Source organism: Ranitomeya imitator, chromosome 3 (genome assembly GCF_032444005.1).
Source record: "Ranitomeya imitator isolate aRanImi1 chromosome 3, aRanImi1.pri, whole genome shotgun sequence".
Taxonomy (NCBI): Eukaryota; Metazoa; Chordata; class Amphibia; order Anura; family Dendrobatidae; genus Ranitomeya; species Ranitomeya imitator.
Window position 1 is genome coordinate 830,436,484 of NC_091284.1, and position 72,089 is coordinate 830,508,572.

General features: G+C 51.0%; 3 protein-coding genes across 5 annotated transcripts; all 3 read left to right on the top strand.

Annotated features, from left to right (window-relative positions):
* The first annotated feature begins 19,238 nt into the window (after nucleotides 1-19,238).
* On the top strand, nucleotides 19,239-19,622 carry LOC138671816 (octapeptide-repeat protein T2-like). The gene has a single exon (XM_069759951.1). It carries the CDS (start codon nucleotides 19,239-19,241, stop codon nucleotides 19,620-19,622), a length of 384 nt encoding a protein of 127 aa, XP_069616052.1.
* A 5,553-nt stretch (nucleotides 19,623-25,175) lies between these two features.
* On the top strand, nucleotides 25,176-28,460 carry LIPT2 (lipoyl(octanoyl) transferase 2). Of its 2 annotated transcripts, XR_011319456.1 has the most exons (3): nucleotides 25,176-25,647; nucleotides 27,936-28,241; nucleotides 28,277-28,460. XR_011319456.1 is itself a non-coding variant. In XM_069759468.1 (2 exons), exons 1-2 carry the CDS (start codon nucleotides 25,203-25,205, stop codon nucleotides 28,178-28,180), a joined length of 690 nt encoding a protein of 229 aa, XP_069615569.1. In that variant the 5' UTR covers nucleotides 25,177-25,202; the 3' UTR covers nucleotides 28,181-28,460. The 2 variants fall into 2 exon arrangements, 1 of the variants encoding a protein (XP_069615569.1); XM_069759468.1 differs by having other exon boundaries at nucleotides 25,177-25,647; nucleotides 27,936-28,460.
* A 15,476-nt stretch (nucleotides 28,461-43,936) lies between these two features.
* On the top strand, nucleotides 43,937-52,375 carry KCNE3 (potassium voltage-gated channel subfamily E regulatory subunit 3). Of its 2 annotated transcripts, XM_069759470.1 has the most exons (3): nucleotides 43,937-44,123; nucleotides 47,761-47,902; nucleotides 51,326-52,375. In XM_069759470.1, exon 3 carries the CDS (start codon nucleotides 51,383-51,385, stop codon nucleotides 51,671-51,673), a length of 291 nt encoding a protein of 96 aa, XP_069615571.1. In that variant the 5' UTR covers nucleotides 43,937-44,123; nucleotides 47,761-47,902; nucleotides 51,326-51,382; the 3' UTR covers nucleotides 51,674-52,375. The 2 variants fall into 2 exon arrangements, with proteins under 2 accessions (XP_069615571.1, XP_069615570.1); XM_069759469.1 differs by lacking the exon at nucleotides 47,761-47,902 and having other exon boundaries at nucleotides 43,942-44,123.
* The last annotated feature ends 19,714 nt before the right edge of the window (nucleotides 52,376-72,089 follow it).

Here is a 72,089-nt window from a genome sequence, read left to right on the forward strand (position 1 = left end):
CACCCGTACAGATATTGGGACCGCGCACTGCACCCGTGCAGATATTGGGACCGCGCACTGCACCTGTACAGATATTGGGATCGCACACTGCACCCGTACAGATATTGGGACAGAGCACTGCACCTGTACAGATATTGGGACCGCGCACTGCACCCGTACAGATATTGGGATCGCACACTGCACCCGTACAGATATTGGGACCGCGCACTGCACCCGAACAGATATTGGGACCGCGCACTGCACCCGTACAGATTTTGGGACTGAGCACTGCACCTGTACAGATATTGGGATCGCGCACTGCACCTGTGCAGATATTGGGACCGCGCACTGCACCCGTACAGATATTGGGACTGAGCACTGCAGCCGTACAGATATTGGGATCGCGCACTGCACCCGTACAGATATTGGGACAGAGCACTGCACCCGTGCAGATATTGGGACCGCGCACTGCACCTGTACAGATATTGGGACCGGACACTGCACCCGTACAGATATTGGGACCGCACACTGCACCCATACAGATATTGGGACTGAGCACTGCACCCGTACAGATATTGGGATCGCGCACTGCACCTGTGCAGATATTTGGACCGCGCACTGCACCCGTACAGATATTGGGACCGAGCACTGCACCCGTACAGATATTGGGATCGCGCACTGCACCCGTACAGATATTGGGACAGAGCACTGCACCCGTGCAGATATTGTGACCGCGCACTGCACCTGTACAGATATTGGGACCGCACACTGCACCCGTACAGATATTGGGACTGCACACTGCACCCGTACAGATATTGGGACTGCGCACTGCACCCGTACAGATATTGGGACTGAGCACTGCACCCGTACAGATATTGGGACCGCACACTGCACCCATACAGATATTGGGACTGAGCACTGCACCCGTACAGATATTGGGATCGCGCACTGCACCCGTGCAGATATTGGGACCGCGCACTGCACCTGTACAGATATTGGGACTGAGCACTGCACCCGTACAGATATTGGGACCGCACACTGCACCCATACAGATATTGGGACTGAGCACTGCACCCGTACAGATATTGGGATCGCGCACTGCACCCGTACAGATATTGGGACAGAGCACTGCACCCGTGCAGATATTGGGACCGCACACTGCACCCGTACAGATATTGGGACAGAGCACTGCACCCGTGCAGATAATGGGACCGCACACTGCACCCGTACAGAAATTGGGACTGTGCACTGCACCTGTACAGATATTGGGACCGCGCACTGCGCCTGTACAGATATTGGGACCGAGCACTGCACTCTTACAGATATTGGGACCAAGCACTGCACCTGTACAGATATTTGGACCAAGCACCGCACCCGTACAGATATTGGGACCGCGCACTGCACCTGTACAGATATTGGGACCGAGCACTGCACTCGTACAGATATTGGGACCGATCACTGCATCTGTACAGATATTGGGACCGCGCACTGCACCCGTACAGATATTGGGACCGCGCACTGCACCTGTACAGATATTGGGACCGCGTACTGCACCCGTACAGATATTGGGACCGCGCACTGCACCCATGCAGATATTGGGACCGAGCACTACACCCGTACAGATATTGGGACCGATCACTGCATCTGTACAGATATTGGGACCGCGCACTGCACCCGTACAGATATTGGGACCGCGCACTGCACCTGTACAGATATTGGGACCGCGTACTGCACCCGTACAGATATTGGGACCGCACACTGTATCTGTACAGATATTGGGACCAAGAACTGCACTCGAACAGATATTGGGACCAAGAACTGTACTCTTACAGATATTTGGACCAAGCACTGCACCCGTACAGATATAGGGACCGCGCACTGCACCCGTACGGATATTGGGACCGTGCACTGCACCCGTACAGATATTGGGACCGCACACTGCACCCGTACAGATATTAGGACCGCTCACTGAACCCGTACAGATATTAGTACCAAGCACTGCACCCATACAGATTTTGGGACCGCGCACTGCACCCGTACAGATATTGGGACCGCGCACTGCACCCGTACAGATATTAGGACCAAGCACTGCACCTGTACAGATATTGGGACCGCACACTGTATCCGTACAGATATTGGGACCAAGAACTGCACTCGAACAGATATTGGGACCAAGAACTGTACTCTTACAGATATTTGGACCAAGCACTGCACCCGTACAGATATAGGGACCGCGCACTGCACCTGTACGGATATTGATACCGCGCACTGCACCCGTACAGATATTGGGACAGAGCACTGCACCCGTACAGATATTGGGACCGCACACTACACCCGTACAGATATTAGGACCGCTCACTGCACCCGTACATATATTAGTACCAAGCACTGCACCCGTACAGATTTTGGGACCGCGCACTGCACCTGTACAGATATTGGGACCGCGCACTGCACCCATACAGATATTAGGACCAAGCACTGCACCTGTACAGAAATTGGGACCGAGCACTGCCCCGTGCAGATATTGGGACCGAGCACTACACCTGTACAGATATTGGGACCAAGCACTGCACCTGTACAGATATTGGGACAGAGCACTGCACCCGTACAGATATTGGGACCACGCACTGCACCCGTACAGATATTGGGACCGTGCACTGCACCCGTTCAGATATTGGGACCGCGCACTGCACCTGTACAGATATTGGGACAGAGCACTGCACCCGTACAGATATTGATACCGCGCACTGCACCCATACAGATATTGGGATTGAGCACTGCACCCGTACAGATATTGGGACCGTGCACTGCACCCGTTCAGATATTGGGACCGCGCACTGCACCTGTACAGATATTGGGACAGAGCACTGCACCCGTACAGATATTGATACCGCGCACTGCACCCATACAGATATTGGGACCGCGCACTGCACCCGTACAGATATTAGGACCAAGCACTGCACCTGTACAGATATTGGGACCGCGCACTGCACCTGTACAGATATTGGGACAGAGCACTGCACCCGTACAGATATTGGGACCGCGCGCTGCACCCATACAGATATTAGTACCCAGCACTGCACCCGTACAGATTTTGGGACGGCGCACTGCACCTGTACAGATATTGGGACCGAGCACTGCCCCGTGCAGATATTGGGACCGAGCACTACACCTGTACAGATATTGAGACAGAGCACTGCACCCGTACAGATATTGGGACCACGCACTGCACCCGTACAGATATTGGGACCGTGCACTGCACCCGTTCAGATATTGGGACCGCGCACTGCACCTGTACAGATATTGGGACAGAGCACTGCACCCGTACAGATATTGGGACCAAGCACTGCACCCGTACAGATATTGGGACAGCGCACTGCACCTGTACAGATATTGGGACCGCGCACTGCTCCCGTACAGATATTAGGACCAAGCACTGCACCCGTACAGATATTGGGACTGCGTACTGTACCTGTACAGATATTGGGACCAAGCACTGCACCCGTACAGATATTGGGACCGAGCACTGCACCCGTTCAGATATTAGGACCAAGCACTGCACCCGTACAGATATTGGGACTGCGTACTGTACCTGTACAGATATTGGGACCAAGCACTGCACCCGTACAGATATTGGGACCGAGCACTGCACCCGTTCAGATATTGGGACCAAGCACTGCACCCATACAGATATTGGGACTACGCACTGCACCTGTACAGATATTGGGACCAAGCACTGCACCCGCACATATATTGGGACCAAGCACTGCACCCGTACAGATATTGGAACCGCGCACTGCACCCGTACAGATATTGGGACAGAGCACTGCACCCTTACAGATATTGGGACCGCGCACTGCACCCGTACAGATATTGGGACCGAGCACTGCACCCGTACAGATATTGGGACTGAGCACTGCACCCGTACAGATATTGGGACTGAGCACTGCACCCGTACAGATATTGGGACCGAGTACTGCACCGAAACAGATATTGGGACTGCGCACTGCACCTGTACAGATATTGGGACCGAGCACTGCACCTGTACAGATATTGGTACTGAGCACTGCACCCGTACAGATATTGGGACCGCGTACTGTACCCACACAGATATTGGGACCAAGTACTGCACCCGTACAGATATTGGGACCGCGCACTGCACCCATACAGATATTGGGACCGCGCACTGCACCTGTACAGATATTGGGACCGCGCACTGTACTCTTACAGATATTTGGACCAAGCACTGCAACCATGCAGATATTGGGACCGCGCACTGCACCCGTACCGATATTGGGACCGCGCACTGCACACATACAGATATTGGGACCAAGCACTGCACTCGTACAGATATTGGGACCAAACACTGTACTCTTACAGATATTTGGACCAAGCACTGCACCCGTACCGATATTGGGACCGCCCACAGCACCCGTACAGATATTGGAACTGAGCATTGCACCCGTACAGATATTGGGACCGCGCACTGCACCTGTACAGATATTGGGACCAAGCACTGCTCTCGTACAGATATTGGGACCAAGCACTGCACTCTTACAGATATTTGGACCAAGCACTGCACCCGTACAGATATTGCGACCAAGCACTGCACCCGTACAGATATTGGGACCAAGCACTGCACCCGTACAGATATTGGGACCAAGCACTGCTCTCGTACAGATATTGGGACCACGCACTGTACTCTTACAGATATTTGGACCAAGCACTGCACCCGTACAGATATTGGGACTGCGCACTTCACCCGTACAGATATTGTGACCGCGCACTGCACCTTTACAGATATTGGGACCGCGCACTGCACCCGTACAGATATTGGGACTGCGCACTGCACCCGTACAGATATTGGGACCGCGCACTGCATCCGTACAGATATTGGGACCACGCACTGCACCCGTACAGATATTGGGAGCGCGCACTGTACCCGTACAGATATTGGGACCAAGCATTGCACCCGTACAGATATTGGGACCAAGCACTGCAGTCATACAGATATTGGGACCACGCACTGTACTCTTACAGATATTTGGACCAAGCACTGCACCCATACAGATATTGGGACCAAGCACTGCACAAATACAGATACTGGGACCGCCCACAGCACCCGTGCAGATATTGGGACCGAGCACTGCACCCGTGCAGATATTGGGACCGCACACTGCACCCGTACAGATATTGAGACCGAGCACTGCACCCGTACAGATATTGGGACCGAGCACTGCACCCGTACAGATATTGGGACCGCGCACTGTACCCGTACAGATATTGGGACCGCGCACTGCACCTGTACAGATATTGGGATCGCGCACTGTACCCGTACAGATATTGGGACCAAGCATTGCACCCGTACAGATATTGGGACCGCGCACTGTACCCGTACAGATATTGTGACCGCGCACTGCACCTTTACAGATATTGTGACCGCGCACTGCACCCGTACAGATATTGGGACCGCGCACTGCACCCGTACAGATATTGGGACCGCGCACTGCACCCGTACAGATATTGGGACCGCGCACTGCACCCGTACAGATATTGGGACCGCGCACTGCACCCGTACAGATATTGGGACCGCGCACTGTACCCGTACAGATATTGGGACCAAGCATTGCACCCGTACAGATATTGGGACCAAGCACTGCAGTCATACAGATATTGGGACCACGCACTGTACTCTTACAGATATTTGGACCAAGCACTGCACCCATACAGATATTGGGACCAAGCACTGCACACATACAGATACTGGGACCGCCCACAGCACCCGTGCAGATATTGGGACCGAGCACTGCACCCGTGCAGATATTGGGACCGCACACTGCACCCGTACAGATATTGGGACCGAGCACTGCACCCGTACAGATATTGGGACCGAGCACTGTACCCGTACAGATATTGGGACCGCGCACTGCACCTGTACAGATATTGGGACCGCGCACTGTACCCGTACAGATATTGGGACCAAGCATTGCACCCGTACAGATATTGGAACCAAGCACTGCACTCGTGCAGATATTGGGACCACGCACTGTACTCTTACAGATATTTGGACCAAGCACTGCACCCGTACAGATATTGGGACCAAGCACTGCACCCGTACAGATATTGGGACCGAGCACTGCACCCGTACAGATATTGGGACCGCGAACTGCACCCGTACGGATATCGGGACAGCGCACTGCACCCGTACAGATATTGGGACAGAGCACTGCACCCGTACAGATATTGGGAGCACGTACTGTACCCATACAGATATTGGGACCAAGCACTGCCCCGTGCAGATATTGGGACCGCCACAGCACCCGCACAGATATTGGGACCAAGCACCGCACCCGTACAGATATTGGGACCGCGCACTGCACCCGTACAGATATTGATACCGCGCACTGCACCCATGCAGATATTGGGACCGAGCACTGCACCCGTGCAGATATTGGGACCGCACACTGCACCCGTACAGATATTGAGACCGAGCACTGCACCCGTACAGATATTGGGACCGAGCACTGCACCCGTACAGATATTGGGACCGCGCACTGTACCCGTACAGATATTGGGACCGCGCACTGCACCTGTACAGATATTGGGATCGCGCACTGTACCCGTACAGATATTGGGACCAAGCATTGCACCCGTACAGATATTGGGACCGCGCACTGTACCCGTACAGATATTGTGACCGCGCACTGCACCTTTACAGATATTGTGACCGCGCACTGCACCCGTACAGATATTGGGACTGCGCACTGCACCCGTACAGATATTGGGACCGCGCACTGCACCCGTACAGATATTGGGACCGCGCACTGCACCCGTACAGATATTGGGACCGCGCACTGCACCCGTACAGATATTGGGACTGCGCACTGTACCCGTACAGATATTGGGACCAAGCATTGCACCCGTACAGATATTGGGACCAAGCACTGCAGTCATACAGATATTGGGACCACGCACTGCACACATACAGATACTGGGACCGCCCACAGCACCCGTGCAGATATTGGGACCGAGCACTGCACCCGTGCAGATATTGGGACCGCACACTGCACCCGTACAGATATTGGGACCGAGCACTGCACCCGTACAGATATTGGGACCGAGCACTGTACCCGTACAGATATTGGGACCGCGCACTGCACCTGTACAGATATTGGGACCGCGCACTGTACCCGTACAGATATTGGGACCAAGCATTGCACCCGTACAGATATTGGAACCAAGCACTGCACTCGTGCAGATATTGGGACCACGCACTGTACTCTTACAGATATTTGGACCAAGCACTGCACCCGTACAGATATTGGGACCAAGCACTGCACCCGTACAGATATTGGGACCGAGCACTGCACCCGTACAGATATTGGGACCAAGCACTGCACACATACAGATACTGGGACCGCCCACAGCACCCGTGCAGATATTGGGACCGAGCACTGCACCCGTGCAGATATTGGGACCGCACACTGCACCCGTACAGATATTGGGACCGAGCACTGCACCCGTACAGATATTGGGACCGAGCACTGTACCCGTACAGATATTGGGACCGCGCACTGCACCTGTACAGATATTGGGACCGCGCACTGTACCCGTACAGATATTGGGACCAAGCATTGCACCCGTACAGATATTGGAACCAAGCACTGCACTCGTGCAGATATTGGGACCACGCACTGTACTCTTACAGATATTTGGACCAAGCACTGCACCCGTACAGATATTGGGACCAAGCACTGCACCCGTACAGATATTGGGACCGAGCACTGCACCCGTACAGATATTGGGACCGCGAACTGCACCCGTACGGATATTGGGACAGCGCACTGCACCCGTACAGATATTGGGACAGAGCACTGCACCCGTACAGATATTGGGAGCACGTACTGTACCCATACAGATATTGGGACCAAGCACTGCCCCGTGCAGATATTGGGACCGCCACAGCACCCGCACAGATATTGGGACCAAGCACCGCACCCGTACAGATATTGGGACCGCGCACTGCACCCGTACAGATATTGATACCGCGCACTGCACCCATGCAGATATTGGGACCGAGCACTACACCCGTACAGATATTGGGACCGATCACTGCATCTGTACAGATATTGGGACCGCGCACTGCACCCGTACAGATATTGGGACCGCGCACTGCACCTGTACAGATATTGGGACAGCACACTGCACCTGTACAGATATTGGGACCGCGTACTGCACCCGTACAGATATTGGGACCGCACACTGTATCTGTACAGATATTGGGACCAAGAACTGCACTCGAACAGATATTGGGACCAAGAACTGTACTCTTACAGATATTTGGACCAAGCACTGCACCCGTACAGATATAGGGACCGCGCACTGCACCCGTACGGATATTGGGACCGTGCACTGCACCCGTACAGATATTGGGACCGCACACTGCACCCGTACAGATATTAGGACCGCTCACTGAACCCGTACAGATATTAGTACCAAGCACTGCACCCATACAGATTTTGGGACCGCGCACTGCACCCGTACAGATATTGGGACCGCGCACTGCACCCGTACAGATATTAGGACCAAGCACTGCACCTGTACAGATATTGGGACCGCACACTGTATCCGTACAGATATTGGGACCAAGAACTGCACTCGAACAGATATTGGGACCAAGAACTGTACTCTTACAGATATTTGGACCAAGCACTGCACCCGTACAGATATAGGGACCGCGCACTGCACCTGTACGGATATTGATACCGCGCACTGCACCCGTACAGATATTGGGACAGAGAACTGCACCCGTACAGATATTGGGACCGCACACTACACCCGTACAGATATTAGGACCGCTCATTGCACCCGTACAGATATTAGTACCAAGCACTGCACCCGTACAGATTTTGGGACCGCGCACTGCACCTGTACAGATATTGGGACCGCGCACTGCACCCATACAGATATTAGGACCAAGCACTGCACCTGTACAGATATTGGGACCGAGCACTGCCCCGTGCAGATATTGGGACCGAGCACTACACCTGTACAGATATTGGGACCAAGCACTGCACCTGTACAGATATTGGGACAGAGCACTGCACCCGTACAGATATTGGGACCACGCACTGTACCCGTACAGATATTGGGACCGTGCACTGCACCCGTTCAGATATTGGGACCGCGCACTGCACCTGTACAGATATTGGGACAGAGCACTGCACCCGTACAGATATTGATACCGCGCACTGCACCCATACAGATATTGGGACTGAGCACTGCACCCGTACAGATATTGGGACCGTGCACTGCACCCGTTCAGATATTGGGACCGCGCACTGCACCTGTACAGATATTGGGACAGAGCACTGCACCCGTACAGATATTGATACCGCGCACTGCACCCATACAGATATTGGGACCGCGCACTGCACCCGTACAGATATTAGGACCAAGCACTGCACCTGTACAGATATTGGGACCGCGCACTGCACCTGTACAGATATTGGGACAGAGCACTGCACCCGTACAGATATTGGGACCGCGCGCTGCACCCATACAGATATTAGTACCCAGCACTGCACCCGTACAGATTTTGGGACGGCGCACTGCACCTGTACAGATATTGGGACCGAGCACTGCCCCGTGCAGATATTGGGACCGAGCACTACACCTGTACAGATATTGAGACAGAGCACTGCACCCGTACAGATATTGGGACCACGCACTGCACCCGTACAGATATTGGGACCGTGCACTGCACCCGTTCAGATATTGGGACCGCGCACTGCACCTGTACAGATATTGGGACAGAGCACTGCACCCGTACAGATATTGGGACCAAGCACTGCACCCGTACAGATATTGGGACAGCGCACTGCACCTGTACAGATATTGGGACCGCGCACTGCTCCCGTACAGATATTAGGACCAAGCACTGCACCCGTACAGATATTGGGACTGCGTACTGTACCTGTACAGATATTGGGACCAAGCACTGCACCCGTACAGATATTGGGACCGAGCACTGCACCCGTTCAGATATTAGGACCAAGCACTGCACCCGTACAGATATTGGGACTGCGTACTGTACCTGTACAGATATTGGGACCAAGCACTGCACCCGTACAGATATTGGGACCGAGCACTGCACCCGTTCAGATATTGGGACCAAGCACTGCACCCATACAGATATTGGGACTACGCACTGCACCTGTACAGATATTGGGACCAAGCACTGCACCCGCACATATATTGGGACCAAGCACTGCACCCGTACAGATATTGGAACCGCGCACTGCACCCGTACAGATATTGGGACAGAGCACTGCACCCTTACAGATATTGGGACCGCGCACTGCACCCGTACAGATATTGGGACCGAGCACTGCACCCGTACAGATATTGGGACTGAGCACTGCACCCGTACAGATATTGGGACTGAGCACTGCACCCGTACAGATATTGGGACCGAGTACTGCACTGAAACAGATATTGGGACTGCGCACTGCACCTGTACAGATATTGGGACCGAGCACTGCACCTGTACAGATATTGGTACTGAGCACTGCACCCGTACAGATATTGGGACCGCGTACTGTACCCACACAGATATTGGGACCAAGTACTGCACCCGTACAGATATTGGGACCGCGCACTGCACCCATACAGATATTGGGACCGCGCACTGCACCTGTACAGATATTGGGACCGCGCACTGTACTCTTACAGATATTTGGACCAAGCACTGCAACCATGCAGATATTGGGACCGCGCACTGCACCCGTACCGATATTGGGACCGCGCACTGCACACATACAGATATTGGGACCAAGCACTGCACTCGTACAGATATTGGGACCAAGCACTGTACTCTTACAGATATTTGGACCAAGCACTGCACCCGTACCGATATTGGGACCGCCCACAGCACCCGTACAGATATTGGAACTGAGCATTGCACCCGTACAGATATTGGGACCGCGCACTGCACCTGTACAGATATTGGGACCAAGCACTGCTCTCGTACAGATATTGGGACCAAGCACTGCACTCTTACAGATATTTGGACCAAGCACTGCACCCGTACAGATATTGCGACCAAGCACTGCACCCGTACAGATATTGGGACCAAGCACTGCACCCGTACAGATATTGGGACCAAGCACTGCTCTCGTACAGATATTGGGACCACGCACTGTACTCTTACAGATATTTGGACCAAGCACTGCACCCGTACAGATATTGGGACTGCGCACTTCACCCGTACAGATATTGTGACCGCGCACTGCACCTTTACAGATATTGGGACCGCGCACTGCACCCGTACAGATATTGGGACTGCGCACTGCACCCGTACAGATATTGGGACCGCGCACTGCATCCGTACAGATATTGGGACCGCGCACTGCACCCGTACAGATATTGGGACCACGCACTGCACCCGTACAGATATTGGGAGCGCGCACTGTACCCGTACAGATATTGGGACCAAGCATTGCACCCGTACAGATATTGGGACCAAGCACTGCAGTCATACAGATATTGGGACCACGCACTGTACTCTTACAGATATTTGGACCAAGCACTGCACCCATACAGATATTGGGACCAAGCACTGCACACATACAGATACTGGGACCGCCCACAGCACCCGTGCAGATATTGGGACCGAGCACTGCACCCGTGCAGATATTGGGACCGCACACTGCACCCGTACAGATATTGAGACCGAGCACTGCACCCGTACAGATTTTGGGACCGAGCACTGCACCCGTACAGATATTGGGACCGCGCACTGTACCCGTACAGATATTGGGACCGCGCACTGCACCTGTACAGATATTGGGATCGCGCACTGTACCCGTACAGATATTGGGACCAAGCATTGCACCCGTACAGATATTGGGACCGCGCACTGTACCCGTACAGATATTGTGACCGCGCACTGCACCTTTACAGATATTGTGACCGCGCACTGCACCCGTACAGATATTGGGACCAAGCACTGCACACATACAGATACTGGGACCGCCCACAGCACCCGTGCAGATATTGGGACCGAGCACTGCACCCGTGCAGATATTGGGACCGCACACTGCACCCGTACAGATATTGGGACCACGCACTGTACTCTTACAGATATTTGGACCAAGCACTGCACCCATACAGATATTGGGACCAAGCACTGCACACATACAGATACTGGGACCGCCCACAGCACCCGTGCAGATATTGGGACCGAGCACTGCACCCGTGCAGATATTGGGACCGCACACTGCACCCGTACAGATATTGGGACCGAGCACTGCACCCGTACAGATATTGGGACCGAGCACTGTACCCGTACAGATATTGGGACCGCGCACTGCACCTGTACAGATATTGGGACCGCGCACTGTACCCGTACAGATATTGGGACCGCACACTGCACCTGTACAGATATTGGGACCAAGCATTGCACCCGTACAGATATTGGAACCAAGCACTGCACTCGTGCAGATATTGGGACCACGCACTGTACTCTTACAGATATTTGGACCAAGCACTGCACCCGTACAGATATTGGGACCAAGCACTGCACCCGTACAGATATTGGGACCGAGCACTGCACCTGTACAGATATTGGGACCGCCCACAGCACCCGTACAGATATTGGGACCGAGCACTGCACCCGTACAGATATTGGGACCAAGCACTGCACCCGTACAGATATTGGGACCAAGCACTGCACCCATACAGATATTGGGACCAAGCACTGCGCCCCGTACAGATATTGGGACCAAGCACTGCACCCGTACAGATATTGGGACCGAGCACTGCACCCGTACAGATATTGGGACCAAGCACTGCACCCGTACAGATATTGGGACCAAGCACTGCACCCGTACAGATATTGGGACCGAGCACTGCACCCGTACAGATATTGGGACCAAGCACTGCACACGTACAGATATTGGGACCAAGCACTGCACCCGTACAGATATTGGGACCGAGCACTGCACCCGTACAGATATTGGGACCGAGCACTGCACCCGTACAGATATTGGGACCAAGCACTGCACCCGTACAGATATTGGGACCGAGCACTGCACCCGTACAGATATTGGGACCGAGCACTGGACCCGTACAGATATTGGGACCAAGCACTGCACACGTACAGATATTGGGACCAAGCACTGCACCCGTACAGATATTGGGACCGAACACTGCACCCGTACAGATATTGGGACCAAGCACTGCACCCGTACAGATATTGGGACCAAGCACTGCACCCGTACAGATATTGGGACCGAGCACTGCACCCGTACAGATATTGGGACCGAGCACTGCACCCGTACAGATATTGGGACCAAGCACTGCACCTGTACAGATATTGGGACCGAGCACTGCACCCATACAGATATTGGGACCGCGCACTGCACCCGTATCCGTACAGGTGACATTTTGCCCCTTCTTCTTTGCCCCCTCGCTCTCGCTCAGTGACATTGGATGGAAATGTCTGCGATCAGCAATTTTCACGTCTGGTCACAGATTCTCTGGGATTTGGTTCTGGATGGTGACTGGGCCATGCACACACAGGAATATGCTCTCATCTAAACCATTGTGCTGCTTGAAGGTGAACCTATGCCCCAGTCTCAAGTCTTTTACAGCCTCCAGGATTAGCTAACTTCATCTATCTGACCAGCTTCCCTGCCTCTGCTGAAGAAAAACCTCCCAACAGCAAGAAGCTTCCACCACTTGCAGATCCTCTCCAGTTCCGTCAGGTTGGATGGTGAACGTTGGTGGACGCCATTTTCAGGTCTCTCCAGAAATGCTCAGTTGGGTTTAGGTCAGGGCTCTGGCTGGGCCGGTCAAGAATGGTCAAAGAGTTGTTCTGAAGCCACTCCTCTGTTATTTTAGCTGTGTGCTTAGGGTTATTGTTTTGTTGGAGGATGAACCTTCGGCCAAGTCTGAGGTTCAGAGCCTCTGGAAGAGGTTTTCATCCAGGATATCTCTGTACTTAGCTGCATTAATGTTTCCTTCAATGGCAACCAGTCGCCCTGTCCCTGCAGCTGAAAAACACCCCCATAGCATGATGCTGCCACCACGTTTCACTGTTGGGATTGTATTGAGCAGGTGATGTAATGGGGTCTACCAAGCTGGGGTACCTCTTTCAGTACCACCCCGTGTTTCAGGAGGTCCAATCTGCTTTTGCTAGATTCTGAATGAAGGACGCTGCAGAAATTTCTTGATTACATGAGAGCATATAAAAGCTGACTGCTACCCCACGTATTTCCAGTCTAAGAACAACCTTTATTTACAGCACACAGAATATATAACACAGATACACAGGGCAGGCCAATAGGAAAACAGCAGGCCAGACATACATTACAGTAGCCGCAGGGGGCCGGAGCCTGCCGCTATTTACTGTGGGAATTACAAAGGTGGGGGGAGGTCAGAAGGAGAATATCTTGTCCAGGGGCGCAGGCTGTGGACTGATGCATTTCACATGGAAACTATTATACATACATATACTGCATAACATTCTTGGTGCTGGGGGGTTCTGTAACAGGTGATGAGCAGTGCCTGGTTTTCTCCACACATACCGCTTAGAATTATCACCATAAAGGTCTATCTTCATCTCATCAGACCAGAGAATCTTATTTCTCATAGTCTGGGAGTCCTTCATGTGTTTTTTAGCAAACTCTATTTGGGCTTTCATGTGTCTTGCACTGAGGAGAGGCTTCCGTCGGGCCACTCTGCCATAAAGGCCCGACTGGTGGAGGCTGCAGTGATAGGTGACTTTGTGGAACTTTCTCCCATCTCCCTACTGCATCTCTGGAGCTCAGCCACAGTGATCTTGGGCTTCTTCTTTACCTCTCACCAAGGCCCTTCTCCCACGATTGCTCAGTTTGGCTGGACGGCCAGGTCTAGGAAGACTTCTGGTGGTCCCAAACATCTTCCATTTAAGGATTATGGAGGCCACTGTGCTCTTAGGAACCTTGAGTCCTGCAGAAATTCTGCTGTAACCTTGGCCAGATCTGTTCCTTGCCACAATTCTGTCTCTGAGCTCCTTGGCCAGTTCCTTTGGCCTCATGATTCTCATTTGGTCTGACATGCACTGTGAGCTGTGAGGTCTTATATAGACAGGTGTGCGCCGCTCCAAATCATGTCCTATCAGTGTAATTACACACAACTGGACTCCAATGAAGGAGTAGAACCATCTCAATTACCTTTTTTGAATTTACCAAATGGCTGCAATGAACAAAGAGTGAAAAATTTAAAGGGGTCTGAACACTTTCCGTACGCACTGTATATCCAGAATTTTTTTTGTTATCATTTGACCCTTTCATGCCCCATGACATAATAATACGTCATGCAACCGGTGTATGGATGGAGCTCAGCAGCCGCGTTATACATTCTGCCTCTGCTTGCTACAATCACATCTGTTTAACCATTTAAATGCTGCAGTCAACCTCCGACAGTAGTTTTTCGGTGTACAATCCAGGTGGGGGGGTCCGTCCCTGTGACACATAGCAGGGTACTGGTAAACTTTCATGTCATCCATTGAAGGCCCCTCTCGCCGCCATCTTTGTTCTCGTGTGACGCGCAGCCGTGGGCTTCATAAGAGATAGTGATTTTTACTATGGAGCATAAAAATAGGGAAGAAGTTAAAAATAAAATAATAAAATAAAAATAAACAAAAATTCCAATTTCCCTCTTTTCCCCCGAAAAATCATTTTCAGTATGGCTGCACGATAAAAGCCTGTAGATGGTATCTACACCCAAAAACCATTGTATGTGCCAGAAAGGTGGTATCAATAAAAACTATGGTGCAAAACTAGGAACACAAAGCTCCATTAATGGAAAAATGAAAATAGAGCTACAAGTCTCGGAAAATGGCGACAAAAAACAATACTTCCAACAAAGTAGACACTCCAGCTCCAGCAAGATGGATAAAAAGTTGCAAATTTTATTAATCCAAAGTGGCAATAAAAGCAGAAAAATTCCTTACAACAAGTGGACCAGACAGGTGATTGTAAGAAAACGGCTACGCGTTTCGACCTATAGCGGTCTTACTCATGCCCATGCAGCTCCAGGAATGAGCGCGCTATATCTCCCATACAGGCTTAAGACACGCCCCCACATCACATGACAGGTTCGTAAGGTCCTAGAGCTACAGATGTCTGAACATATTAAAAATAGACTATTACATAAACAACATACTAAAACACTAACAATAGTGATACATGATTTCACTTTTCTTGTTCATGCTGCAGGATAACGAGTATTTAGATTGTAGATCCAAAAAGCCTCTCTAGTGAGCAGGCGTCTCCTTGAATCTCCTCCGCGATGTGACATATACACTTTCTCAATACCCTGCACCCTTAGAGCGGTGATATCCCCATTATGTTGTAAATTAAAATGTCTCGATACCATAGAGATGTTTTTATTTGTATTTCTTATATTGGGGTTAATAGCGTCTCTAATGTGTTCAGTTATTCGAGTTTTTAATTTACGTGACGTACACCCTATATAAGAGATCTGGCAGAATATGCAATCTACCTTATATACCACATTTTTCGTATGGCAATTTATAAAACTATTTATTTTATACTCTTTGGTATTATCCGAATTCTGGAAAATGTTACCTAATTGTATATGTGCACAGGTGCTACATGCAGAGGTCCCACATCTAAAAAAACCCTTACATTCCAGCCATGTACTGGATCTGGTTTTATTAGAAACAGAGGAAGAGTTTGGGGCAATTGAATCACCAATAGTACGTGCCCTTCTCGCTACCACATTTATTCCATCCTTCAAAATATCCGACAATATTTCATCCTCATATAGGATAGATAATCTCCTGTTGATAATACCTTTGATTTGATTGAATTGGGAGGAGAATTGCAAACACACGTAAGGTTTTTTGTCATACTTTTTCTTTCTTAATAGATTATCACTATTTGGAATTAATAAATCCTCCCTCCGTTTTCTATTGACTACGTTTGCGGCTCTTCTTAAAGTCCAACTAGGGTATTTACGGATTTTAAATTTGTTGTTTAATTTATTAAATTCCTTCTGTCTATCTTCCTCCCCACTGCAATTACGTTTGGACCTAATAAATTCTCCCACAGGTATGGATCTAATAGTGTGGGCTGGATGGCTGCTCTGCGCGTGCAGCAATGTGTTCCCACTAATGGGTTTTGTATGCGTCTTACTTATAATTTTCTCCCCAACACATCCGCACAGATCCAGATCCAAAAATGAAATATTAAACTGATCACAAACAAAAGTGAACTTGATACCGCAATCAATCGTCTTTGGCCAATTTAACTATGGCATATTGGGAACAGAAATTTATGTTCTCTGCCGATAATCCTTTTGTTGAATGCATCTCCTGGTATGGCAGATACATTGATGATACCCTCATTATTTGGGGGGGGCGATGTGTCTGCCATACCGGGATTTGTAGAATACATCAATTCTAATGATTGCGGTATCAAGTTCACTTTTGTTTGTGATCAGTTTAATATTTCATTTTTGGATCTGGATCTGTGCGGATGTGTTGGGGAGAAAATTATAAGTAAGACGCATACAAAACCCATTAGTGGGAACACATTGCTGCACGCGCAGAGCAGCCATCCAGCCCACACTATTAGATCCATACCTGTGGGAGAATTTATTAGGTCCAAACGTAATTGCAGTGGGGAGGAAGATAGACAGAAGGAATTTAATAAATTAAACAACAAATTTAAAATCCGTAAATACCCTAGTTGGACTTTAAGAAGAGCCGCAAACGTAGTCAATAGAAAACGGAGGGAGGATTTATTAATTCCAAATAGTGATAATCTATTAAGAAAGAAAAAGTATGACAAAAAACCTTACGTGTGTTTGCAATTCTCCTCCCAATTCAATCAAATCAAAGGTATTATCAACAGGAGATTATCTATCCTATATGAGGATGAAATATTGTCGGATATTTTGAAGGATGGAATAAATGTGGTAGCGAGAAGGGCACGTACTATTGGTGATTCAATTGCCCCAAACTCTTCCTCTGTTTCTAATAAAACCAGATCCAGTACATGGCTGGAATGTAAGGGTTTTTTTAGATGTGGGACCTCTGCATGTAGCACCTGTGCGCATATACAATTAGGTAACATTTTCCAGAATTCGGATAATACCAAAGAGTATAAAATAAATAGTTTTATAAATTGCCATACGAAAAATGTGGTATATAAGGTAGATTGCATATTCTGCCAGATCTCTTATATAGGGTGTACGTCACGTAAATTAAAAACTCAAATAACTGAACACATTAGAGACGCTATTAACCCCAATATAAGAAATACAAATAAAAACATCTCTATGGTATCGAGACATTTTAATTTACAACATAATGGGGATATCACCACTCTAAGGGTGCAGGGTATTGAGAAAGTGTATATGTCACATCGCGGAGGAGATTCAAGGAGACGCCTGCTCACTAGAGAGGCTTTTTGGATCTACAATCTAAATACTCGTTATCCTGCAGCATGAACAAGAAAAGTGAAATTATGTATCACTATTGTTAGTGTTTTAGTATGTTGTTTATGTTATAGTCTATTTTTAATATGTTCAGACATCTGTAGCTCTAGGACCTTACGAACCTGTCATGTGATGTGGGGGGCGTGTCTTAAGCCTGTATGGGAGATATAGCGCGCTCATTCCTGGAGCTGCATGGGCATGAGTAAGACCGCTATAGGTCGAAACGCGTAGCCGTTTTCTTACAATCACCTGTCTGGTCCACTTGTTGTAAGGAATTTTTCTGCTTTTATTGCCACTTTGGATTAATAAAATTTGCAACTTTTTATCCATCTTGCTGGAGCTGGAGTGTCTACTTTGTTGGAAGTGCTGCTGCTGGACGTCTGGATCAGGACGGGCTCCCGTGCTCCGCTTTCGATGGTCTGGTTGGTGAGCTGGCTGCGACTTTTTTAGTCGCTTTTTTTTCTTGTTGCTGTATCGACAAAAAACAATGTTTCTTTTTTAAGTCCTGTAGGTTTTGGGGTCTTTCCAGGGTCGCTTTCACCCATGGACCAGTTCCCACCATCAGCCGCGATACGTCGCATCCTTTCCTTTGATGGTCGGGATGTTGCCATCTCTACGTCCTGGCGGAACGTTTCCTCCTCCCTGAGAATCCGGATATTCTGCAGATGTCGGACGTAACGAGGCTAAATCAGGCCGGCAATTATTTACTAACACTCCTCAGCGGAAGAGCATCTGCGACAGCCGTCATGGGGGACACGCGGGGAGGAAAGCACAGCAGCAGGTGTCAGAGGGTCCGCGGGTGTCAGAGGGTCCGCGGGTGTCAGAGGGTCCGCGGGTGTCAGAGGGTCCACGAGTGTCAGAGGGTCCGCGGGTGTCAGAGGGTCCGCGGGTGTCAGAGGGTCCACGAGTGTCAGAGGGTCCGCGGGTGTCAGATGGTCCGCGGATGTCAGAGGGTCCGCTGGAGTCAGAGGGTCCGCGGGTGTCAGAGGGTCCGCGGGTGTCAGAGGGTCCGCGAGTGTCAGAGGGTCCGCGGGTGTCAGAGCCCAGGATGGGTATATAGAGACGCGGAAACGCACCGGACACCACCGGGAGCTCAGCACAGGTGGCGTAACCCAGAGCCGGGTATCTAAGCGGCACTGTGTGATACTGACTGCTGAGTCGTGTATCTAATCCTCTCCTGTGTGATACTGACTGCTGAGCTGTATATCTAATCCTCTCCTGTGTGATACTGTCTGCTGAGCTGTATATCTAATCCCATCCTGTGTGATACTGACTGCTGAGCCGTGTATCTAATCCTCTCCTGTGTGATACTGACTGCTGAGCCGTGTATCTAATCCTGTCCTGTGTGATACTGACTGCTGAGTCGTGTATCTAATCCTCTCCTGTGTGATACTGACTGCTGAGCCGTGTATCTAATCCTCTCCTGTGTGATACTGACTGCTGAGCCGTGTATCTAATCCTGTCCTGTGTGATACTGACTGCTGAGCCGTGTATCTAATCCTCTCCTGTGTGATACTGACTGCTGAGCCGTGTATCTAATCCTGTCCTGTGTGATACTGACTGCTGAGCCGTGTATCTAATCCTTTCCTGTGTGATACTGACTGCTGAGCCGTGTATCTAATCCTCTCCTGTGTGATACTGACTGCTGAGCCGTGTATCTAATCCCATCCTGTGTGATACTGACTGCTGAGCCGTGTATCTAATCCTTTCCTGTGTGATACTGACTGCTGAGCCGTGTATCTAATCCTCTCCTGTGTGATACTGACTGCTGAGCCGTGTATCTAATCCTGTCCTGTGTGATACTGACTGCTGAGCCGTGTATCTAATCCTTTCCTGTGTGATACTGACTGCTGAGCCGTGTATCTAATCCCATCCTGTGTGATACTGACTGCTGAGCCGTGTATCTAATCCTCTCCTGTGTGATACTGACTGCTGAGCCGTGTATCTAATCCTCTCCTGTGTGATACTGACTGCTGAGCCGTGTATCTAATCCTGTCCTGTGTGATACTGACTGCTGAGCCGTGTATCTAATCCTTTCCTGTGTGATACTGACTGCTAAGCCGTGTATCTAATCCTCTCCTGTGTGATACTGACTGCTGAGCCGTGTATCTAATCCTTTCCTGTGTGATACTGACTGCTGAGCCGTGTATCTAATCCTTTCCTGTGTGATACTGTCTGCTGAGCCGTGTATCTAATCCTTTCCTGTGTGATACTGACTGCTGAGCCGTGTATCTAATCCTATCCTGTGTGATACTGTCTGCTGAGCCGTGTATCTAATCCTGTCCTGTGTGATACTGACTGAGCCATGAATTTACCGCGGTTTATATGCGGAATTTGTGTGGATTCCTATTATGGAGCAGGTATAAACCGCTGTGGAATCCACACAAAGAATTGACACTGCACTGCAGATTGATTTTTCCAGAGGTTTACATGGTTCTGTACAACGCATAGTAAACTTCTGCGAATCCGCAGCGTCAAATCCGCAACGTGTGCACAGAGCCTAAGTCTAAACAGAAAGAAAACAGGAACATTATCCCCCAGATCCTGCTACAGCGCCGCCCGATGGATGTGGTGAGATCAGCGGGGAGATCACATGAGGGGTTAATGATTGTACAAGAGAAGTTGTGATTGGCCACTAGTCGCCCCTCCTCCCCGTCCTCCAGATACTCCAGCCTTTCTTCCTAGTTCTCCAGATCCTCCGCTCCTCCCCGTACTCTGGTCCTCCGGCCTCTCCTCCCCGTACTCTGGTCCTCCGGCTCCTCCTCCCCGCACTCTGGTCCTCCGGCCCCTCCTCCCCGTACTCTGGTCCTCCGGACCCTCCTCCCCGTACTCTGGTCCTCCGGCTCCTCCTCCCCGCACTCTGGTCCTCCGGCCCCTCCTCCCCGCACTCTGGTCCTCCGGCCTCTCCTCCCCGCACTCTGGTCCTCCGGCCCCTCCTCCCCGTACTCTGGTCCTCCGGCCCCTCCTCCCCGCACTCTGGTCCTCCGGCCCCTCCTCCCCGCACTCTGGTCCTCCGGCCTCTCCTCCCCGCACTCTGGTCCTCCGGCCTCTCCTCCCCGTACTCTGGTCCTCCGGCCCCTCCTCCCCGCACTCTGGTCCTCCGGCTCCTCCTCCCCGCACTCTGGTCCTCCGGCCCCTCCTCCCCGCACTCTGGTCCTCCGGCCCCTCCTCCCCGTACTCTGGTCCTCCGGCCCCTCCTCCCCGTACTCTGGTCCTCCGGCCCCTCCTCCCCGCACTCTGGTCCTCCGGCTCCTCCTCCCCGTACACTGGTCCTCCGGCCCCTCCTCCCCATACTCTGGTCCTCCGGCTCCTCCTCCCCGCACTCTGGTCCTCCGGCCCCTCCTCCCCGTACTCTGGTCCTCCGGCCCCTCCTCCCCGTACTCTGGTCCTCCGGCCCCTCCTCCCCGCACTCTGGTCCTCCGGCCTCTCCTCCCCGTACTCTGGTCCTCCGGCCCCTCCTCCCCGTACTCTGGTCCTCCGGCCCCTCCTCCCCGCACTCTGGTCCTCCGGCCTCTCCTCCCCGCACTCTGGTCCTCCGGCCTCTCCTCCCCGTACTCTGGTCCTCCGGCCCCTCCTCCCCGCACTCTGGTCCTCCGGCCCCTCCTCCCCGCACTCTGGTCCTCCGGCCTCTCCTCCCCGCACTCTGGTCCTCCGGCCCCTCCTCCCCGCACTCTGGTCCTCCGGCCCCTCCTCCCCGCACTCTGGTCCTCCGGCCCCTCCTCCCCGCACTCTGGTCCTCCGGCCCCTCCTCCCCGCACTCTGGTCCTCCGGCCTCTCCTCCCCGCACTCTGGTCCTCCGGCCCCTCCTCCCCGTACTGTGGTCCTCCGGCCCCTCCTCCCCGCACTCTGGTCCTCCGGCCCCTCCTCCCCGCACTCTGGTCCTCCGGCCCCTCCTCCCCGCACTCTGGTCCTCCGGCCCCTCCTCCCCGCACTCTGGTCCTCCGGCCTCTCCTCCCCGCACTCTGGTCCTCCGGCCCCTCCTCCCCGCACTCTGGTCCTCCCCGCACTCTGGTCCTCCGGCCCCTCCTCCCCGTACTCTGGTCCTCCGGCCCCTCCTCCCCGCACTCTGGTCCTCCGGCCCCTCCTCCCCGCACTCTGGTCCTCCGGCCCCTCCTCCCCGCACTCTGGTCCTCCGGCCTCTCCTCCCCGCACTCTGGTCCTCCGGCCCCTCCTCCCCGTACTGTGGTCCTCCGGCCCCTCCTCCCCGCACTCTGGTCCTCCGGCCCCTCCTCCCCGCACTCTGGTCCTCCGGCCCCTCCTCCCCGCACTCTGGTCCTCCGGCCTCTCCTCCCCGCACTCTGGTCCTCCGGCCCCTCCTCCCCGCACTCTGGTCCTCCGGCCCCTCCTCCCCGTACTCTGGTCCTCCGGCCCCTCCTCCCCGTACTCTGGTCCTCCGGCCCCTCCTCCCCGTACTCTGGTCCTCCGGCCCCTCCTCCCCGCACTCTGGTCCTCCGGCCCCTCCTCCCCGTACTGTGGTCCTCCGGCCCCTCCTCCCCGCATTTTGGTCCTCCGGCCCCTCCTCCCCGTACTCTGGTCCTCCGGCCCCTCCTCCCCGTACTCTGGTCCTCCGGCCCCTCCTCCCCACACTCTGGTCCTCCGGCCTCTCCTCCCCGCACTCTGGTCCTCCGGCCCCTCCTCCCCGTACTCTGGTCCTCCGGCCCCTCCTCCCCGTATTCTGGTCCTCCGGCCCCTCCTCCCCGTACTCTGGTCCTCCGGCCCCTCCTCCCCGCACTCTGGTCCTCCGGCCCCTCCTCCCCGCACTCTGGTCCTCCGGCCTCTCCTCCCCGCACTCTGGTCCTCCGGCCCCTCCTCCCCGTACTCTGGTCCTCCGGCCCCTCCTCCCCGTATTCTGGTCCTCCGGCCCCTCCTCCCCGTACTCTGGTCCTCCGGCCCCTCCTCCCCGCACTCTGGTCCTCCGGCCCCTCCTCCCCGCACTCTGGTCTTCCGGCCTCTCCTCCCCGCACTCTGGTCTTCCGGCCCCTCCTCCCCGTACTCTGGTCTTCCGGCCCCTCCTCCCCGTACTCTGGTCCTCCGGCCCCTCCTCCCCGCACTCTGGTCCTCCGGCCTCTCCTCCCCGCACTCTGGTCCTCCGGCCCCTCCTCCCCGTACTCTGGTCCTCCGGCCCCTCCTCCCCGTATTCTGGTCCTCCGGCCCCTCCTCCCCGTACTCTGGTCCTCCGGCCCCTCCTCCCCGCACTCTGGTCCTCCGGCCCCTCCTCCCCGCACTCTGGTCTTCCGGCCTCTCCTCCCCGCACTCTGGTCTTCCGGCCCCTCCTCCCCATACTCTGGTCTTCCGGCCTCTCCTCCCCGCACTCTGGTCTTCCGGCCCCTCCTCCCCGTACTCTGGTCCTCCGGCCCCTCCTCCCCGTACTCTGGTCCTCCGGCCCCTCCTCCCCGTATTCTGGTCCTCCGGCCCCTCCTCCCCGTACTCTGGTCCTCCGGCCCCTCCTCCCCGCACTCTGGTCCTCCGGCCCCTCCTCCCCGCACTCTGGTCTTCCGGCCTCTCCTCCCCGCACTCTGGTCTTCCGGCCCCTCCTCCCCATACTCTGGTCTTCCGGCCTCTCCTCCCCGTACTCTGGTCCTCCGGCCCCTCCTCCCCGTACTCTGGTCCTCCGGCCCCTCCTCCCCGCACTCTGGTCCTCCGGCCCCTCCTCCCCGTACTGTGGTCCTCCGGCCCCTCCTCCCCGTACTCTGGTCCTCCGGCCCCTCCTCCCCGTACTCTGGTCCTCCGGCCCCTCCTCCCCGCACTCTGGTCCTCCGGCCCCTCCTCTCCATACTCTGGTCCTCCGGCCCCTCCTCCCCATACTCTGGTCCTCCGGCCCCTCCTCCCCGTACTCTGGTCCTCCGGCCCCTCCTCCCCGCACTCTGGTCCTCCGGCCCCTCCTCCCCGCACTCTGGTCCTCCGGCCCCTCCTCTCCATACTCTGGTCCTCTGGCCCCTCCTCCCCATGCCCCGGTCCTCCTCCCCATGCTCCGGCCCCTCCCCCTCCTCTGGCCCCTCCTCCCCATGCTCCGCCCCCTCCTCCCCATGCTCCGGCTCCTCCCCCCGTGCTCCCGGTCCTCCGCCCCCTCCTCCCCATGCTCCTCCCCCTCCTCTGGCCCCTCCTCCCCATGCCCCGGTCCTCCTCCCCATGCTCCGGCTCCTCCCCCTCCTCCCCATGCTCCGCCCCCTCCTCCCCATGCCCCGGGTCCTCCTCCCCATGCTCCGGCTCCTCCCCCCGTGCTCCCGGTCCTCCGCCCCCTCCTCCCCATGCTCCTCCCCCTCCTCTGGCCCCTCCTCCCCATGCCCCGGTCCTCCTCCCCATGCTCCGGCTCCTCCCCCTCCTCCCCATGCTCCGCCCCCTCCTCCCCATGCCCCGGGTCCTCCCCCCCATGCTCCGGCTCCTCCCCCCCGTGCTCCCGGTCCTCCCCCCCCCCCCCCCCCCCCCCCCCGTGCTCCCGGTCCTCCGGCCCCTCCTCCCCATGCTCCGGCTCCTCCCCCCGTGCTCCCGGTCCTCCGGCCCCTCCTCCCCGTGCTCCGGCCCCTCCTCCCCATGCTCCGCCCCCTCCTCCCCATGCTCCGCCCCCTCCTCCCCCCGTGCTCCCGGTCCTCCGCCCCCTCCTCCCCATGCTCCGCCCCCTCCTCCCCGTGCTCCGCCCCCTCCTCCCCGTACTCCGCCCCCTCCTCCCCGTGCTCTCGTACTCCGCCCCCTCCTCCCGGTCCTCCTCCCGGATGTCGCGCTCCCCGGTCCGCCCCGTGCTCCGGGTGCTGCGGCTCGGGCTGCTCCCGTTCCCGGAGGCTCTGGCGGAGCAGCGGCGCTGTGCCCGGGCTCTGCGGCCGGAGGTCGGGGGAGGCCGGGACTCCCTGCTGCTGTGCGAGCACCGGCCGGTGTACACGGAGGGGATCCGCGGCGGCTCCGGGCAGGACGAGGCGCGGCTGCGGGCCCTGGGCGCGGACTTCCATCGCACGGACCGCGGCGGCCTCATCACCTTCCACGGCCCCGGGCAGCTGCTGTGTTACCCGGTGCTGGACCTCCGCCGCCTGCGCCGCTCCCTGCGGGACTACGTGTGCGGCCTGGAGGGGACGGTCATCCGCCTGTGCCGGGGGCTGGGGCTGGAGGCGGCGCGGGCCGCGGACACCGGAGTCTGGGTGCGGGACAGGAAGATCTGCGCCATCGGTGAGGCGGGGACTACAGGGCGCAGCACGGCGGGGACTACAGGGCGCAGCACGGCGGGGACTACAGGGCGGGGGAGGGGGGACTACAGGGCGCAGCAAGGCGGAAACCGGGGGAGGAGGGACTACAGGGCCCAGCATGGCGGACACCGGGGGAGGAGGGACTACAGGGCGCAGCATGGCGGACACCGGGGGAGGAGGGACTACAGGGCGCAGCATGGCGGACACCGGGGGAGGAGGGACTACAGGGCGCAGCATGGCGGACACCGGGGGAGGAGGGACTACAGGGCGCAGCATGGCGGACACCGGGGGAGGAGGGACTACAGGGCGCAGCACGGCGGACACCGGGGGAGGAGGGACTACAGGGCGCAGCATGGCGGACACCGGGGGAGGAGGGACTACAGGGCGCAGCATGGCGGACACCGGGGGAGGAGGGACTACAGGGCGCAGCATGGCGGACACCGGGGGAGGAGGGACTACAGGGCGCAGCATGGCGGACACCGGGGGAGGAGGGACTACAGGGCGCAGCATGGCGGACACCGGGGGAGGAGGGACTACAGGGCGCAGCATGGCGGACACCGGGGGAGGCGGGGACTACAGGGCGCAGCACGGCGGGGACTACAGGGCGCAGCACGGCGGACACCAGGGGAGGAGGGACTACAGGGCGCAGCACGGCGGGGACTACAGGGCGGGGGAGGAGGGACTACAGGGCCCAGCATGGCGGACACCGGGGGAGGAGGGACTACAGGGCGCAGCATGGCGGATACCGGGGGAGGAGGGACTACAGGGTCCAGCATGGCGGACACCGGGGGAGGAGGGACTACAGGGCGCAGCATGGCGGACACCGGGGGAGGAGGGACTACAGGGCGCAGCATGGCGGATACCGGGAGAGGAGGGACTACAGGGCCCAGCATGGCGGACACCGGGGAAGGAGGGATTACAGGGCCCAGCATGGCGGATACCGGGGGAGGAGGGACTACAGGGCGCAGCATGGCGGACACCGGGGGAGGAGGGACTACAGGGCGCAGCATGGCGGATACCGGGGGAGGAGGGACTACAGGGCGCAGCATGGCGGATACCGGGGGAGGAGGGACTACAGGGCCCAGCATGGCGGACACCGGGGGAGGAGGGATTACAGGGCCCAGCATGGTGGACACCGGGGGAGGAGGGACTACAGGGCCCAGCATGGCGGACACCCGGGAAGGAGGGACTACAGGGCGCAGCATGGCGGATACCGGGGGAGGAGGGACTACAGGGCCCAGCATGGCGGATACCGGGGGAGGAGGGACTACAGGGCGCAGCATGGCGGACACCGGGGGAGGAGGGACTACAGGGCGCAGCATGGCGGATACCGGGGGAGGAGGGACTACAGGGCGCAGCATGGCGGACACCGAGGAAGGAGGGACTACAGGGCGCAGCATGGCGGACACCGAGGAAGGAGGGACTACAGGGCCCAGCATGGCGGATACCGGGGGAGGAGGGACTACAGGGCCCAGCATGGCGGACACCGGGGAAGGAGGGACTACAGGGCGCAGCATGGCGGATACCGGGGGAGGAGGGACTACAGGGCGCAGCATGGTGGACACCGGGGGAGGAGGGACTACAGGGCCCAGCATGGCGGACACCGGGGGAGGAGGGACTACAGGGCCCAGCATGGCGGACACCGAGGAAGGAGGGACTACAGGGCGCAGCATGGCGGATACCGGGGGAGGAGGGACTACAGGGCCCAGCATGGCGGACACCGGGGAAGGAGGGACTACAGGGCGCAGCATGGCGGATACCGGGGGAGGAGGGACTACAGGGCGCAGCATGGCGGATACCGGGGGAGGAGGGACTACAGGGCGCAGCATGGCGGACACCGGGGGAGGAGGGACTACAGGGCTCAGCATGGCGGACACCGGGGGAGGAGGGACTACAGGGCCCAGCATGGCGGACACCGGGGGAGGAGGGACTACAGGGCGCAGCATGGCGGACACCGGGGGAGGAGGGACTACAGGGTCCAGCATGGCGGAAACCGGGGGAGGAGGGACTACAGGGCCCAGCATGGCGGACACCGGGGGAGGAGGGACTACAGGGCCCAGCATGTCAGACGCAGGGCAAGAGCTACAGGGATGGAGAACTACAAGTGTCAGACGTAGGAATTGGCAAGTTCAGCTTGCAGGTCCCAGAGGAAGGGGAGGACTACAACTCCCAGCATGCACTGCCAGCGTTCATCACTGTGTATGTGTCTAGGCCTGCTGGGAGTTGTAGTTCCCCGCTCGCCGTTGCTGACCCTGTGCCTTTCCCCCGCAGGCGTGCACTGCTCCCGGTACATCACCCACCACGGCCTCGCCCTGAACTGCAGCACCGACCTCTCGTGGTTCGGCCACATCGTGCCCTGCGGGATTGTGGGTAAAGGCGTCACCTCGCTGAGCGCGGAGCTGGGCCGCCCGGTCACCGTGGACGAGGTCGTGCCGCTCTTCTTGGAGGCCTTCCAGGACGAGTTCGGATGCTCTCTGGAATATGACGATGATCACATGACCGCGGCGCCAACGTAGAATTATAACCTTATAATGGACGGACGAGAAGAGGGAACGCACCGCCGGTTGTCAGGAGACGGTGGAAGAATTCCCGTTATTAAAGGGCCCGAGCAGCGTCGGCCATAGTGGTGTAATGAGGCATCTCTTGTGGCCTGGTCACTGAGCGGCTCCTCCTGCCAGTCACTTCTAGAATGTGATCACTGATCCACCCACCCTTCTCATTGTCTGGGGCTCGCCACCCCGGCATCTGCGGCGCCTCAGCTCTTGTGAACCATAATAAAATGTGTCAAGGTGGCAATGTCGACGAAGAGGTGAATCAGAGCAGTGGTGCAGCACGAAAAAAGACCTGGAGCCGGCAGGTGCTGTCATAGGGGAAGGTTGTGTTAGCAATGGCAGAGATGAAGTGTATGCAGGTGCAGCACTGTGGGGAGGGTGATCGACACATGAAGAGGAGATGTTGGGCCGTGCAGCACTGTGGGGAGGGTGATCAAGACACGAAGAGGAGATGTAGGGCCGTGCAGCACTGTGGGGAGAGTGATCAAGACATGAAGAGGAGATGTAGGGCCGTGCAGCACTGTGGGGAGAGTGATCAAGACATGAAGAGGAGATGTAGGGCCGTGCAGCACTGTGGGGAGGGTGATCAAGACACGAAGAGGAGATGTAGGGCCGTGCAGCACTGTGGGGAGAGTGATCAAGACATGAAGAGGAGATGTAGGGCCGTGCAGCACTGTGGGGAGGGTGGTAGATACATGAAGAGGAGATGTAGGGCCGTGCAGCACTGTGGGGAGGGTGGTAGACACATGAAGAGGAGATGTAGGGCCGTGCAGCACTGTGGGGAGGGTGGTAGATACATGAAGAGGAGATGTAGGGCCGTGCAGCACTGTGGGGAGGGTGGTAGATACATGAAGAGGAGATGTAGGGCCGTGCAGCACTGTGGGGAGGGTGGTAGACACGAAGAGAAGATGTAGGGCCGTGCAGCACTGTGGGGAAGGTGGTAGATACACGAAGAGGAGATGTAGGGCCGTGCAGCACTGTGGGGAGGGTGGTAGATACATGAAGAGGAGATGTAGGGCCGTGCAGCACTGTGGGGAGGGTGATAGACACATGAAGAGGAGATGTAGGGCCGTGCAGCACTGTGGGGAGGGTGGTAGACACAAAGAGGAGATGTAGGGCCGTGCAGCACTGTGGGGAGGGTGGTAGATACATGAAGAGGAGATGTAGGGCCGTGCAGCACTGTGAGGAGGGTGGTAGACGCATGAAGAGGAGATGTAGGGCCGTGCAGCACTGTGGGGAGGGTGATAGACACATGAAGAGGAGATGTAGGGCCGTGCAGCACTGTGGGGAGGGTGGTAGACACAAAGAGGAGATGTAGGGCCGTGCAGCACTGTGGGGAGGGTGGTAGACACATGAAGAGAAGATGTAGGGCCGTGCAGCACTGTGGGGAGGGTGGTAGACACATGAAGAGAAGATGTAGGGCCGTGCAGCACTGTGGGGAGGGTGGTAGACACATGAAGAGGAGATGTAGGGCCGTGCAGCACTGTGGGGAGGGTGGTAGACACAGGATGTATAGAGCAGGGGTGGGTAATCTTTTTCCTGCCGGGGCTATTTGGAAATTTCTACCATCATTCGGGGGCCACACAAAAATGATCACCTTGAAAATTACCCCGGTATATTTAGTCATTACAGTAACTCATCCTTACAGGGAACCTGTCACCCCCAAAATCGAAGATTAACTGTGGCCACCGGCATCAGGGGCTTATCTCCAGCATTCTGTAATGCATTCTGTAATGCTGTAGATGAGCCCCCGATGTATCCTGAAAGATGAGAAAAAGAGGTTAGATTATACTCACCCAGGGGTGGTCCCGCTGCGGTCCGGTACGATGGGTGTCGCGGTCCGGGGCCTCCAATCTTACGATGACGTTCTCTTGTCTTCACGCTGCGGCTCCAGTGTACTTTATCTCCCTGTTGAGGGCAGAGCACAGTACTGCAGTGCGCAGGCGCTGGGCCTCTCTGACCTTTCCCTGCGCACTGCAGTACTGTGCTCTGCCCTCAAAAGAGAGATAAAGTACACCGGAGCCGCAGCGTGAAGACAAGAAGAGGACGTCGTCGTATGAAGATGGGAGGCCCCGGACCACGACGCCCATCGGACCACCCCTGGGTGAGTATAATATAACCTCTTTTTCTCATCTTTCAGGATACATCGGGGGCTTATCTACAGCATTACAGAATGCATTACAGAATGCTGCAGATAAGCCCCTGATGCCGTGGGGTTAGCTCACCTTCCATTTTGGGGGTGACAGGTTCCATTTAATGTGACAGCTGGAGCTGCTTTTTGGTGCAGCTGTGATGTTAGGTGATACTGACGTTGCTTCTCACGGCTGCTTTTCCAGGTTTGTGTCGGCCAGGAGAGCGGTCAACTTTTTATCAAAAGTTTTGTAAATCATATACATCGCATAGGAGACGCTGGGACTACTGTCTCACATAGAGGATGCTGAGACAGCTGTATATACATCACATAGGAGACGCAGGGACTGCTGTATATACATCACATAGGAGACGCAGGGACTACTGTCTCACATAGAGGATGCTGAGACAGCTGTATATACATCACATAGGAGACGCAGGGACTGCTGTATATACATCACATAGGAGACGCAGGGACTGCTGTATATACATCACAGGAGATGCAGGGACTGCTGTAAAAACATCACAGAAGCTGGGACTGCTGTATATACATCACAGAAGATGCTGTATATGCATCACAGGAGACTCGGGTCATATAAGTTGCTGGGGGGCATAGATATCACAGGAGATGCTGGGGGGAATAGACATCACTGAGGGGCTATATACACTAGGAAGCACAGACAGCACTGGGGGTATATATGTCCCTGGGGGGAATATACATCACTGGCGGCTATATACAGTTAGGTCCACATATATTTGGACAGACATTTTTCCAATTTTGGTCATAGTCATTACCACAATGAATTTTAAACAAAACAATTCAGATGCAGTTGAAGTTCAGACTTTCAGCTTTCATTTGAGGGTATCCACATTAACATTGGATGAAGGGTTTAGGAGTTTCAGCTCCTTAACATGTGCCACCCAGTTTTTAAAGGGACCAAAACTAATTGGACAGATTCAATAATTTTAAATAAAATGTTCATTTCTAGTACTTGGTTGAAAACTCTTTGTTGGCAATGACTGCCTGAAGTCTTGGACTCATGGACATCACTAGACGCTGTGTTTCCTCCTATTTGATGCTCTGCCAGGCCTTCACTGCGGTGGTTTTCAGTTGCTGGTTGTTTGTGGCCTTTCTGTCTGAAGTTTAGTCTTTAACAAGTGAAATGCTGCTCAATTGGGTTGAGATCAGGTGACTGACTTGGCCATTCAAGAATATTCCACTTCTTTGCTTTAATAAACTCCTGAGTTGCTTTGGCTTTATGTTTTGGGTCATTGTCCATCTGTAGTATGAAACGACGACCAATCAGTTTGGCTGCATTTGGCTGGATCTGAGCACACGGTATGGCGGCTCTGAAGACCTCAGAATTCATTCCTGTGTCCCATCATCAATAAACACTAGTGACCAGTGACACTGGCAGCCATGCATGCCCGCGCCATCACACTGCCTCCGCCGGGTTTATGCATGCCCGCGCCATCACACTGCCTCCGCCGGGTGTTACAGATAATGTGGGATGCTTTGGATCATGAGCTGGACCACGCCTTCGTGTGACTTTTCTCTTTCCATCATTCTGGTAGAGGTTGATCTTGGTTTCGTCTGTCCATAGAATGTTGAACTGTGCGGCTTTTTTAGATGTTTTTAGCCTTTTTCTTCTTGATGCTTATGAGTGGCTGCACCGTGCAGTGAACCCTCTGTAGTTACTTTCATGCAGTCTTCTCTTTATGGTAGATTTGGATATTGATACGCCGACCTCCTGGAGAGTGTTGTTCACTTGGTTGGCTGTTGTGAAGGGTTTTCTCTTCACCATGGAGATTATTCTGCGATCATCCACCACTGTTGTCTTCCGTGGGCGCCCAGGGCTTTTTGCATTGATGAGTTCACCAGTGCTTTCTTTCTTTCTCAGGATGGACCAAACTGTAGATTTTGCCACTCCTAATATTGTAGCAATTTCTCGGATGGGTTTTTTCTGTTTTCGCAGCTTAAGGATGGCTTGTTTCACCTGCATGGAGAGCTCCTTTACCGCATGTTTACTTCACAGCAAAACCTTCCAAATGCAGCACCACACCGCAAATCAACTCCAGGCCTTTTATCTGCTTAATTGAGAATGACATAACGAAGGGATTGCCCACACCTGTCCATGAAATAGCCTTGGAGTCAACTGTCCAATTACTTTTGGTCCCTTTAAAAACAGGGTGGCACATGTTAAGGAGCTGAAACTCCTAAACCCTTCATCCAATTTTAATGTGGATACCCTCAAATGAAAGCCGAGAGTCTGAACTTCAACTGCATCTGAATTGTTTTGTTTAAAATTCATTGTGGTAATGTCTATAACCATAATTAGAAAAATGTTGTATCTGTCCAAATATATATGGACTTAACTGTATATCTCGGGGATATACAGCACTTTTGGGGTAAATGCAGCACTGGGGAATATACATGTCACTTGGGGGCACATACAGCCGTAGGGGGGGATATAGAGCACTTGGGGGCACAGATCATCGGGGAGGTGGCTCATAGATCACTGAGGGGCGCATAGCTGAAGGGGACAAATATCACAGGTACATAGCAGAGGGACACAAGGATAACACGGGGCACATAGATTACAGGGAGCACAAAGCTGGGAGCCACAGATATCATGGGTGCACATAGCTGGGGGGCACAGAGATCATGGGAGCATAAAGCTGGGGGGCACAGAGATCATGGGAGCATAAAGCTGGGGGGCACAGATCACAGGGGGGCACATCACGGCATATTTCTGGGGGCACAGAGATCACAGGGGAGCACAAAGGGGCATATAGCTGGAGGGCACAAATCACGGGGGCCTATAGCTGGGGGGCACAGAAATTACAGGGGGACATATGGGGCACCCAGTTGGGTCCACAGAGATCACAGGCAGAGTTCTATAATGAACGCTGTGTGCCGTGCACTTGGGAGTTAAAAGGCTGACAGCGCCCCGAGCATTGGGGACTCCGGGGACCTGCCCGTGGGCCGGAGGTTCTCCACCCCTGGTATAGGGGAATGATAGGGTGGTAGACAGATGAGATTTAGGGCGGTGTGGCAGAGATGAGATGTAGGGCTGTGTGGTAGAAAGATGAGATGGGCCGTGTGGTAGAGATGAGATGTAGGGCTGTGTGGTAGACAGATGTAGGGCGGCGTGGTAGAGATGAGATGTAGGGCCGTGTGGTAGAGATGAGATGTAGGGTCGTGTGGTAGATGAGATGTAGGGCCGTGTGGTGGAGATGTAGGGCTGTGTGGTAGACAGATGAGACGTAGGGCCGTGTGATAGAGATGAGATGTAGGGCCGTGTGGTAGACAGATGAGATGTACGGCCGTGTCGTAGAGATGAGATGTAGGGTCGTGTGGTAGACAGATGAGATGTAGGGCCGTGTGGTAGAGATGAGATGTAGGGCCGTGTGGTAGACAGATGAGATGTAGGGCCGTGTGGTAGACAGATGAGATGTAGGGCCGTGTGGTAGAGATTAAATGTAGGGCCGTCTGGTAGACAGATGAGGAGATGTAGGGCTGTGTGGTAGACAGATAAGGAGACGTAGGGCCGTGTGGTAGAGATGAGGAGATGTAGGGCCGTGTGGTAGAGATGAGATGTAGGGCCGCGTGGTAGACAGATGAGGAGATGTAGGGCCGCGTGGTAGAGATGAGGAGATGTAGGGCCGTGTGGTAGCAGATAAGATGTAGGGCCGTGTGGTAGAGATGAGATGTAGGGCCGTGTGGTAGAGATGAGGAGATGTAGGGTGGTGCAGCACTGGAGGGGACAGGTAGGAGGGTAGTCAAAAGTAGGGCCCGAATAAACATTTGAAAAAGTAGGCTGCACCCGCTGATCATCCAGTGTAAGGGAAACTCAGGACTTCAAGTGTAAATCTTTAAATAGGACAGAGGAGACTGGTGGGGTCTGTAGGTGGATAGAAGCTTCTGGTGGAGGGACAGGGATTTTGGAGGGGTAAAATTGTTTGGAGGTAATAAAGGAACCTATAGAAGAGCAAAAGAAAAGTCTGGATTGGGACATAGGTTTTTGGAGAAAAATAGAAGCATGTATTGTGCTTTACCCCTCTGCTGATAGTCCGAGATACCCCTTTAGTTCTGTGTGTTGATGCCTTGTGCTACCAGCAATGTTTTTTCGCTGTCTTCCACATTCCTCAACATTGGAATTACAGCTCCCAGAAAGTCCTGTCATTCTGGAGATCACAAGACGGAGAGGTCACGGGGCGTAGAGGTCACAGGACAGAGAGGTCAGAGGATGGAGAGGTCACATGATGGAGCCGTCACAGGACGGTGAGGTCACAGGACGGAGAGATCACGGGATGGAGAGGTCACATGATGGAGCCGTCACAGGACGTAAGGTCACAGGACGGGGAGGTCACGGGACGGAGAGATCACAGGATGGAGAAGTCACAGGACGGAGAGGTCACTGATCCGCAAATGATGGAAAAATTGATCTAACTTGTTCAAAACCTGGATTTCTCCAGCCTGGAGTCTGAGCCTCGTGCATAGATCTCTGCAGTTCCAACCTTGGCTGCCATCACTGAGATTATAATGGTCGCCTGAAGATCTGCTGCTGGCAGCTCCTGTGTAATCATCGACCAATGACGTCCATATGTGCTCGATGGGAGACAAGTCTGGAGACGCTGCAGCCACGGGAGGCAAGTCCGGAGACGATGCAGCCACAGGAGACAAGTCTGGAGACACTGCAGCCACAGGAGACAAGTCTGGAGACGCTGCAGCAATGGGAGACAAGTCCGGAGACACTGCAGCCACAGAAGACAAGTCCGGAGATGCTGCAGCCACGGGAGGCAAGTCCGGAGACGATGTAGCCACAGGAGACAAGTCTGGAGACACTGCAGCCACAGGAGACAAGTCTGGAGACGCTGCAGCAATGGGAGACAAGTCCGGAGACACTGCAGCCACAGGAGACAAGTCCGGAGATGCTGCAGCTGCGGAAGACAAGTCCGGAGACACTGCAGCTGCGGAAGACAAGTCCGGAGACGCTGCAGCCACAGGAGACAAGTCCGGAGATGCTGCAGCTGCGGAAGACAAGTCCAGAGACACTGCAGCCACGGGAGACAAGTCCGGAGACGCTGCAGCCACAGGAGACAAGTCCGGAGATGCTGCAGTCACAGGAGACAAGTCCGGAGACACTGCAGCCACAGAAGACAAGTCCGGAGATGCTGCAGCCACGGGAGACAAGTCCGGAGACGATGCAGCCACAGGAGACAAGTCCGGAGATGCTGCAGCTGCGGAAGACAAGTCCAAAGACACTGCAGCCACGGGAGACAAGTCTGGAGATGCTGCAGCCACAGGAGAAAAGTCCGGAGATGCTGCAGTCACAGGAGACAAGTCCGGAGATGCTGCAGCTGCGGAAGACAAGTCCGGAGACGCTGCAGCTGCGGAAGACAAGTCCGGAGATGCAGCCACAGGAGACACGTCCAGAGACACTGCAGCCACGGGAGACAAGTCCGGAGACGCTGCAGCTGCGGAAGACAAGTCCGGAGACGCTGCAGCCACAGGAGACAAGTCCAGAGACACTGCAGCCACGGGAGACAAGTCCGGAGACGCTGCAGCCACAGGAGACAAGTCCGGAGATGCTGCAGCTGCGGAAGACAAGTCCAGAGACACTGCAGCCACGGGAGACAAGTCTGGAGACGCTGCAGCCACAGGAGACAAGTCCGGAGATGCTGCAGTCACAGGAGACAAGTCCAGAGACACTGCAGCCACAGAAGACAAGTCCGGAGATGCAGCCACGGGAGACAAGTCCGGAGACGCTGCAGCCACAGAAGACAAGTCCGGAGATGCTGCAGCTGCGGAAGACAAGTCCAGAGACACTGCAGCCACGGGAGACAAGTCCGGAGACGCTGCAGCCACAGGAGACAAGTCCGGAGATGCTGCAGTCACAGGAGACAAGTCCGAAGACGCTGCAGCCAAAGAAGACAAGTCCGGAGATGCTGCAGCCACGGGAGACAAGTCCGGAGACGATGCAGTCACAGGAGACAAGTCTGGAGATGCTGCAGCTAAAGGGGACAAGTCTGGAGACGCTGCAGCCACAGAAGACAAGTCCGGAGATGCTGCAGCCACGGGAGACAAGTCCGGAGATGATGCAGTCACAGGAGACAAGTCTGGAGACGCTGCAGCTACAGGGGACAAGTCTGGAGACGATGCAGCCACAGGAGACAAGTCCGGAGATGCTGCAGCTGCGGAAGACAAGTCCAGAGACACTGCAGCCATGGGAGACAAGTCCGGAGACGCTGCAGCCACAGGAGACAAGTCCGGAGATGCTGCAGTCACAAGAGACAAGTCCGAAGATGCTGCAGCTGCGGAAGACAAGTCCGGAGACGCTGCAGCTGCGGAAGACAAGTCTGGAGATGCTGCAGCCACAGGAGACAAGTCCGGAGATGCTGCAGTCACAAGAGACAAGTCCGGAGATGCTGCAGCTGCGGAAGACAAGTCCGGAGACGCTGCAGCTGCGGAAGACAAGTCCGGAGACGCTGCAGCCACAGGAGACAAGTCCAGAGACACTGAAGCCACGGGAGACAAGTCCGGAGATGCTACAGCTGCAGAAGACAAGTCCGGAGATGCTGCAGTCACAAGAGACAAGTCCGAAGATGCTACAGCTGCAGAAGACAAGTCCGGAGATGCTGCAGTCACAAGAGACAAGTCCGAAGATGCTGCAGCTGCGGAAGACAAGTCCGGAGACGCTGCAGCTGCGGAAGACAAGTCTGGAGATGCTGCAGCCACAGGAGACAAGTCCGGAGATGCTGCAGTCACAAGAGACAAGTCCGGAGATGCTGCAGCTGCGGAAGACAAGTCCGGAGACGCTGCAGCTGCGGAAGACAAGTCCGGAGACGCTGCAGCCACAGGAGACAAGTCCAGAGACACTGCAGCCACGGGAGACAAGTCCGGAGATGCTACAGCTGCAGAAGACAAGTCCGGAGATGCTGCAGTCACAAGAGACAAGTCCGGAGATGCTACAGCTGCAGAAGACAAGTCCGGAGACGCTGCAGCCACAGGAGACAAGTCCGGAGATGCTGCAGTCACAAGAGACAAGTCCGAAGATGCTGCAGCTGCGGAAGACAAGTCCGGAGACGCTGCAGCTGCGGAAGACAAGTCTGGAGATGCTGCAGCCACAGGAGACAAGTCCGGAGATGCTGCAGTCACAAGAGACAAGTCCGGAGATGCTGCAGCTGCGGAAGACAAGTCCGGAGACGCTGCAGCTGCGGAAGACAAGTCCGGAGACGCTGCAGCCACAGGAGACAAGTCCAGAGACACTGCAGCCACGGGAGACAAGTCCGGAGATGCTGCAGCTGCGGAAGACAAGTCCAGAGACATGGGAGACAAGTCCGGAGACGCTGCAGCCACAGGAGACAAGTCCGGAGATGCTGCAGTCACAGGAGACAAGTCTGGAGACACTGCAGCCACAGAAGACAAGTCCGGAGATGCTGCAGCCACGGGAGACAAGTCCGGAGACGCTGCAGCCACAGGAGACAAGTCCAGAGATGCTGCAGCTGTGGAAGACAAGTCCAGAGACGCTGCAGCCACGGGAGACAAGTCCGGAGACGCTGCAGCCACAGGAGACAAGTCCGGAGATGCTGCAGTCACAGGAGACAAGTCTGAAGACGCTGCAGCCACAGAAGACAAGTCCGGAGATGCTGCAGCCACGGGAGACAAGTCCGGAGACGATGCAGCTACAGGGGACAAGTCTGGAGACGATGCAGCCACAGGAGACAAGTTTGGAGATGCTGCAGCCACAGGAGACAAGTTTGGAGACGCTGCAGCCACAGGAGACAAGTCCGGAGACACTGCAGCCACGGACGTCTGGCTTGTAGACTATTGTGCAGACGTCTCCTGGTGGTTGGTGAAGGCACCGATGTCTCTGTCTCTTGGTGCTGTAGCTCCACTGTGGAGATGATTTGCGCACAGTGACCGCATCTCGCATGTGGACGGCATTCTCATTCATCCCTTCATATGACGTGAACCGTTGGGAGATGAAGAATTTTCCGGGAGGATCTCACTTCTGGCTGACGTAATGAAAGGTGATGACGTCCATCTGGTTCTGTGCAGATCTGACTGTGATGACAGGAGGACAGACCCTGATTCCACGGATGGAGGGAGATGCCCCGGGATCCATAAGTGACCTCCACAAGACCAAACCACTTCCCATATAAGCTGTGGAGAGGGCGAGCCGCTGCTTCTCCCACCGTCGGGACCGTCACTGACGGCTCCAAGGAGCAGATCACCTACTGCATCACTGCAAGGGTCCATCACTGAAGGGGGGGACTACAAGTGTCAGCACATCCTGCTCAGCTGCACCTCAACAGTCAATAACTGTTCAGGCTCTCCCTGGCATTAGACCCTTTTACAACATAAGGGATGCTGGGAGTTGCGGTTTCTCAACCTCTGGAGGCCTTAAACTGTCAAGAGGGTTAGAGGACCCCATAAGCCATGTCTAAAAAGTTAAAGAGTCTCACCTATTAATGAAGGACGAGTGGCCCAGGGCACACCTGCCCACGGCGGCCCCCCACGTATGATGGGCCCGTACTGGGATTATCCTATAAGGGCTCCGCACCTTACACGACCACTCGTGCGTAACGCATGAAAGTGGCCGCACCGTGACCGACTCTCCAGCTCTCACGCTGCCCGGCCGTGGTCTGGACGCGTCTCACTCCCGACACAGCCTATAGCGCCAACACACGGTGACGATAACAGCCGACACTTCTCACCACAAAAGCCGGAGGAGCCGAAGGTTTCCTCCAATCTGTCAGTGTAGACAATCCAGTACCTGCTGATGGTTTGTTACAATGTATCAGCTTTGTATACACAGTCTGATATGGAATCTGTGTATTCAGGGTAGGGGGTCTATAGAGGACGGGGGCCTGGGGTCTGTGCAGACCCCTGTATACTATAGTAATTCTTATGTTACATCCCGGCTGGAGGGAATATGTGGAATGTGGCGGCCGAGTGACGCTGGGTGATATGAACACAAGGTTACACCGAGACGTCAGGATCCGTAATCAGCTCCGAGGCAGGAAAACAGGAGATCCTTGTAATGTGAGAGAAAGGGCATAGACCTGTTATGTGTCAGGTACAGAAGATGGTCCCTGCACACTTATAGCAAGAGTTACATCCTGTATTATACCCCAGAGCTGCACTCACTATTCTGCTGGTGCAGTCACTGTGCACATACATTACATTACTGATCCTGAGTTACCTCCTGTATTATACTCCAAAGCTGCACTCACTATTCTGCTGGTGCAGTTACTGTGTACATACATTACATTACTGATCCTGAGTTACATCCTGTATTATACTCCAGAGCTGCACTCACTATTCTGCTGGTGCAGTCACTGTGTACATACATTACATTACTGATCCTGAGTTACATCCTGTATTATACTCCAGAGCTGCACTCACTATTCTGCTGGTGCAGTCACTGTGTACATACATTACATTACTGATCCTGAGTTACATCCTGTATTATACTCCAGAGCTGCACTCACTATTCTGCTGGTGCAGTCACTGTGTACATACATTACATTACTGATCCTGAGTTACATCCTGTATTATACTCCAGAGCTGCACTCACTATTCTGCTGGTGCAGTCACTGTGTACATACATTACATTACTGATCCTGAGTTACATCCTGTATTATACTCCAGAGCTGCACTCACTATTCTGCTGGTGGAGTCACTGTGTACATACATTACATTACTGATCCTGAGTTACATCCTGTATTATACTCCAGAGCTGCACTCACTATTCTGCTGGTGCAGTCACTGTGTACATACATTACATTACTGATCCTGAGTTACATCCTGTATTATACTCCAGAGCTGCACTCACTATTCTGCTGGTGCAGTCACTGTGCACATACATTACATTACTGATCCTGAGTTACATCCTGTATTATACTCCTGAGCCGCACTCACTATTCTGCTGGTGCAGTCACTGTGTACATACATTACATTACTGATACTGAGTTACATCCTGTATTATACTCCAGAGCTGCACTCACTATTCTGCTGGTGCAGTCACTGTGTACATACATTACATTACTGATCCTGAGTTACATCCTGTATTATCCTCCAGAGCTGCACTCACTATTCTGCTGGTGCAATCACTGTGTACATACATTACATTGCTGATCCTGAGTTACATCCTGTATTATACTCCAGAGCTGCACTCACTATTCTGCTGGTGCAGTCACTGTGTACGTATATTACATTACTGATCCTGAGTTACATCCTGTATTATCCTCCAGAGCTGCACTCACTATTCTGCTGGTGCAGTCACTGTGTACATACATTACATTACTGATCCTGAGTTACATCCTGTATTATACCCCAGAGCTGCACTCACTGTTCTGCTGTTGCAGTCACTATGTACATACATTATATTACTGATCCTGAGTTACATCCTGTATTATACCCCAGAGCTGCACTCGCTATTCTGCTGGTGCAGTCACTGTGTACATACATTACATTACTGATCCTGAGTTACATCCTGTATTATACCCCAGAGCTGCACTCACTATTCTGCTGGTGCAGTCACTGTGTACATACATTACATTACTGATCCTGAGTTACATCCTGTATTATACTCCAGAGCTGCACTCGCTATTCTGCTGGTACAGTCACTGTGTACATACATTACATTACTGATCCTGAGTTACCTCCTGTATTATACCCCAGAGCAGCACTTACTATTCTGCTGGTGGAGTCACTTTATAAACATATTCAATACGTAAACCCCTCCCTCCAGTAGTCGCTTTATTACTCTGTATGTAGTGAGCTCCCTCTAGTGGTGACTGTATAAATCTGTATGCAGTGAGCTCCCTCTAGTGGTGACTGTATAAATCTGTATGCAGTGAGCTCCCTCTAGTGGTCGATATAGAAATCTGTATGCAGTGAGCTCCTCCTAGTGGTGGCTGTATAAATCTGTATGCAGTGAGCGCCCCTAGTGGTGACTGTATAAATCTGTATGCAGTGAGCTCCCTCTAGTGGTCGATATAGAAATCTGTATGCAGTGAGCTCCTCCTAGTGGTGGATGTATAAATCTGTATGTAGCGAGCTCCTCCTAGTGGTGACTGTATAAATCTGTATGTAGTGAGCTCCTCCTAGTGGTGACTGTATAAATCTGTATGTAGTGAGCTCCTCCTAGTGGTGACTGTATAAATCTGTATGTAGTGAGCTCCTCCTAGTAGTGACTGTATAAATCTGTATGTAGTGAGCTCCACCTAGTGGTGGCTGTATAATCTGTATGTAGTGAGCTCCCTCTAGTGGTGACTGTATAAATCTGTATGTAGTGAGCTCCCTCTAGTGGTAACTGTATAAATCTGTATGTAGTGAGCTCCCTCTAGTGGTGACTGTATAAATCTGTATGTAGTGAGCTCCCCTAGTGGTGGATGTATAAATCTATATGTAGTGAGCTCCTCTAGTGGTGACTGTATAAATCTGTATGTAGTGAGCTCCCCCAAGTGGTGACTGTATAAATCTGTATGCAGTGAGCTCCCCTAGTGGTGACTGTATAAATCTGTATGTAGTGAGCTCCCTCTAGTGGTCGATATAGAAATCTGTATGCAGTGAGCTCCTCCTAGTGGTGAGTGTATAAATCTGTATGCAGTGAGCTCCTCCTAGTGGTGGCTGTATAAATCTGTATGTAGTGAGCTCCCTCTAGTGGTGAGTGTATAAATCTGTATGTAGTGAGCTCCTCCTAGTGGTGGATGTATAAATCTGTATGTAGTGAGCTCCTCCTAGTGGTGACTGTATAAATCTGTATGTAGTGAGCTCCCTCTAGTGGTGACTGTATAAATCTGTATGTAGTGAGCTCCCTCTAGTGGTGACTGTATAAATCTGTATGTAGTGAGCTCCCCCTAGTGGTGACTGTATAAATCTGTATGTAGTGAGCTCCTCTAGTGGTGACTGTATAAATCTGTATGTAGTGAGCTCCCCTAGTGGTGACTGTATAAATCTGTATGTAGTGAGCTCCCTCTAGTGGTAACTGTATAAATCTGTATGTAGTGAGCTCCTCCTAGTGGTGACTGTATAAATCTGTATGTAGTGAGCTCCCTCTAGTGGTGACTGTATAAATCTGTATGTAGTGAGCTCCTCCTAGTGGTGACTGTATAAATCTGTATGTAGTGAGCTCCTCCTAGTGGTGACTGTATAAATCTGTATGTAGTGAGCTCCCCCTAGTGGTGACTGTATAAATCTGTATGTAGTGAGCTCCCCTAGTGGTGACTGCATAAATCTGTATATAGTGAGCTCCCTCTAGTGGTGACTGTATAAATCTGTATGTAGTGAGCTCCTCCTAGTGGTGACTGTATAAATCTGTATGTAGTGAGCTCCCCCTAGTGGTGACTGTATAAATCTGTATGTAGTGAGCTCCCTCTAGTGGTAACTGTATAAATCTGTATGTAGTGAGCTCCTCCTAGTGGTGACTGTATAAATCTGTATGTAGTGAGTTCCCTCTAGTGGTGGCTGTATAAATCTGTATGTAGTGAGCTCCTCCTAGTGGTGACTGTATAAATCTGTATGTAGTGAGCTCCTCCTAGTGGTGACTGTATAAATCTGTATGTAGTGAGCTCCCCTAGTGGTGACTGTATAAATCTGTATGCAGTGAGCTCCCTCTAGTGGTCGATATATAAATCTGTATGTAGTGAGCTCCCTCTAGTGGTGACTGTATAAATCTGTATGTAGTGAGCTCCCTCTAGTGGTGACTGTATAAATCTGTATGCAGTGAGCTCCCTCTAGTGGTCGATATATAAATCTGTATGCAGTGAGCTCCCTCTAGTGGTGACTGTATAAATCTGTATGCAGTGAGCTCCCTCTAGTGGTGACTGTATAAATCTGTATGTAGTGAGCTCCCTCTAGTGGTGACTGTATAAATCTGTATGTAGTGAGCTCCCCTAGTGGTGACTGTATAATCTGTATGCAGTGAGCTCCCTCTAGTGGTGACTGTATAAATCTGTATGTAGTGAGCTCCCTCTAGTGGTGACTGTATAAATCTGTATGTAGTGAGCTCCCTCTAGTGGTGACTGTATAAATCTGTATGTAGTGAGCTCCCCCTAGTGGTGGCTGTATAAATCAGTATGCAGTGAGCTCCCCCTTGTGGTGACTGTATAAATCTGTATGCAGTGAGCTCCCTCTAGTGGTGAATGTAAACAGTCAAAGTAATTGGGGGAAACTCTCCAATGCCGGCCATATCAGCCGTATATAGTAGTCAGAGCATTGGCTCCTCAGAGATCGCCAAGAAAGTGAAAATAAATGAGGCATGTGGTAGTCACTTTTGGAACAATGTTGGCGGCACAAGAAGCGGTTATTTACATTTGGGTGTCAGTGTGTTGTTATTATTATTATTATTATATTACTGCAGCAGTCTGTATTCCGCATACACAGGCACACTGCACAGGAGACTATTTCTGTATTCCGGGGAGACACCGGGTTTCGGATCCCTCCCCGCGGTGTTTTTGGATTTGTTCGTCAGTTAATGGCAGCGATCGCTTTTATCCCATTATTTTGGGATGTTACAATGTAAACAGTCCCCCCCTTATGTTTAGGAGGAAGTGTCCCTGAAGAGAGCGCTGTCAGTGTAGAGAGGGGCGGTGCGGCTGAGAGAGCGCAGGAGGGGCAGGGAGGAGAGGAGCGCACACTCAGGTGGAGCGCTCACATGAAGCCTCAGCTCCGGGGGGCGCAGAAGTCCACATCTGATCAGACCCAGGGACATCACACAAGGATCCGCCATCTGGAGCCTCCTCAGGATGAGAAGACATCAAAGTAAGAGAGCTGTGATGGAGGGGCGCCTTCCTACAGCGCAGGGGGCTCAGAGCACTAATAGTGACTATGGGAGGGCGCTGCGACTTATACACGTGGGTCCACACTGCTCACTATGGGGGTTTACGCTATTATCCATCAGTCGCTGGAATGAGGGCTCTTATCATAGTCATGTCAGGGCCATCAAAAAATGGCTAAAACCAGCATTCTTCTCAGTAGGTGTTGCTGGGACGTGTAGTTGCCAGAACTTCTTTTTGTGTTGCAGGTTATATCTGTTCCTAGTAAGGCTGGCTGACAACTGATAAGCTCCTGGTGCAGGGTTGTCAGCAGTTCTTATCTAAGTCCTCCACCATTCAGGACTCCGGGAAAGCTGGGTGGCAGCCCCTCTGGTGGTACATGTGGTGCTCACATTGGCTATCGCCCAGATTACCCTTGGTCTTCTCGGGGAGGTGCGGGGGTCCGCTGCGTTATCTCCGGGGCGGCGTTGCTCATATTTGGTCGTGGTATTTCGCTGTTTTTCTGGAGTCTGTAAATGTTTTGTCCTCCGGCGTCTTGTAATAAGCCGGAGAAATCCTGAGCTCAAGTATCAGCCTGGAGGAGGAGAGCGGTCACCGCGTGGACCTGTGGCCACTTGTAGAGTAACCGCACACCCGGCAGTAATTACCCTAATTATGTACTGTCCGTACAATGGGGGGTCAGAGAGGGGGTCACGGGGGCACTACTGCTGGCTGGGGGCGAAGAGGACACGTGTGCCCTAAAACAGGCATGTGCTGAGCCCCTCATGTCCTCCTGTGCTCATGGTCCCCAAAACACTAGAAAAATCACAAGGTTCCAACATCTGATGGCCCACAGCTCCTCACGTCTGCCAACTCCTCACCCTGCTCCTAGCACCTCTGCTCTTCACATCTTATTCACCTCTACCAGCTCCTTACCTCTCAGCTCTTCTAGCTCCTCACCTCTCCCAGCTCCCCATCTCTTCCAGGTCCTCACCTCTCCCAGCTCCTCATTTCTTCCTGCTCCTCTCCCAGCTCCTCATCACTTTCAGCTCCTCATCTCTTCCAGCTCCTCGCCTCTCCCAGCTCCTCATTTATCTCTACTCCTCAGCTCTTCTCCCAGCTCCTCACCTCTCAGCTCTTCTCTCAGCTCCTCACCTCTCAGCTCTTCTCCCAGCTCCACATCTCTCAGCTCTTCTCCCAGCTCCTCAGCTCTTCTCCCAGCTCCACATTACTTCCAGCTCCCCATCTCTCAGCTCTTCTCCCAGCTCCACATTACTTCCAGCTCCCCATCTCTCAGCTCTTCTCCCAGCTCCACACCTCTTAGTTTTTCTCGCAGCTCATCACTTCCAGCTCCCCATCTCTTCCAGTCCTCACCTCTCAGCTCCTCACCTCTCCTTATTCCTTATGTTACTCACCTCTTCCAGCTCATTACTTCTAGCTCCTCACTTCTCCCAGCTCCTCATTTTGTCCTTCTCCTCACCTCTCTCAGTTCTTCCCCTTTCCCAGCTCCTCATCTCTCAGCTCTTTTCCCAGCTCCTCATCACTTCCAACTACCCACCTCTTCCAGCTCCTCACCTCTCCCAGCTCCTCACCTCTCCCAGCTCCTCACCTCTCCCAGCTCCTCACTTTTCGGCTCTTCTAGCTCATCACCTCTCCTTATTCCTCACCTCTTCCAGCTCATTACTTCCAGCTCCTCACCTTTACCAGCTCTTCACCTCTCAGCTCTTCTAGCTTCTCACCTCTCTTTATTCCTCACGTTCCTCACCTCGTCCAATTCATTACTTACAGCTCCTTGCCTCTCCATGCTCCTCACCTCTGGGCTCTTCTCTCAGCTTCTTAACTTTCAGCTCTTTTCCCTGTTCCTCACCTTTTCCAGCTCATTACTTCTCAGTGCCTCCTCTTCCCTACCTCCTCACCTTTAGCTCCTCAACTCTCTGCTCCTCACTTCTCCCAGCTCCATACCTCTCATCGGTCCTCATTTCTTCTAGCTCCTCACCTTTTCAAGTGCCTCACCTCACCCTGCTCCTCACCCCTCCATGCTCCTTATGTTTCCAAGCTGGAAACTTCCCCAGCTACCTATGTCTCTGCTCCTCATTTCCCCTAGATGGACTGTGGACATTTATCTCAGCTTCTCCCTCCTGCCATCTCAGTTCTGGCTGCTCCTCACTGCTCCCCCAGCCCCTTAACCCTTTAAGAGCTTCTCCCAGCACCTCGCTCTTCCACATTTCTTGTATCCCTGAGCTCCTCACCTCTGATAGCTCCTATGTTCTCCCAAGTCTTCCAGGCTCTCTAATCCTCTCCTCTCCCAGCTCCTCACTACTTCTAGTTCTCTGCCAGATAGAACATCTCCAAGCTCCTGGATTACACTAAACATCAGCAGACATCTCTAAGACCGACATCTTCCAGTGTGTGTGTCCTCTCCCTGTCCAGGCGGTCGTTCCTCACATCCTCTAGATTGCCACATTTATGTCCAGTGCAGACAATGCTCTGTGAGCTCAAAGCCTGGACCCCAGGCTGATACATTGTATCAAACTCTCAGAGTTGTTTGCAGCTCACAGAGCATAGGAGAGGAAAGTCTTAGAACTTCAGAGATATTAAAGTTTTATTGTTTTTTTACATCAATCTGGTAACTAGTAACATCTCCGGACTGGAGGATCACCAGTATAACACTGGGACCAGCGAGGCAGCCGCACTGGCACAGTGATGAGTGACACCACCGGAATAACAATGGGGCAAGTTTCTTCCTGGGGTTTTCAGGATGTGACTCCACAGGCGCAGTTTTCTTTGAGTTGATCGGAAGCAGCAGCAGGTGCTTCTCTTACCATCCATTGTTTCCAGCGGATGAATCTCTGGTCTCACAGCCAGCGACTGGTACAATAGCTGATGTGCCCCCTGTGTGCTGCCCCCGATTAGCATTGTCATCTAGCTTCTTCAATGGTCAATATCATGGAGACCCCCCTCGTATATGACTTCTACATGATCTCATGAGGTTTTACAAGGGTTGACTGAAGTCTATGAAATGGCATCATCAGATCATGTGAATATCTGAATCTTGGTCATTTGTGGCATCTCCGGCCGCCATCACTTCCCCTTCACTGCCTGCAGGAAATCTACAAATACAAATCCCTGCAGTCATCAAAAAATCAGGGCGGAGGGGAGAGGAGGGAGATGGAGCTGCAACTTCTCTCTTTCTGGGTGAGACTGCTGCTGTGAGAGGGGAGGGAGAGTGGCCGGTGGAGGGATCTGATTGCACACATATCAGCCTTTACACCAAACCGAGGAAAACCCACAAAGTCAGTAATAACTTGGAAATGTAAGTTTACGGAAACCATCAGAGGGAAGGAAAACAGCTCAGAATCTGCACCTCATCGATAATGGCAGGGACACTAGATAATAGCAAACAACTGGGCTCTAGACTTGCGGATGTTAGGAGAAGTAGTCATGGCGGTCCGACAATCCTATAGAGTCGAGAGCATTGTCAGACAGCCATGACTACTTCTCTGGCCGAGCCTTCTTGGACCCTTCACTTTTGACTATTTTACATTAGATGGACAGAATATTCGGAGGAATGCGGCCGCCCTTTATTCCGACCGCCACCTCTGCGCTGCAGAGTCATCCTCCCGGACTCATCTTCCTGTTTTTAGCAGTGACGCAGGGTAACGGCACAGACGGACGAGGGACAGGGGCTTCGTTCTAAGAAAAACATTGTGTCATCAGAGAGCAGGGAATCTGCTTAGTAATGCTGGGAACTGAGGACACGAGGAATCTACAAGAGAAAGGTGGCAGGTAACATGGGCCACGGACCGTTCCCCAAACTCGGAAACCTCTTCCCACCACTCTGCTGCCATCCAGTCAATCACCATCTTTCTGTACAAACATTGACTCCTGGATGTTACTATTCCTCTAGAAGGGCTGTGCTCCTACATGCTGATGGTCTCCAATCATCACAGGCAGTAACACATCGTGTAAGAACAAAAGAATCGCACGACCTGGGTCCATTGTCCACATCGTGGGTCCATTATCCACATTGTCAGTCCATGGCCGCTGGTCCAGAGCTCGGCAAACTTCCGACAGCCCCAATCACCAATGCCTCTTCTGATGTCATGCGTGTATTCTTCTGCAGTGATGACATCACACCAGAGCTACTCATAAGAATAGGCATTGGAGGAGGTTCACTGGGCTACAGCCTGCCAGCCACAGACTACTGACGTGGCCACCGAGCCGAGGTTCTGCAAATCTTTTGGCACAACTTTATTCTATCTACACAGGGAATGGTAACATCTAGTTCTGACTCCAGGGCTTCATAGACTTTTCTATAGACTCGTCAGGGGAAGTCACAGCTCCTCTATCACCCAGAGACTCACACGAGGCGTCTTCAAGGATTGTAGACGCTCAATGTCCTTGTCTTCTGCATCCAGCCCAGGCCTTCATCACCATTTCAGACCCTGCAGAATAAATACCAACCACCTAAACTATTGCAGCCCCCAGACCTGAACCTCTAAATTAATATTTACTCCAGTCCAGACCTTCATACAAAATACCATTGGTCTGTCCACTGTCTCTAACATCATGTCCTCCCTCTCTCCTAAATTGAGTATCTCCAAAACTGAACTCCTCGTGTTTCCTCCCTCTACCAACCAACTTATGCCCGATACTGCAATTACCCTGGGTAGTTCCACCATTACTCCCCAGCAGCGCTAGCTGCCTTGGGATCATATTTGACACAGAACTTTCCTTTATTCCCTATATCCGATAACTCACCCGATCGTGTCGTCTGCATCTTAACAACATCTCCAGAATCTGACCTTTTCTCTCCTTTGAAACTGCAAAAATTCTTACTGTCGCCCTTATTCATTCTCATCTGGACTATTGCGACTCTCTACTGACTGGACTTTCTCCTCTCCAATCTGTTCTGAATGCGGCAGTCAGGGTCATATTTCTGTCCAGCTGCTACAACGATGCCTTCTCCCTGTGCCAGTCATTACACTAGTTACCCATCTGCTACAGAATACAATACAAACTTATTACGCCCACTCACAAAACTCTCCACATTTCTGCACCACTCTATATCTCCACCCTCATCTATTCCTATCACCCCACCAGCGCTCCCCATTCTGCTACTGATCTAAGACTAACATCCTCACTAGTCCGAACCTCCCACTTCTGTCTCCAAGACTCCTCTCATGCTGCAGCAGTTAACTGGAATGCGCTATCCCGATCAATCTGATTACTACCTAGCCCCCACATTTCTAATCGTGCTCTAAACACACATCTCTTTAGACAAGCCTATCTGCTCACTCTTCCCTCTTCCACTCTCCTAAATTTTCCTCAGAATCTGGTCCCTCTGTCTCCACACCCTCCATGCACCCAATAGCACTTAGTGACTGTGTACAGTTAGGTCCACATATATTTGGACAGAGACAACATTTTTCTAATTTTGGTTATAGACATTACCACAATGAATTGTAAACAAAACAATTCAGATGCAGTTGAAGTTCAGACTTTCAGCTTTCATTTGAGGGGATCCACATTAAAATTGGATGAAGGGTTTAGGAGTTTCAGCTCCTTAACATGTGCCACCTTGTTTTTAAAGGGACCAAAAGTAATTGGACAGATTCAATCATTTTAAATAAAATGTTCATTTTTAGTACTTGATTGAAAACCCTTTGTTGGCAATGACTGCCTGAAGTCTTGAACTCATGGACATCACCAGACGCTGTGTTTCCTCCTTTTTGATGCTCGGCCTTCACTGCGGTGGTTTTCAGTTGCTGTTTGTTTGTGGCCTTTCTGTCTGAAGTTTAGTCTTTAACAAGTGAAATGCTGCTCAATTGGGTTGAGATCAGGTGACTGACTTGGCCATTCCAGAATATTCCACTTCTTTGCTTTAATAAACTCCTGGGTTGCTTTGGCTTTATGTTTTGGGTCATTGTCCATCTGTAGTATGAAACAACGACCAATCACTTTTGCTGCATTTGGCTGGATCTGAGCACACAGTATGGCGGCTCTGAAGATGTCAGAATTCATTCGGCTGCTTCTGTCCTGTGTCACATCATCAATAAACACTAGTGACCAGTGCCACTGGCAGCCATGCATGCCCGCGCCATCACACTGCCTCCGCCGGGTTTATGCATGCCCGCGCCATCACACTGCCTCCGCCGGGTGTTACAGATGATGTGCTATGCTTTGGATCATGAGCTGGACCACGCCTTCACCATACTTTTCTCTTTCCACCATTCTGGTAGACGTTGATCTTGGTTTCATCTGTCCATAGAATGTTCTTCCAGAACTGTGCGGCTTTTTTAGATGTTTTTTAGCCTTTTTCTTCTTGATGCTTATGAGTGGCTGCACCGTGCAGTGAACCCTCTGTAGTTACTTTCATGCAGTCTTCTCTTTATGGTAGATTTGGATATTGATACGCCGACCTCCTGGAGAGTGTTGGTCACTTGGTCGGCTGTTGTGAAGGGGTTTCTCTTCACCATGGAGATTATTCTGTGATCATCCACCATTGTTGTCTTCCGTGGGCACCCAGGTCTTTTTGCATTGATGAGTTCACCAGTGCTTTCTTTCTTTCTCAGGATGGACCAAACTGTAGATTTTCCCACTCCTAATATTGTAGGAATTTCTCGGATGGGTTGTTTCTGTTTTCGCAGCTTAAGGATGGCTTGTTTCACCTGCATGGAGAGCTCCTTTACCGCATGTTTACTTCACAGCAAAATCTTCCAAATGCAGCACCGCACCTCAAATCAACTCCAGGCCTTTTATCTGCTTAATTGAGAATGACATAACGAAGGGATTGCCCACACCTGTCCATGAAATAGCCTTGGAGTCAATTGTCCAATTACTTTTGGTTCCTTTAAAAACAGGGTTGCACATGTTAAGGAGCTGAAACTCCTAAACCCTTTATCCAATGTTAATGTGGATACCCTCAAATGAAAACTGAAAGTCTGAACTTCAACTGCATCTGAATTGTTTTGTTTAAAATTCATTGTGGTAATGTCTATAACAAAAATTAGAAAAATGTTGTCTCTGTCCAAATATATATGGACCTAACTGTATGTTTCATGCTGCCCATACCTTTCATATATAAAAAAATGCACTAAAAAATGTCCATTCGGAGGAGTCATATACTTTATCTTCTAGTATTCTGTGTTCTGACGATATTGAATAAAGTAGATTTGAATGACCAATAATATTCCGTCTCCGTTTTAGGCTTCTGTATCTTCAGCCTGTGACGAGTCATCTCTAACCGTCCATAACCCAAACACTATGGAGACAGCAAGACCGATGGAAAAACTCCTAGACAACCTTCATTCTGTTCTACAAGCCATAAACAAGACCCTGAACAATCCTCCGTGTCAACTGGATACAGAGTTAAACCAGACGACCTCCAAACTCAACCGGGACGATAACGCCTACATCTTCATCATCTTCGTCATGTTCCTCTTTGCTGTGACTGTGGGGAGTTTAATCCTTGGGTATACGAGGTCCAAGAACGTGGACAAACGTAGTGACCCCTACCACGTGTACATCAAAAACAGCCGCGTGTCCGTCATATGATGGGAGGTCAGAGATGGCGCTTATGTGTCCGGACCTTCCTGAAGGTCATGAGTTTGGTCTATGGTGGTGGCACAGCTTGTGTGCTTCCTTTCAGTGCCACCACTAAGGTATCTACAGCCATGACCAACACCAGAAAGAGTAGACTGACCTGTCCATGAGGGTTCTTATGGGTTGGACATCTTGATGTTAGGTTTTTACAACCACCATTGTGCAGAATGTAGAACTAATGTCCATGAGAATGAAATGTTGTACTTTGGTCAAATTTCTTATGTCTACTATGATGACACTTGGAGTTTGAAGAACATTTTGGTACTTTGACTTGTCCCGAGACTTCTCCCGGGGGCCTATTGCACCTTAGTTGTTATGCACTTCAGGATTAATAACTGGACCACAATCTCCTTAGTCTTCCTCATGGAGTGAACTCTCAGAGGTAGGAAGCCATGGATATGACATTCTCATACCTCAGGACACACACTGGAGCCAGAGGCGACATACCTCAAAGACGACAGTGTCTGGAGAACAAGACTTTAGAGGGACCAAGATGAAGACAGATTGATGTTTACCTTTGCTGCCAGGGAATGAATGGTCTATTGAGCGGAGACAAGTCCTAACTTGAATTCTATTGTATAAGTTATAATGTGCTGGATGCGGAGATCGCGCCTCCGTGATTACATGAAATAAAAGTGGGATTTTATTTTAGAACGTCTTCTGTCCTTCAGTTTCCATTCTGTTTGTAGTTACGGGGTCAGAACAGGTCCATGATGTACAGGAGACCATCTGTCTCGACTTCAGAACTTCTGCTGTGGCCATGTGTGTCCACCTACAGTTGAGGGCATAGAGGTCATTACAGGCTAACATTCTTTCCAATGCCTTAGGTTGGGAGACAGTGACCTCAGCCTCAGGTGAAGGATCTGGCATCACAAGGAGAGGACTTCATTTTGATCTCTACTTACAGTCATTCTCTTTAAAGTGTTTTTTTCACCTTGGATAGTGATCAGGTGGTTTGGGGTTAATAAAAAGGCTATTCTTTGATCCCTGGTGGTCTAGGTGGTGAAGAGCTTAGGGACAGAATCCTTCATAGTTTGGGACAGTTAAGCAATTAGTTTTAGGGTCTCGGGTCATTTAGGGAAGAAAAGGCGTTAATATCATCGTTGGTGGTTTGGGGACCAATCTCAGGATTCCTGGTGATTCACTGAGAAGGTTAAACTGACTGTTCAGCATATGACATTAATGACCTCAGGAAAGACCATCCAGATCAGGTCGGTGGGGGTCCGGCACCACCAAACATCAGCTGTTTTCAGCACCAGCAGATCTATAGGACAGGATCAGAGCAGCAGGTCTTGGCAATGACCACGACACAACGTACGGGCGGCGCCGGGCCAACTCCGTTCGGTTTTCATCCAGCGACCAACGAGCTGAGAGCATCTGATCGGTGGAGGGCCGGGGGTCAGACCCCAATGTGATACCGGTGACAGAAGGACGGATTGTCATTATCAAATGCCTGGAAAAGATTCACAATCCATGGTGGCTTGGGGCAACTCAGCGGTCAGTGGTAGGATCCCTGGTGGTCTGCAGCAGGATCCCTGGTGGTCTGCGGCAGGATCCCTGGTGGTCTGCAGCTTATGAAGAGTTAATGACATAATCATTGGTGATTTCTAGTAGTTAAACCAATGACATATAATAAGCATAGCTACACAACTCACCACATAGTATCACATATGAAGGGTTTAGATACACTGACTAACCACATAGTATCACATATGATGGGCTTAGATACACAGCTCACCACATAGTATCACACATGAAGGGCTTAGATACACAGCTCACCACATAGTATCACATATGAAGGGCTTAGATACACTGACTCACCACATAGTATCACATATGATAGGCTTAGATACACTGACACACCACATAGTATCACATATGATGGGCTTAGATACACAGCTTACCACATAGTATCACATATGAAGGGTTTAGATACACAGCTCACCACATAGTATCATATATGAATGGTTTAGATACACTGACTAACCACATAGTATCACATATGATAGGCTTAGATACACAGCTCACCACATAGTATCACATATGAAGGGTTTAGATACACTGACACACCACATAGTATCACATATGATGGGCTTAGATACACAGCTTACCACATAGTATCACATAGGAAGGGTTTAGATACACTGACTAACCACATAGTATCACATATGATAGGCTTAGATACACAGCTCACCACATAGTATCACATATGAAGGGCTTAGATACACAACTCACCACATAGTATCACATATGAAGGCTTTAGACACACTGACTAACCACATAGTATCACATATGATGGGCTTAGATACACAGCTCACCACATAGTATCACATATGATGGGCTTAGATACACAGCTTACCACATAGTATCAAATATGATGGGCTTAGATACACAGCTCACCACATAGTATCACATATGAAGGGCTTAGATACACAGCTCACCACGTATCACACATGAAGGGCTTAGATACACAGCTCACCACATAGTATCACATATGAAGGGTTTGGACACACTGACTAACCACATAGTATCACATATGAAGGGCTTAGATACACAGCTCACCACATAGTATCACATATGAAGGTCTTAGATACACAGCTTACCACATAGTATCACATATGATGGGCTTAGATACACAGCTCACCACATAGTATCACATATGAAGGTCTTAGATACACAGCTCACCACATAGTATCACATATGATGGGCTTAGATACACAGCTCACCACATAGTATCACATATGATGGGCTTAGATACACAGCTCACCACATAGTATCACATATGAAGGGCTTAGATCCAAGCGAAGCGGTTACCGACGCTCCTCCCGCACTCCGGTCTCAAGAGTGCATTACGGTCTTGCGAGATGATGACGTAGCGGTTAACGCTGCCATTAACCCTGTGTGAGGGCTGACTGGAGGGGAGTATGGAGCGGGCACTGACTGCGGGGAGGAAGGAGAGGCCATTTTGCAGCCGCACTGTGCCTGTCGCTGATTGGTTGTGGCTGTTTTGCCGCGACCAATCAGCGACTTGGATTTCCATGACAGACAGAGGCAGCGACCAATGAATATCTGTGACAGACAGAAGGACAGACGGAAGTGAACCTTAGACAATTATATAGTAGATTATACATATGATCAGGTTTTTAAATACATCAGATAGGGATTATATACATTAGGTAGGACTGCTCTATATGGGTATACCTTGACGATTGGTGGAGCAGTTTAGTATACAATTTTTTTTTAAAAAAACGTATCAACTAAATACCCTGTTTTTCCATCTTTTGACTAGCACTTGCTTATTACTGTAATTTTTTTTTACAACAGAATATTTTTGACCTCACTGTGCTCTTTTGTGTCTTCAAGTTTCTTGGTGGTGTGAACAGGTTCCTACAGACTTGTTCAATGTGCAAGTAGCCCATGTGTTTCTGTCACGTCCTCTGAAGTGAATTACGCTACTAATTTGGGTTGGCTACGGACCCATTATTAATTAAGAAATCGGAGCTGGTGGCAGCGGATTTGTCCTGCATGTTTGGGAAATCTGACAGCGAAGGACGGCGTTGGTAATTGTTGTTCCCGCCTGAGTGGGAGTATTTATTTTGCCCTCGCTGCAGTGTGCCCATTCGCCAGTACAAAGTAAGGCAGCCTTTCTGGCGACTATCCTAGGTGCAGTACCCTGACTAACCTGAGGGTAAGGGGGCGCCAGAGAGCTGCAAGTTCCAAACCGGAACTGGGAAGTGGGATATAGATAAATCCCCTTTAGAAAAGAATCGGGTCAACCAAGCAATGATAAAGTTATCTCCCTGTGATTCGTGACACATTCCATCCCCACTTACCGATAAAGTTTGCAAGCAGTGAGGCAGGACCAGGAAGTGACTGAGAGAAATGCACGGTGGGCAATAGGACCCCAGTGTGCCTGATCCAATCCCAGCGTGCTCCAAACTGCAACCTGGCAGAAGCTCCTCAGGTCAGTAAAGCTCGCACCGTACACTGCAGGAGGGAGACTGCAACTGGCCACTGTGCTACCAGCCTGCAGAGTCTCAGTCAGGCCGGGGAGCAGGCATTTTACTGCTCTCCTCCTGGGTGGTGTTCTGCCTCATCAAATAAGTGGCAGTGACTCCTGCTGGGCCCCTTCATGTGACAGGGCCCGGGGCCACGGCCCCCTGTGCACCCCCTTTAGCTACGCTACTTCTGTTCATAAAAGAGAGTTACATGTCATATATGCAGGGGTCCTGTTTATCGACAACCAAATCGAAATGCTCTCCTCCGGCTAAACTGAATCGTCTCTGCGATCGGTGAAGTAAGTTCTCCTGTTAATCCGTTTTATTTTATGTATCTGTTTGTACTGTATTGTTTTGTCCTGTTTGTAAAATCTTTTGTATATTTTTCATACACACTGCCTCTGAATCGCCCCTCAAGGGCAGTGGGGCACTCGGTACCGGGTCCTTCGGTTCACAGGGGGATGTCACAGTGGCTGACCCGGTCCGTGGCCCTGGGACATCCGTGTAAAAGGGAAAGGTCTGTAAGGGGAAAGTTCGTGACGATACCTGTGGTGTTCGGTCAGAGTGACCGACGCTGCTTTAAGGGATCCGCTGGGGTGATGTTATGGCAGCTAGATGGTATACCTTCCCACAGGTGAAGTGTGTCCCCAGGGCTTCCCGGTGTGTAGATGGTGGATGATGAATGGCGCAGTGAAAAACGAGGACACAAGGTTGCAGTCTCTTTACCTTTACTGAAGACTTCAGCATCCACAGTCCAGGGCACCAGATCACTGGGCAGGCAGAGTCCGGCCGGTTTGGAGGCAAGTCCAGAGTTGCCTTGTCCAGGTGGCCTTCCTTTGCGCTGCAGTGGTGTAGTCCCTTACTGCCTATGGCGTCACATAAGGGCAGAGGCGTAGCTAGAGCTTTTGCCGCCCGGGGCTGTTCCCGAGTTTGGCGCCCCCCCCCCCCATCCCCCCCATCCCCCCCCCCCCCAGCTCAATACACACAAAGGTTACCAAAAATGGTTTTCCTGTTTTGTAGAACTTAAACTGGGCCTAATGGTGTCGCCCCCACATGCCACACCTGTGACTTAATACCACCACACCATGACCAGGCCACATAGTGACCGAATAATACTACATACAAGGGACAAATACCACCGCACCATTTCCAGACCACATATTACCACCACATAGTGACTGAATACTACAATACTGATCAGTAATAAAAAAAAACCACAATACTATCACCATAAGTGCCATTATTCACAGGAGATCTGTACTTAGTATCCAGTGTCTGTGTAGAGGTAATACAGAGATCACTGGTGACATTATACACAGGACCTCTATATAGTATACAGTGTATAGTGCCAGTGTATAGGTAACACTGACTCACCAGTGACGTCTCTAGGTGAAGTCCTTCATCTTTCATCCAGCACAGACCGCCATCATTCCTTCCAGCCAGGACTCGTTTCTGCAGGAAATAACACAGTTATCTCGAGCTCCGCTTGCAGAACACATTACTTAATTTTTCACAACTTCTACATTACACCACATGAAGAAAAAAAGGTGATATAGTGTCACTCTGCACAGTAACAGGACCGCCCCCCCATTTAAAACAGTATACTCAAAAAATAAAATAAATACATCACTGCAGTAACAATATCCCTTAATTATCCCCTATGGTAATAATATTCCCCACCCTGGCCCCGTTTATCTCATTCCTGGCTCCAGCCATATGTTGTCGTATCCTGCCCTCATGAGTATCCATTCTACCCCATATGATCTCCCCATCCTGCCCCACCAGCCTCCATCGTATCCGTCCTGCCCCATGATCCAATCCTGCCCCGTGTCTCCAATCATGCCCCGTATCTACATTCTGCCCATGCCTCAAGTCCTGCACCCAGTGTGTCCAGCATATTACCCCCATGTTGTCCAGCAATCTGCCCCAGTGTGTCCAGCATATTACCCCCATGTTGTCCAGCAATCTGCCCCAGTGTGTCCAGCATATTACCCCCAGTGTGTCCAGCAATCTGCCCCAGTATGTCCAGCATATTACCCCCAGTGTGTCCAGCAATCTGCCCTCAGTGTGTCCAGCAATCTGCCCCAGTGTCCAGCCTTTCCCCAGTGTGTCCAGCAGTCTGCCCCAGTGTGTCCAGCATATTACCCCCAGTGTCCAGCATTGCCCCAGTGTGTCCAGTATATTACCCCCAGTGTGTCCAGCAATCTGCCCCAGTGTCCAGCATTGCCCCAGTGTGTCCAGAAGTCTGCCCCAGGGTCTCCAGCATTGCCTCAATGTGTCCAGAAATCTGCCCCAGGGTCTCCAGTATTGCCCCAGTGTGTCCAGCAATCTGCCCCAGGGTCTCCAGTATTGCCCCAGTGTGTCCAGCATTCTGCCCCATAGTCTCCTGTACTGCCCCAGTGTGTCCAGCATTCTGCCCCATGGTCTCCAGTATTGCCCCAGTGTGTCCAGCAATCTGCCCCATGGTCTCCTGTATTGCCCCAGTGTGTCCAGCATTCTGCCCCATGGTCTCCAGTATTGCCCCGGTGTGTCCAGCAATCTGCCCCATGGTCTCCAGTATTGCCCCAGTATGTCCAGAAGTCTGCCCCAGGGTCTCCAGCATTGCCTCAATGTGTCCTGAGATCTGCCCCATGGTCTCCAGTATTCAGTGTGTCCAGCATTCTGCCCCATAGTCTCCTGTACTGCCCCAGTGTGTCCAGCATTCTGCCCCATGGTCTCCAGTATTGCCCCAGTGTGTCCAGCATTCTGCCCCATGGTCTCCAGTATTGCCCCAGTGTGTCCAGCATTCTGCCCCATGGTCTCCAGTATTGCCCCAGTGTGTCCAGCATTCTGCCCCATGGTCTCCAGTATTGCCCCAGTGTGTCCAGCAATCTGCCCCATAGTCTCCTGTATTGCCCCAGTGTGTCCAGCAATCTGCCCCATGGTCTCCTGTATTGCCCCAGTGTGTCCAGCAATCTGCCCCATGGTCTCCTGTATTGCCCCAGTGTGTCCAGCAATCTGCCCCATAGTCTCCTGTATTGCCCCAGTGTGTCCAGCAATCTGCCCCATGGTCTCCTGTATTGCCCCAGTGTGTCCAGCAATCTGCCCCATGGTCTCCTGTATTGCCCCAGTGTGTCCAGCATTCTGCCCCATGGTCTCCAGCATTGCCCCAGCCCCAGACAGTCAGAAATAAAGAAAAAAAAAAAAAGTAAAATCCTCACCTCTCCCGTTCCCAGCGCAGGTCCGGTGCAGTCAGCGTCTCTCCGGCTCTGCGACGCTCAGGACAGAGAGGCAGAGCGGCGCGCACAGTAGTGACGTCATCGCGCCCTCTGCTCTGAGACGTCGCAGAGCAAGAGGACGCTGCAGCTGCCGGCGCCGCAGGAACCAGGAGTGGTGAGTATAGAGCGGGGGGCGGGGTCCGGTGGTGGGGGGAGCTGGCCCTGGTCGTGGCGGCGGACGGCGCCGCCCGAAGATTTAAAGGGGGTCTTTTTTTTTTTTTTTTTTTATTTTTTATCTTCTTCTCCTGCAGCGCCGGCCGCCCCCAGCATTGTGCCGCCCGGGGCGGACCGCCCCCCCCGCACCCCCCTTCCTACGCCACTGCATAAGGGTCTCACAGATGTGGTGTTTCGCTCTCTCTGTTCCCTATATTGGATAGGACAATACCCGTATGACTGGTGACTTGAGCCTGTTTATAGGGTCTCTTAGATAACCCGGCTCTGTAGGTGTCACCGTGCCTCCTGGGTGTAGGGGCGGACAGGTAACCTGCAATTAGTTGTCCTGCCGGTCTCTGAAATAAGGCGTAGAGGTCCTTACTCCCTCTGTGTTCCGGCTACCGGGATGTTGCGCCTCAGAAGGAGGCTTGAGTGGGGCTGGTCCCCTTCTGGTATCCTCTCCTTTGCTTTGACTCCCTTCACGCTCGCTGCAATACAGTTCTGCCTTTCAATGCTTCTTTCTGGGAGCTCCAGCTCTGAGGGCATGCACAGCTCCTTTTACCCTCCATCCTCCTCAGACTCTGGTCTGGAACTTTCTAACTCTCCCTACAGATTACCCGCTATATATATATATATATATATATATATATATATATATATATATATATATGGGAAGTGACCTAATAAATAGGGTCAGGAGCTCCCCCTGGTGGCCTGGAGTGTGAAATGTGTTGCATGTTTGTGATACCTGGATGCGGTTATCCTTCTTTGCCTCCAAACGTAGCATCAGTCTCCCCGAGAGGAAAGCAATAACTCTGCGATGACCAGGACCCTGGGGCGCCACACCTCACTTTGGTTTAAATATAAAATGTAATACTTCTGTTTCTTCTGTTCTGTAAACTACGCCTCAAGGTGATAGCTACCATGCGGTGTCTAATCGACCGAAACAGATTAGGGGTGGCGGTGAGTAGTCTGGGGTTATCGGAGAGTTAGCTGTTACCGTACCGGGGTGTGTACACATATTCCATGTCTTCGAATATGGAGGTGTATATGGAACGCCCACCAGGGACGTGGGGTACTCGGTACCGGTTCCTGTTCTTAAAGGGGAATGTCACGGTGGCGGCACCTGGTCCGTGGCCCTGGGTGCCCATGTTAAAAGGAATGTCCTTAAAGGGGTTTGGAATAATGCGACCTGTGGTATTCCGTCAGTGGGGACCGGCGCTGAATAAAGGGGTGCTCTGGGGTGATGTTATGGCAGCTAAGATGGTATAACTTCCCACAGGTGAAGTAGGTCCCCAAGGCTCCTGGTGTGTAGATGAGGATGATGAGTGGTGCAGTAAAGAGTGAAGGACACAGGCTTACAGTCTCTTTACCTGGTTTACTTTAGACTTCAGCATCCAGAGTCCAGGGCACCAGATCACAGGTACAGGCAGAGTCCGACCAGCTTGGAAGCGAGTTCAGAGTCCCCTTTACCAGGTGGAGATGGAAGCCTTCCTACCAGCGCTTTGGTGTAGTCCCTTACTTAGAAAGAAGAAATATAAGCCAGCTCCCCCGTGATGCATAAACCAAGCTTCAGGAGCACGGACCCGTTGTGTCCAGGTGTATGAAGTCCAAAAACAAGAAGAGAATGTCCAGCTTCACTGAATCCGTAAAAGAGAGTTTTCTTTATTCACAAACTTTAAGTATAGAGGATACAGACTTCAGCACGAACCATATGGGTAAGAATCTCAACGCGTTTCTGGGGACTAAGCTCCCTTAATAATGACCAAGTTTGTGATTCGGTGAAGCTGGATATTCTCTTCTTTTTTTTGTAGTCCCTTACTGCCTGCGGCTTCTATCAAGGTCCTCACAGTTCTCTCTGTCCTCCATAAAGGTGGGACACTAACCTGTATGACAGGTGGCTCCAGCCTTTTATCAGGGTCTCTATCACGACCCGGGCTCTGTGCGCCACTGTGTCTCCTGGGTATTGGGCGGACAGGTTACGTGTAGTTCAGCGGTCCTGCTGGTTTCTGCTGTGCCTCCTGGAGTCCGACACAACCTCAGTCTCCTGGCTACCGGAACCTGCGCTCTGTAGGGAGGTAACCCAATCGCAGCTCTCCTCCCCAGTTGTCACTCTCCTGTGCTTCGCTCTCCTGCACGCTCACTATAAATCTGTTCTTTCCTTCTGTATATCACTATCCAGGAGCTGCAGCACCTCTGGCTGCACGGCCCCTCCAGTCCTTCTCACTGCTCTCTTCCTTTCTCTTTCTTCCAGGAGCTGCAGACTCCCACGTCTGCTCAGCTAGTCTCCTTTCGTACCAGCTCCGCCTCAGCTGAAGTTCCGTGACAACCTCCTCTCTGGCCTTCCCCAACTCTCCTGTCAGCCTCAGACTGCTGCAGTCTGCTGTCTGGCTTTCTCTCTCTCTCTTCCTACTCACTGACTGACTTTCCCTCCAAACTAGAATGTATATATAGGGAAGTTCCCCTAATCCGGGTTTAGAGCTCCCCCTCCTGGCCTCGAGTGTGAACATGTATGTTTGTGGTTACCTGATAGAAGAGATCTTCCCTCGCTTCCAAGCGTGACATCACTCTCCCCATGAAGAAAGCAATGCCACTGTAACAAGCAGGACCCTGGGGTGTTACACTTATGCCGTACGTTCATGGGTAATTTTCTGACAGCCGGCCTAATAGTGCAAACAGGCTGCAGCCTTCTCCGCTGATCGTCAGCCAATTGTGTAATTGTCCGGATGATCGGAGGCAGCAGAGAGCGGTTCGCTCCAAAGATCAAAGTGGCTGGAACTCGTGAGCTTCCCGGCCTGTGAGATCAGGGAGTTGTGGGATTAACAAAGTCCTGACAAATCTGGTATTCCTCACACATAGTATCACATATGATGAGCTTAGATACACTGACGCACCACATAGTATCACATATGATGAGCTTAGATACACTGACGCACCACATAGTATCACCTATGATGAGCTTAGATACACTGACGCATCACATAGTATCACATATGATGAGCTTAGATACATTGACGCACCGTATAATATCACATATGATGAGATTAGATACATTGACGCACCGCATAGTATCACATATGATGAGCTTAGATACATTGACGCACCACATAGTATCACATATGATGAGCTTAGATACATTGACGCACCGCATAGTATCACATATGATGAGCTTAGATACAATGACACACCACATAGTATCACATATGATGAGCTTAGATACATTGACGCACCACATAGTATCACATATGATGAGCTTAGATACACTGACGCATCACATAGTATCACATATGATGAGCTTAGATACATTGACGCACCGTATAATATCACATATGATGAGATTAGATACATTGACGCACCGCATAGTATCACATATGATGAGCTTAGATACATTGACGCACCACATAGTATCACATATGATGAGCTTAGATACATTGACGCACCGCATAGTATCGCATATGATGAGCTTAGATACAATGACACACCACATAGTATCACATATGATGAGCTTAGATACACTGACGCACCACATAGTATCACATATGATGAGCTTAGATACACTGACGCACCACATAGTATCACATATGATGAGCTTAGATACACTGACGCCACACCACATAGTATCACATAAGATTGGCTTAGATACAGTGACGCCACACCACATAGTATCACATATGATGAGCTTAGATACACTGACGCACCACATAGTATCACATATGATGATCTAAGATACACTGACGCACCACATAGTATCACATGATGAGCTTAGATACACTGACGCACCACATACTATCACATGATGAGCTTAGATACACTGACGCACCACATAGTATCACATGATGAGCTTAGATACACTGACACACCACATAGTATCACATAAGATTGGCTTAGATACACTGACACACCACATAGTATCACATAAGATGAGCTTAGATACACTGACGCACCACATAGTATCACATATGATGAGCTTAGATACACTGACGCACCACATAGTATCACATATGATGAGCTTAGATACACTGACGCACCACACAGTATCACATATGATGAGCTTAGATACACTGATGCACCACATAGTATCACATGATGAGCTTAGATACACTGACGCACCGCATAGTATCACATGATGAGCTTAGATACACTGACGCACCACATAGTATCACATATGATGATCTTAGATACACTGACGCACCACATAGTATCACATGATGAGCTTAGATACACTGACGCACCACATAGTATCACATGATGAGCTTAGATACACTGACACACCACATAGTATCACATAAGATTGGCTTAGATACACTGACACACCACATAGTATCACATAAGATGAGCTAAGATACACTGACGCACCACATAGTATCACATATGATGAGCTTAGATACACTGATGCACCGCATAGTATCACATATGATGAGCTTAGATACACTGACGCACCACACAGTATCACATATGATGAGCTTAGATACACTGACGCACCACATAGTATCACATGATGAGCTTAGATACACTGACGCACCGCATAGTATCACATGATGAGCTTAGATACACTGACGCACCACATAGTATCACATATGATTGGCTTAGATACACTGACGCACCACATAGTATCACATGATGAGCTTAGATACACTGACGCACCGCATAGTATCACATGATGAGCTTAGATACACTGACACACCACATAGTATCACATAAGATTGGCTTAGATACACTGACGCACCACATAGTATCACATATGATTGGCTTAGATACACTGACGCACCACATAGTATCACATAAAATTGGCTTAGATACACTGACGCACCACATAGTATCACATATGATTGGCTTAGATACACTGACGCACCACATAGTATCACATAAGATTGGCTTAGATACACTGACGCACCACATAGTATCACATATGATTGGCTTAGATACACTGACACACCGCATAGTATCACATAAGATTGGCTTAGATACACTGACGCACCACATAGTATCACATAAGATTGGCTTAGATACACTGACGCACCACATAGTATCACATATGATTGGCTTAGATACACTGACGCACCACATAGTATCACATATGATTGGCTTAGATACACTGACGCACCACATAGTATCACATATGATGAGCTTAGATACACTGACGCACCACATAGTATCACATAAGATTGGCTTAGATACACTGATGCACCACATAGTATCACATATGATGAGCTTAGATACACTGACGCACCACATAGTATCACATAAGATTGGCTTAGATACAGTGACTTGGTGGCTCCTGTTACTGCGCTGTTGGCAGCCATGATGCTGTATTTGGCTTTGTGTGGATTTTCTGAAGTGTCGGCTTTGGCCGCGGTGTCACTTGTGTCGGTTTGGTGACGTCGCCTCTTCACGCTCCCGTGTGGGTGCGGAGCTGCGGTTTGTGCAGATGGCGGCACATACGGTGTATTGTTCTGTGAGATCAGCGCGGAGCCCACCGGACAGGTCCGGACACGACAATCACTGACATCCACTGACCCTCAGAATCTGAGCCGAGACGGCGACATTGTGTGACGGGGGGGACATTATCATTGCTCCAGATTAACCCCTTCATCCTCAATACTCGGCACATTATAAGGATACAGAGAGCTGATGGCTTGTTACAATGTATCACAGTAGATCACCCTGGAGCGCAGGGAGGGGGGGACATTGTTGATTTTGATACATTGTAACAAATCCTCACCTGGGAACACTGAACTAGGTCTTTTCCATAGACATCACTTTTAGTGCCCGGGACCCCCTAACTGTTATATCAGTCTCATCTTACTGGTTAGGACTCAGACACCGTTTGGACCCCTTCAGACTTCATAGTTCGAGTCCAAACGAAACCGCATCATCCTAAAGGTGACGTATATAACGTGGCAAATCCTGCAAATAGCAAAAGTCCAATTCACGCACAGCAAGCACAGATCTTGAAAATGGTGAGACGCAGAATCACAATGTCTATATGAGGCCACCTCCAGAGCTGCGCTCACAAGCTCTGCTGGGAACAAGTTGTGTGCGCTGCGCTGCTCGCCTCCTTTTACAAGCACTTTGCAATTTTACTGATTACAGAACTGGAGAATAGCCCTTTAATTAGTACCTGTCCCTCGTTAGAACCCCAGAAATCAGCGGCAATCTGTTCGGAAACCTAGCACTAAGTAGATCCTTGCAGCGCCCCCACAGGAGAAATGAAGTATTACACAGGGACCATTCACAGGCCGGACAGAACAAGGTCTCCAGAGATAGAAGGACGCTCGTTGTAACTAGTATCCAATGAAAAGGAGAATCTTGTACACAGGGACACCTCCAAAATATGATTACAAAATTGGGAAATTTTATGCAGCTTTTAGTTGTCAAAAATTGTATGAATTTGGGTTTTTTTTACGCAAATTTGGTGGTCATAGGTCTTCTAGGAGGGGACAGATGACAACTCAAGGACTTAGGAGCTTCTTACCACAGCGCAGATGCCATAAAGACCGGGGTACAAAATAACAGTCTGTGTGAATCACGACCTAAGGTGTAAAAACAGATATTAAAGGTTATTTCACTCTAATTTTCCCCATCCCAAAATAAAGACTCGAACAATAAAAATAAAAAAAAATTATTAAAATATAATAATAATAATAATGAATACAAATAATAATTAAAATATATACATGATAATTGTGACAACACAAAAACATCTATTTTCAGTAGGCCAGGATACACTATTATCTTTATGTTGACTTTTGAATTTATGTGTTTTTCTTCGGTTGGTCAAGAAACATGGACTATTGTCATAGTGTCTGAACGTTGACACTTGAGGTGATGTTTGTTGTAACTTATTGTCTGTTGTCTCTGGAGCACAGGGATGCAGAGTAATGGAACAGTAGATGTTTTTTTTAATATGTTGATTACACATTGTCCAGACTAACTAGTTTGTTGACTTGCAAAACAGAGAAGGACGAACTATGCAGATTGATTAAATTCCTAAACAATGAGAGTTAAACTCATTCCACCTCCCCCCTGACCTGTGGATGATGACTGAGCCACAGATGTGGGCATAAAAAGGGATTTATATTGTAATGCAAGAAGAATCAAGTGATTTGACAAGACAGCAGCTAGGACAACATGTCTCAATTAAGAGGGACACTCTACAGGATGTTTGCTTAGCGGATCACGGCCTCAGCTGGAAGAATACAGATCTGCTCCCTTGACCATCACTGGTATGTATCGAATGGATACATTTTGGTTAGACAGGATTTGCATCCACCGGTCACCTGCGCTCCATGGATATGTTTGGGAAAGTCAGGATTAGGGCTCACTGGTCACCTCCATTCATGGAGACATTTGGAGAAGCCAGGTTGGGACCCTCCGGTCACCTGGCCTCGTACATCAATGGACTGTTAGCTTCCTAAGATTGTCATTATCCCCTCTCTGTGGGTGTCTGCCAAAAAGCGGGGTGCCACTGGTGGGAGTAGTCAGCCCTAGAAGCTCTGAAGTCATAGCTGCTCCAATATCGGTGACTGAGCGGAAGGGTGAGACTCTGTAATTTGCGCCATATTAGGGTACTTTGCTGAGACTGTTCTATAGGTTATTGAATGTTCGCGGTTCAATAAAGTATTGCTGCATTGCTTTACCCTCACCTTGTGTTGTCTGAGTAGTGATATGCTCATGGTAAAAGGAAAGCGGGCGTTCGATAGGATGTGCCATAGTCTATGAGGTCTCAGGCTAGCGGGCGAGATCAACCACTGACCCGCAAAACACAGGCGGAAATGTGTTTTTTTATCTTTTTTTTTTTTTTTACCATACATTCAGAACAACTCATGGTTTCTCCATGGTGGGGTCTTCGGGACGGACCTCCAGGATGTTCCCCTTTAGACGCTGGGACCCAGTGGATGGATTTATACACAGGGTGAGTGGTAGATACTTTCCCAGATGGCTCTTGATATATTGTTACATGAAGGACACATAATTATCACATGGATTAATATTACGGTTCCCCGGATCTTACCCCTAATGATTGGTGATGAGCTCAGATGCAGGTCCATGTGTCCAGGATGACGAGCTCAGCAGAGACGGCCATATTACGTCATATCATCGGCCGACGGTTTATTACTCCACAACACTCCCGATGAGAAAAGCCCAAATCCCCAGAGAAGTAAACAGGAGGCTGCTGGCGGCTCCGAGGTTTATAAACCACCGGAGGTAATTTGTCCATAAATAGCTCGGGATGAAGAAAACTCTGCAGAGAAGGATGAGAAGTTCTGTGCGACTGTGGGAGCATAAAGGGTTACAGACAAATAGTGAGTGCAGCTCTGGAGCATAATACAGGAGGTAACTCGGGATCAGTAATGAAATGTATGTACACAGTGACTGCACCAGCAGAATAGTGAGTGCAGCTCTGGGGTATAATACAGGAGGTAACTCAGGATCAGTAATGTAATGTATGTACACAGTGACTGCACCAGCAAAATAGTGAGCGCAGCTCTGGGGTATAATACAGGATGTAACTCAGGATCAGTAATGTAATGTATATACACAGTAACTGCACCAGCAGAATAGTGAGTGCAGCTCTGGGGTATAATACAGGATGTAACTCAGGATCAGTAATGTAATGTATATACACAGTAACTGCACCAGCAGAATAGTGAGTGCAGCTCTGGGGTATAATACAGGAGGTAACTCAGGATCAGTAATGTAATGTATGTACACAGTGACTGCACCAGCAGAATAGTGAGCGCAGCTCTGGGGTATAATACAGGATGTAACTCAGGATCAGTAATGTAATGTATATACACAGTAACTGCACCAGCAGAATAGTGAGTGCAGCTCTGGGGTATAATACAGGATGTAACTCAGGATCAGTAATGTAATGTATGTACACAGTGACTGCACCAGCAGAATAGTGAGCGCAGCTCTGGGGTATAATACAGGATGTAACTCAGGATCAGTAATGTAATGTATGTACACAGTGACTGCACCAGCAGAATAGGGAGTGCAGCTCTGGAGTATAATACAGGAGGTAACTCAGGATCAGTAATGTAATATATGTACACAGTGACTGCACCAGCAGAATAGTGAGTGCAGCTCTGGGGTATAATACAGGAGGTAACTCAGGATCAGTAATGTAATGTATGTACACAGTGACTGCACCAGCAGAATAGTGAGCGCAGCTCTGGGGTATAATACAGGATGTAACTCAGGATCAGTAATGTAATGTATGTACACAGTGACTGCACCAGCAGAATAGGGAGTGCAGCTCTGGAGTATAATACAGGAGGTAACTCAGGATCAGTAATGTAATATATGTACACAGTGACTGCACCAGCAGAATAGTGAGTGCAGCTCTGGAGTATAATACAGGATGTAACTCAGGATCAGTAATGTAATGTATGTACACAGTGACTGCACCAGCAGAATAGTGAGTGCAGCTCTGGAGTATAATACAGGATGTAACTCAGGATCAGTAATGTAATGTATGTACACAGTGACTGCACCAGCAGAATAGTGAGTGCAGCTCTGGGGTATAATACAGGATGTAACTCAGGATGAGTAATGTAATGTATGTACCCAGTGACTGCACCAGCAGAATAGTGAGTGCAGCTCTGGAGTATAATACAGGATGTAACTCAGGATCAGTAATGTAATGTATGTACACAGTGACTGCACCAGCAGAATAGTGAGTGCAGCTCTGGGGTATAATACAGGTGGTTACTCAGGATCAGTAATGTAATGTATGTACACAGTGACTGCACCAGCAGAATAGTGAGTGCAGCTCTGGGGTATAATACAGGATGTAGCTCAGGATCAGTAATGTATGTACACAGTGACTGCACCAGCAAAATAGTGAGTGCAGCTCTGGGGTATAATACAGGAGGTAACTCTGGATCAGTAATGTAATGTATGTACACAGTGACTGCACCAGCAGAATAGTGAGTGCAGCTCTGGGGTATAATACAGGATGTAACTCTGGATCAGTAATGTATGTACACAGTGACTGCACCAGCAGAATAGTGAGTTCAGCTCTGGAGTATAATACAGGAGGTAACTCAGGATCAGTAATGTAATGTATGTACACAGTGACTGCACCAGCAGAATAGTGAGTGCAGCTCTGGGGTATAATACAGGATGTAACTCTGGATCAGTAATGTATGTACACAGTGACTGCACCAGCAGAATAGTGAGTGCAGCTCTGGAGTATAATACAGGAGGTAACTCAGGATCAGTAATGTAATGTATGTACACAGTGACTGCACCAGCAGAATAGTGAGTGCAGCTCTGGAGTATAATACAGGAGGTAACTCAGGATCAGTAATGTAATGTATGTACACAGTGACTGCACCAGCAGAATAGTGAGTGCAGCTCTGGAGTATAATACAGGAGGTAACTCAGGATCAGTAATGTAATGTATGTACACAGTGACTGCACCAGCAGAATAGTGAGTGCAGCTCTGGAGTATGATACAGGAGGTAACTCAGGATCAGTAATGTAATGTGTGTACACAGTGACTGCACCAGCAGAATAGTGAGTGCAGCTCTGGAGTATAATACAGGATGTAACTCAGGATCAGTAATGTAATGTATGTAAACAGTGACTGCACCAGCAGAATAGTGAGTGCAGCTCTGGAGCATAATACAGGATGTATTAATCTGGTAGAAGGTTTACACAGTAAAATATCGATATTTGCAGATGATACAAAACTATGTAAAGCAGTTAATACAAGAGAAGATAGTATTCTGCTACAGATGGATCTGGATAAGTTGGAAACTTGGGCTGAAAGGTGGCAGATGAGGTTTAACAATGATAAATGTAAGGTTATACACATGGGAAGAGGGAATCAATATCACCATTACACACTGAACGGGAAACCACTGGGTAAATCTGACAGGGAGAAGGACTTGGGGATCCTAGTTAATGATAAACTTACCTGGAGCAGCCAGTGCCAGGCAGCAGCTGCCAAGGCAAACAGGATCATGGGGTGCATTAAAAGAGGTCTGGATACACATGATGAGAGCATTATACTGCCTCTGTACAAATCCCTAGTTAGACCGCACATGGAGTACTGTGTCCAGTTTTGGGCACCGGTGCTCAGGAAGGATATAATGGAACTAGAGAGAGTACAAAGGAGGGCAACAAAATTAATAAAGGGGATGGGAGAACTACAATACCCAGATAGATTAGCGAAATTAGGATTATTTAGTCTAGAAAAAAGACGACTGAGGGGCGATCTAATAACCATGTATAAGTATATAAGGGGACAATACAAATATCTCGCTGAGGATCTGTTTATACCAAGGAAGGTGACGGGCACAAGGGGGCATTCTTTGCGTCTGGAGGAGAGAAGGTTTTTCCACCAACATAGAAGAGGATTCTTTACTGTTAGGGCAGTGAGAATCTGGAATTGCTTGCCTGAGGAGGTGGTGATGGCGAACTCAGTCGAGGGGTTCAAGAGAGGCCTGGATGTCTTCCTGGAGCAGAACAATATTGTATCATACAATTATTAGGTTCTGTAGAAGGACGTAGATCTGGGGATTTATTATGATGGAATATAGGCTGAACTGGATGGACAAATGTCTTTTTTCGGCCTTACTAACTATGTTACTATGTTACTATGTTACTATGTAATACAGGAGGTAACTCAGGATCAGTAATGTAATGTATGTACACAGTGACTGCACCAGCAGAATAGTGAGTGCAGCTCTGGGGTATAATACAGGATGTAACTCAGGATGAGTAATGTAATGTATGTACCCAGTGACTGCACCAGCAGAATAGTGAGTGCAGCTCTGGAGTATAATACAGGATGTAACTCAGGATCAGTAATGTAATGTATGTACACAGTGACTGCACCAGCAGAATAGTGAGTGCAGCTCTGGAGTATAATACAGGATGTAGCTCAGGATCAGTAATGTAATGTATGTACACAGTGACTGCACCAGCAGAATAGTGAGTGCAGCTCTGGAGTATGATACAGGAGGTAACTCAGGATCAGTAATGTAATGTGTGTACACAGTGACTGCACCAGCAGAATAGTGAGTGCAGCTCTGGAGTATAATACAGGATGTAACTCAGGATCAGTAATGTAATGTATGTAAACAGTGACTGCACCAGCAGAATAGTGAGTGCAGCTCTGGAGCATAATACAGGATGTAACTCAGGATCAGTAATGTAATGTATGTACACAGTGACTGCACCAGCAGAATAGTGAGTGCAGCTCTGGGGTATAATACAGGAGGTAACTCAGGATCAGTAATGTATGTACACAGTGACTGCACCAGCAGAATAGTGAGTGCAGCTCTGGGGTATAATACAGGAGGTAACTCAGGATCAGTAATGTAATGTATGTACACAGTGACTGCACCAGCAGAATAGTGAGTGCAGCTCTGGGGTATAATACAGGAGGTAACTCAGGATCAGTAATCTAATGTATGTACACAGTGACTGCACCAGCAGAATAGCGAGTGCAGCTCTGGGGTATAATACAGGATGTAACGCAGGATCAGTAATGTAATGTATGTACACAGTGACTGCACCAGCAGAATAGTGAGTGCAGCTCTGGGGTATAATACAGGGTGTAACTCAGGATCAGTAATGTAATGTATGTACACAGTGATTGCACCAGCAGAATAGTGAGTGCAGCTCTGGGGTATAATACAGGGTGTAACTCAGGATCAGTAATGTAATGTATGTACACAGTGACTGCACCAGCAGAATAGTGAGTGCAGCTCTGGAGTATAATACTACATGTATCTCAGGATCAGTAATGTAATATATGTACACAGTGACCGCACCAGCAGAATAGTGAGTGCAGCTCTGGGGTATAATATAGGATGTATCTCAGGATCAGTAATGTAATGTATGTACACAGTGACTGCACCAGCAGAATAGTGAGTGCAGCTCTGGGGTATAATACAGGATGTAACTCAGGATCAGTAATGTAATGTATGTACACAGTGA

Bases quoted from the DNA above. Each gene is read 5' to 3' on its own strand.
- LOC138671816 (XM_069759951.1), top strand. From the start codon at position 19,239: ATGGGGGACACGCGGGGAGGAAAGCACAGCAGCAGGTGTCAGAGGGTC.
- LIPT2 (XM_069759468.1), top strand. From the start codon at position 25,203: ATGTCGCGCTCCCCGGTCCGCCCCGTGCTCCGGGTGCTGCGGCTCGGG. The intron at 25,648-27,935 runs GTGAGGCGGGGA...TTTCCCCCGCAG, and splicing joins CAGGAAGATCTGCGCCATCG to GCGTGCACTGCTCCCGGTAC.
- KCNE3 (XM_069759470.1), top strand. From the start codon at position 51,383: ATGGAGACAGCAAGACCGATGGAAAAACTCCTAGACAACCTTCATTCT.